Source organism: Petromyzon marinus, unplaced genomic scaffold (assembly GCF_048934315.1).
Source record: "Petromyzon marinus isolate PM22_M1 ecotype Great Lakes invasive population unplaced genomic scaffold, UKy_Petmar_22M1.pri1.0 PM_G_Scaffold_70, whole genome shotgun sequence".
NCBI classification, from domain to species: Eukaryota; Metazoa; Chordata; class Hyperoartia; order Petromyzontiformes; family Petromyzontidae; genus Petromyzon; species Petromyzon marinus.
In genome coordinates this window covers 523,886-576,967 of record NW_027423025.1, presented here as the reverse complement: position 1 = coordinate 576,967, position 53,082 = coordinate 523,886, and the positions used below count along the sequence as shown (strand labels likewise).

Below are 53,082 nucleotides of genomic sequence, written 5' to 3'. Positions count from 1 at the left end.
TAAATCCACAGACCATACCCAAACCATAGCGTTTGTTAAATCCACAGACCATGCCCAACCCATAGCGTGTGTTAAATCCACAGACCATTCCCAAACCATAGCGTTTGTTAAATCCACAGACCATGCCCAACCCATAGCGTGTGTTAAACCAACAGACCATACCCAAACCATAGCGTTTGTTAAATCCACAGACCATGCCCAACCCATAGCGTTTGTTAAATCCACAGACCATGCCCAACCCACAGCGTGTGTTAAATCCACAGACCATACCCAAACCATAGCGTGTGTTAAATCCACAGACCATGCCCAACCCATAGCGTGTGTTAAATCCACAGACCATACCCAACCCATAGCGTGTGTTAAATCCACAGACCATAACCAACCCACAGCGTGTGTTAAATCCACAGGCCATACCCAACCCATAGCGTGTGTAAAAATCCACAGACCATACCCAACCCATAGCGTGTGTTAAATCCACAGACCATGCCCAACCCATAACGTGTGTTAAATTCACAGACCATGCCCAACCCATAGCGTGTGTTAAATCCACCGACCATGCCCAACCCATAGCGTGTGTTAAATCTACAGACCATACTCAATCCCTGGTGTGTGTTAAATTTTAGTATTTGGGTGCTATAAATTTCCACATACACCGCTTCGTTGAGCTATCAGTTATGTCCAGATGGCTTTTGAAAAAGAGCTATATAACTCAGCAGGCCTTACCTGGTAGAATAAAACATAGTTTTAAATCGTGTTTTTACAGTCGCTGCTAAACCCATAGCATATTACATCTACAGACCATACCCACCCTACAGCCTGTGTTCAAACCACAGACCATGCTCAACCCATAAAGTGTGTTCAATCCACAGACCATGGTTAACCCATGCAGTGTGTTCAATCCACAGACCATGCACAACCCTTAGCGTGTGTTAAATCCACAGACCATGCCCAACCCAAAGCGTGTGTTAAATCTACAGACCATGTCCAATCCATTGCTTGTGTTAAATCCACAGACCTGTGTTCAATCCACTGACCATGATCAACCCATAGCGTGTGTTAAATCCACAGACCATGTCCAATCCATAGCGTGTGTTAAATCTACAGACCTGTGTTCAATCCACAGACCATGCCCAACCCATAGCGTGTGTTAAATCCACAGACCATGTCCAATCCATAGCGTGTGTTAAATCTACAGACCTGTGTTAAATCCACAGACCACACCCAAACCATAGCGTGTGTTAAATTTATAGACCATGTCCAATCCATAGCGTGTTAAATCTACAGACCTGTGTTCAATCCACAGACCATGCCCAACCCATAGCATGTGTTAAATCCACAGACCATACTCAATCCCTGGTGTGTGTTAAATTTTAGTATTTGGGTGCTATAAATTTCCACATACACCGCTTCGTTGAGCTATCAGTTATGTCCAGATAGCTTTTGAAAAAGAGCTATATAACTCAGCAGGCCTTACCTGGTAGAATAAAACATAGTTTTAAATCGTGTTTTTACAGTCGCTGCTAAACCCAAACATATTACATCTACAGACCATACCCACCCTACAGCCTGTGTTCAAACCACAGACCATGGTTAACCCATGCAGTGTGTTCAATCCACAGACCATGCACAACCCTTAGCGTGTGTTAAATCCACAGACCATGCCCAACCCATAGCGTGTGTTAAATCCACAGACCATGTCCAATCCATTGCGTGTGTTAAATCCACAGACCTGTGTTCAATCCACCGACCATGATCAACCCATATCGTGTGTTAAATCCATAGACCATGTCCAATCCATAGCGTGTGTTAAATCTACAGACCTGTGTTCAATCCACAGACCATGCCCAACCCATAGCGTGTGTTAAATCCACAGACCATGTCCAATCCATTGCGTGTGTTAAATCCACAGACCTGTGTTCAATCCACCGACCATGATCAACCCATATCGTGTGTTAAATCCATAGACCATGTCCAATCCATAGCGTGTGTTAAATCTACAGACCTGTGTTCAATCCACAGACCATGCCCAACCCATAGCGTGTGTTAAATCCACAGACCATGTCCAATCCATAGCGTGTGTTAAATCTACAGACCTGTGTTAAATCCACAGACCATACCCAAACCATAGCGTGTGTTAAATTTATAGACCATGTCCAATCCATAGCGTGTTAAATCTACAGACCTGTGTTCAATCCACAGACCATGCCCAACCCATAGCATGTGTTAAATCCACAGACCATACCCAAACCATAGCGTTTGTTAAATCCACAGACCATGCCCAACCCATAGCGTGTGTTAAATCAACAGACCATACCCAAACCATAGCGTTTGTTAAATCCACAGACCATGCCCAACCCATAGCGTTTGTTAAATCCACAGACCATGCCCAACCCACAGCGTGAGTTAAATCCACAGACCATACCCAAACCATAGCGTGTGTTAAATCCACAGTCCATGTCCAATCCATAGCGTGTGTTAAATCCACCGACCTGTGTTCAATCCGCCGACCATGCCCAACCCATAGCGTGTGTTAAATCCACAGACCATACCCAACCCATAGCGTGTGTTAAATCCACAGACCATACCCAACCCACAGCGTGTGTTGAATCCACAGACCATACCCAACCCATAGCGTGTGTAAAAATCCACAGACCATGGTTAACCCATGCAGTGTGTTCAATCCACAGACCATGGTTAACCCATGCAGTGTGTTCAATCCACAGACCATGCACAACCCTTAGCGTGTGTTAAATCCACAGACCATGCCCAACCCATAGCGTGTGTTAAATCCACAGTCCATGTCCAATCCATTGCGTGTGTTAAATCCACAGACCTGTGTTCAATCCACCGACCATGATCAACCCATAGCGTGTGTTAAATCCACAGACCATGTCCAATCCATAGCGTGTGTTAAATCTACAGACCTGTGTTCAATCCACAGACAATGCCCAACCCATAGCGTGTGTTAAATCCACAGACCATGTCCAATCCATAGCGTGTGTTAAATCTACAGACCTGTGTTAAATCCACAGACCATACCCAAACCATAGCGTGTGTTAAATTTATAGACCATGTCCAATCCATAGCGTGTTAAATCTACAGACCTGTGTTCAATCCACAGACCATGCCCAACCCATAGCATGTGTTAAATCCACAGACCATACCCAATCCATAGCGTTTGTTAAATCCACAGACCATGCCCAACCCATAGCGTTTGTTAAATCTACAGACCATGCCCAACCCACAGCGTGTGTTAAATCCACAGACCATACCCAAACCATAGCGTGTGTTAAATCCACAGACCATGTCCAATCCATAGCGTGTGTTAAATCCACCGACCTGTGTTCAATCCGCCGACCATGCCCAACCCATAGCGTGTGTGAAATCCACAGACCATACCCAACCCATAGCGTGTGTTAAATCCACAGACCATACCCAACCCACAGCGTGTGTTAAATCCACAGACCATACCCAACCCATAGCGTGTGTAAAAATCCACAGACCATACCCAACCCATAGCGTGTGTTAAATCCACAGACAATACCCAACCCATAGCGTGTGTTAAATCCAGTAAGCGGGGATGCATGCAGGCTTGAGAGCAACTCGTAAACAATGTCATTTTTTTCCTCCCTTAAAGCACTTCTATTCAATGGTTTCTCTAGAGTTTTTACAGTGATAAATACTAAAGCCGTGAATGTTCACCGTTTGCAGACTTCATGAAGGGAGTGGTGGACTCCGAGGACCTTCCCCTCAACATCTCGCGTGAGATGCTGCAGCAGGGCAAAATCCTCAAGGTGATCCGCAAGAACATCGTCAAGAAGTCCATGGAGCTGTTCGCGGAGCTCGCCGAGGACAAAGATAACTACAAGAAGTTCTATGAGCAGTTCTCCAAAAACATCAAGGTGGATGCTCTCACCATTTGCCGAATTTCTGCAGCGGTGTGGATTTAAATATTTTGCGATTCGTGCTTTTCCAGTCGTTCAGTTCGTCAGGGGGAAATCTGACCCTGTCGCTCTGCCTTTTATCGTTATTCCCCACAGCTGGGAATCCACGAGGACTCTCAGAACCGGAAGAAGCTGGCGGAGCTGCTCCGCTACCATACGTCCATGTCGGGCGAGGACATGTGCTCGCTGAAGGACTACGTGTCTCGAATGAAAGAAAACCAGAAGCACATCTACTACATCACCGGTGCGGGCAGACACGCACGTGCCAACAGCACCACACGCGCCACGACACCACACTCCATGGCACCACACACGCACTGCTGCACGACACACGCTGCTCTTCACACAGCCTGCTAGCACTTCCTGGCTAAGAACGTTGCCCAAGTATTGAATTTAAGTGTAGACTGTACAAGTAATCTAATTGTGAAGCTTTGCAGACTGTTAATCGTCCCTCGGTCTATAAATAGCATTCCACTTTGTGGTTGTTAACAGTGGTTCTCCTTTAGATTAGTCTTCGCCAAAGGAATTTGGAATGGGACTGTAAACGGGAGATGAGCATCGTCGCGATGCTCATTTGAGCGGGAATTTGCCAAACCGTTAGACGAGGCCGTGGTGCCGGAAGGCTAATTTGTGAACCGCGATTTAGCTCGCAGGCGAGTCAAAAGCGCAAGTGGCCAACTCTGCGTTTGTGGAGCGCGTGCGCAAGCGTGGCCTGGAGGTGGTGTACATGGTGGAGCCCATCGATGAGTACTGCGTGCAGCAGCTGAAGGAGTTTGACGGGAAGACCCTCGTCTCCGTCACCAAGGAGGGCATGGAGCTTCCGGAAGATGAGGAAGAGAAAAAGAGACAGGAGGAGGCCAAGGCCAAGTTTGAGAATCTCTGCAAGGTGGTCAAGGAGATCCTGGAGAAGAAGGTGGAGAAGGTGAGCACTCGGCAGGACTTGTGATGTGAACCTGTCTGGGGTGGGGAGCCACCCCCAAACTGAAACTAAATTATTTTTAGCTTACCAGGCAAGGCCCACTGAGCTATACAGCTCTTAGAAGCGATCTGGCCACAAATGATAGCCCAATGAAGTGGCTTATCATGTGGAAATTTCTAGGAGCTATATACTCTCGATGCATGTTTCTAAATGTGGAGAGAACAACCGGAGGTACTGGAGAAAAATCCATGTGACCACGGGGAGAACATGCAAACTCCAAATATCCAGGTGTCAGGACTGGGATCGAACCCACGACCTGTATACCAGGCGAGGTAGTTAACATCTCAACACTGCGGCACCCAGTTCCTACCTCGCTGTGCTTGTTATAATTCAATGTAGAGTAGGTTTATGGTTGATGCAGCACTCCATCCAGTCACTTATTCAACGATGGTCAGTCCCCTCATCAATCTTCATGTTTACATTGACGACCCCCCTCAACCCCCCCCAACCAACCCCTCCCCTCAACTCCCGCTAACCTATTCTCAGCTCTTTCAGACAGCAAACATTAATTTTTCGTCTTCCCCCTCCTCTTTTCAGAACATAGATGGACTTGTCCTTCTAAATAAACTGCCAAATCACTGCCCGTGATGCTAACGGTTTTTTGGTTTTTTTTAAAAGAAATAAAACACCCGTTTAGAAATAAATAAATACCGACACTTCTTTCAAATGTTTCTTGCCATTGCTTTTCACACCTGATGATGACCGTTTGTGTTATGGTCGAAACGTCGTGAGAATTTTTATTGTTTTGTATATATTTTATTATTTTATTGTTTCCCTTCAACGTGACTTTACCGAAAGAGCTAAGAATATGAATTACTGCAGTCACGAAAGCTTTAAATAAAAATTCCCCCTTACCTCTCCACGCAACGCCTCTCACCACCCCCCTCAAACCCCCCCAACCAACCCCTCCCCTCACCACCCCCCTAAAACCCCCCAACCAACCCCTCCCCTCACCAAACCCCTCACCAAACCCCTCCCCTCACCAAACCCCTCAAACCCCCCTAACCAACCCCTCCCCTCACCAAACCCCTCCCCTCACCAAACCCCTCCCCTCACCAAACCCCTCCCCTCACCAAACCCCTCCCTCACCAAACCCCTCCCCTCACCAAACCCCTCAAACCCCCATAACCAACCCCTCCCCTCACCAAACCCCTCCCCTCACCAAACCCCTCCCTCACCAAACCCCTCCCCTCACCAAACCCCCCTAACCAACCCCTCCCCTCACCAAACCCCTCCCTCACCAAAACCCTCCCCTCACCAAACCCCTCACCAAACCCCTCCCTCACCAAACCCCTCACCAAACCCCTCCCCTCACCTAAGCCGCGCCCCTTCTTCCCGTCGTGCCCTTTTCCGGTGGGTAGGCCACGTGACGCCGTTTTGAACTGTTCAGTTTATTAACTGGGAGACGACTAACGGGCCAGCGGAGCCGGGCGAGCGAGGGGAGTGAGAAGAAGAGGAAGAAGAGGAGGAGGAAGGAGAGGAGGAGAGAGGAGGAGGAAGGAGAGGAGAGTGGCGGCGGCGGCGGCGATGTCGGCGCGGCGCTGCGAGGTGACGGTGCGCGGCGCCGTGAGCCAGCGGAGCCTTGGCGCCCTGGTCTGGGAGATCTTCGCTCACGCCCTGTACCAGCGCGGCCAGCTGCCGCTTCCCTACCCGCAGCTGCTGCACTTCCACAGCCACCTGGTGAGGGGAGTGGTGAGGTGGGGGTGGAGTGTTCAGGGGTGGAGTGTTCAGGGGCGGAGTGTGCAGGGTGGAGTGTGCAGGGTGGAGTGTTCAGGGGTGGAGCGTTCAGGGGTGGAGTGTTCAGGGTGGAGTGTTCAGGGGTGGAGTGTGCAGGGTGGAGTGTTCAGGGGTGGAGTCTGCAGGGGTGGAGTGTTCAGGGGTGGAGTGTTCAGGGGTGGAGTGTTCAGGGGTGGAGTCTGCAGGGGTGGAGTCTGCAGGTGGAGTGTGCAGGGTGGAGTGTTCAGGGGTGGAGTGTGCAGGGGTGGGGTGTTCAGGGGTGGAGTGTTCAGGGGTGGAGTGTTCAGCGGTGGAGTGTGCAGGGTGGAGTGTTCAGGGGTGGAGTTTTCAGGAGTGGAATGTGCAGGGTGGAGTGTTCAGGGGTGGAGTGTTCAGGGGTGGAGTGTGCAGGGGTGGAGTGTTCAGGGGTGGAGTGTGCAGGGGTGGAGTGTTCAGGGGTGGAGTGTGCAGGGTGGAGTGTTCAGGGGTGGAGTCTGCAGGGGTGGAGTCTGCAGGGGTGGAGTGTTCAGGGGTGGAGTGTTCAGGGGTGGAGTGTGCAGGGTGGAGTGTTCAGGGGTGGAGTCTGCAGGGTGGAGTGTTCAGGGGTGGAGTCTGCAGGGGTGGCGTGTTCAGAGGTGGAGTGTTCAGGGGTGGAGTGTGCAGGGGTGGAGTGTGCAGGGGTGGAGTGTTCAGGGGTGGAGTCTGCAGGGGTGGAGTGTGCTGGGTGGAGTGTTCAGGGGTGGAGAGTGCAGGGGTGGAGTGTTCAGGGGTGGAGTGTGCAGGTTGGAGTGTTCAGGGGTGGAGTGTGCAGGGGTGGAGTGTGCAGGGTGGAGTGTTCAGGGGTGGAGTCTGCAGGGTTGGCGTGTTCAGGGGTGGAGTGTTCAGGGGTGGAGTGTTCAGGGTTGGAGTGTGCAGGGTGGAGTGTTCAGGGGTGGAGTGTGCAGGGGTGGAGTGTGCAGGGGTGGAGTGTGCAGGGGTGGAATGTTCAGGGGTGGAGTGCTCAGAGGTGGAGTGTTCAGGGGTGGAGTGTTCAGGGGTGGAGTGTGCAGGGGTGGCGTGTTCAGGGGTGGAGTGTGCAGGGGTGGAGTGTTCAGGGGTGGAGTGTGCAGGGGTGGAGTGTTCAGGGGTGGAGTGTGCAGGGGTGGCGTGTTCAGGGGTGGAGTGAGCAGCAATATCTTTTCATCGGTTGCGTGACGCTGTGTGGAAGCTACCTGGTCTATCGCTCCGCACTAAGCTTCAGGTCTTCTCGGCCACGGTCATTCCCTCCCTTCTCTACGCTTGCGAAACATGGACCCCCCTAATGGAACATCTTCACCGGTTAGAAACAGTTAGGCTGGCCTGCCTACGATCCATCCTGGGTTTAACCAGACTAGATTGTGTGAGGAGCTCACAAATCCTTGAAAGATCTGGGCAAGGTCCCATCAGTGAGCTCCTCCGGCGGGCCAGGCTGCGATGGCTGGGTCATGTAGCCCGCATGCCCAGCCACCGCATGCCGAAACAGCTTTTGTTCGGCCGGATCGAGGGGACTAAACGGGCGCGGCACGGGCTAGAGAAGAGATGGAGTGATGTGGTACAGAAGGACGTGGAGCTGAGTGGACTTGTCGATGACTGGTACCAGCGGTGTCAAGGTCGGTATCTGTGGAGGAGGCTCGTGAAGGACGCTACTGGGCAGTTGGAGGTAGTTGCCCTCCAACAACAACGGAGGGCGGAGGAGCGACGCCAGTCATCTCAGTCAGTCGACCCGTGGCACCTGGGTCTGCCCCATGACCTCCTGCCAGCGATAGTGTAGCGGTTAGCGCGCTGCGCTATGAACCTGGCGACCCGAGTTCGATTCCCGCTCACGGCCAACACCAGTGACGATTATCTGAACTGGTCCCGGGCCTCCCCTAGGTCGACTCAGCCTCAAATGAGTACCTTGTGTGGTGTGTAAACATTGCCACTAGGGAGACAAATGCGGTCGGGCGTGGTGCTGGCCACCCACCCCCTCGTGTACCGTTCCGGCCTTCATAGGTGCTGCTCGCTGACAGCACTTGCCCCTACAGTCTGTTAAGGCTATATGGGGGATCTTTGTCTTTGTATGTGTGTGTATGTGTGTATGTATGTGTGTATGTATGTTCGTGTGTATGTGTGTGTATGTGTGTATGTATGTGTGTATTTGTGTGTATGTGTGTGTGTATGAGTGTGTGTATTTGTGTGTATGTGTGTGTATATGTATGTGTGTATGTATGTGTGTATGCGTGCGGGGAGCAGCGGTGTAGTGGTTAGCGCTATGCCACAAACCCGGCGACCCGAGGACTCCCGCTCACATCCAACCCCGGTGGCGAAAATCTGAACCGGTCCCTGGGCTTCCCCTAGGTCGACTCGGCCTCAAATGAGTACCCGGTGCGGTGCGTAGTAAACATCGCCACCGGGGAGACAAAGGCGGCCGGGCGCGGTGCCGGCCACCCACCCCCTCTTGCGCAACTAACGACACTCGCCCCTACTGTCCGTCACGGGCTACACGGGGGATCTTTGTCTTCGTCTGCCACGGGCTGTCTGTGTGCGCAGGCGGTCGAGGATGCAGTCTGCCTCCTCCAGCAGCTGAGCGTGCACATCCTGTACCACATCCCGGACGTGAAGGGCTCCAGGGTGGGCAGGGTGGGGGGGGGCTGGGGAGAAGCTGCCAGCCGCAGCTTCACCATGAAGAGAGGTGACCCCCCCCTCCACTCCCTCCCCCTCACTCCCTCCCCCCTCACTCCCTCCCCCCTCACTCCCTCCCCCCTCACTCCCCCCCCTCACTCCCTCCCCCCTCACTCCCCCCCCCCTCACTCCCTCCCCCCTCACTCCCTCCCCCCTCACTCCCTCCCCCCTCACTCCCTCCCCCCTCACTCCCTCCCCCCTTACTCCCTCCCCCTCACTCCCTCCCCCCTCACTCCCCCCCCCTTACTCCCTCCCCCTCACTCCCTCCCCCCTCACTCCCCCCCCCTTACTCCCTCCCCCTCACTCCCTCCCCCCCTCACTCCCTCCCCCTCACTCCCTCCCCCCTCACTCCCTCCCCCCTCACTCCCCCCTCACTCCCTCCCCCCTCACTCCCTCCCCCCTTACTCCCTCCCCCCCTCACTCCCTCCCCCCTATACACGACACTAGTAGTGTATAGGGTAGTGTAGAGTGTAGTAGTGTATAGTAGTGTATAGTGTAGTGTAGTTTGTGATAGTGTAGTGTATAGTGTAGTGTAGTTTGTGATAGTGTAGTGTATAGTAGTGTAGTGTATAGTGTGGTGTAGTTTGTGATAGTGTCGTGTAGTTTGTGATAGTGTAGTGTAGTTTGTGATAGTGTAGTGTAGTGTGTTATAGTGTAGTGTAGTTTGTGATAGTGTAGTGTATAGTAGTATAGTGTAGTGCAGGGGTGGGCAAATTTTTTTACTCGCGGGCCACAATGGTTTCTAAAATTTGACAGAGGGGCCGGGCCAGGAACAGATGGATGGAGTGTTTGTGTGAACTAAATATAAATGACGTGTTAAAAATCATTACATGAAAGGATTTGGCCTTTAACAGGTAGCAAAGCGTTTATTTGCAAGGCAGTTTAACACATCGCACGAATATGAACAATACAAAAACACGTCGTAGCGTGACTGATCAAACATCATGAAAACATCTGAGCCATATACACCACACTCCCGGTCAAAGTGCGCCATCTAATGGGGAAACGGGGGCATTAAAGGGGAAAGGGAACATTTAATTTAATAATAATATTTGGACGGCGGGCCGGATTCAAAAGCCCAACGGGCCGTATACAGCCCGGGGGCCGTACTTTGCCCACGTCTGGTGTAGTGTATAGTGTAGTGTATAGTAGTGTAGTGTATAGTAGTGTATAGTAGTGTAGTGTATAGTAGTGTAGTGTATAGTAGTGTATAGTAGTGTAGTGTATAGTAGTGTAGTGTATAGTAGTGTAGTGTATAGTAGTGTAGTGTATAGTAGTGTAGTGTATAGTAGTGTATAGTAGTGTATAGTGTACGGTAGTGTAGTGTATAGTGGTGTAGTGTATGGTAGTGTAGTGTATGGTAGTGTAGTGTATAGTAGTGTAGTGTATAGTAGTGTAGTGTATAGTGGTGTAGTGTATAGTGGTGTAGTGTATGGTAGTGTAGTGTATAGTAGTGTAGTGTATAGTAGTGTAGTGTATAGTGGTGTAGTGTATGGTAGTGTAGTGTATAGTAGTATAGTGTATAGTAGTGTAGTGTATAGTTGTGTAGTGTATAGTAGTGTAGTGTATAGTAGTGTAGTGTATAGTAGTGTAGTGTATAGTAGTGTAGTGTATAGTAGTGTAGTGTATAGTGTAGTGTAGTGTATAGTGGTGTAGTGTATGGTAGTGTAGTGTATGGTAGTGTAGTGTATAGTAGTGTAGTGTATAGTAGTGTAGTGTATAGTGGTGTAGTGTATAGTGGTGTAGTGTATGGTAGTGTAGTGTATAGTAGTGTAGTGTATAGTGTAGTGTATAGTTGTGTAGTGTATAGTAGTGTATAGTAGTGTATAGTGTACGGTAGTGTAGTGTATAGTGGTGTAGTGTATGGTAGTGTAGTGTATGGTAGTGTAGTGTATAGTAGTGTAGTGTATAGTAGTGTAGTGTATAGTGGTGTAGTGTATAGTGGTGTAGTGTATGGTAGTGTAGTGTATAGTAGTGTAGTGTATAGTAGTGTAGTGTATAGTGGTGTAGTGTATGGTAGTGTAGTGTATAGTAGTGTAGTGTATAGTGTAGTGTATAGTAGTGTAGTGTATAGTAGTGTATAGTAGTGTAAAGTGTACGGTAGTGTAGTGTATAGTGGTGTAGTGTATGGTAGTGTAGTGTATGGTAGTGTAGTGTATAGTAGTGTAGTGTATAGTAGTGTAGTGTATAGTGGTGTAGTGTATAGTGGTGTAGTGTATGGTAGTGTAGTGTATAGTAGTGTAGTGTATAGTAGTGTAGTGTATAGTGGTGTAGTGTATGGTAGTGTAGTGTATAGTAGTGTAGTGTATAGTAGTGTAGTGTATAGTAGTGTAGTGTATAGTAGTGTAGTGTATAGTGTAGTGTATAGTATAGTGTAGTGTATAGTATAGTGTAGTCTATGGTAGTGTAGTTTGTGATAGTGTAGTGTATAGTGTAGTGTAGTTTGTGATAGTGTAGTGTAGTATAGTGTAGTGTAGTTTGTGATAGTGTAGTGTAGTTTGTTATAGTGTAGTGTAGTTTGTGATAGTGTATAGTATAGTGTATAGTAGTGTAGTGTATAGTGTAGTGTAGTTTGTGATAGTGTGTAGTATAGTGTATAGTAGTGTAGTGTATGGTGTAGTTTTTGATAGTGTGTGGTGTAGTTTTTGATAGTGTGTAGTGTAGTGTATAGTGATAGTGTGTAGTGTAGTGTGGTTTGTGATAGTGTATAGTATAGTGTATAGTAGTGTAGTGTATAGTATATGGTGTAGTTTGTGATAGTGTATAGTATAGTGTATAGTAGTGTGGTGTATAGTGTATGGTGTAGTTTGTGATAGTGTGTAGTGTATAGTAGTGTATGCTAGTGTAGTTTGTTATAGTGTAGGGTATAGTAATGTAGTGTGTAGTAGTGTATAGTAGTGTAGTGTATAGTGTAGTGTATAGTATAGTGTAGTCTATGGTAGTGTAGTTTGTGATAGTGTAGTGTATAGTGTAGTGTAGTTTGTTATAGTGTTGTGTAGTTTGTGATAGTGTATAGTGTAGTGTATAGTAGTGTAGTGTATAGTAGTGTAGTGTATAGTGGTGTAGTGTATGGTAGTGTAGTGTATAGTAGTATAGTGTATAGTAGTGTAGTGTATAGTTGTGTAGTGTATAGTAGTGTAGTGTATAGTAGTGTAGTGTATAGTAGTGTAGTGTATAGTAGTGTAGTGTATAGTAGTGTAGTGTATAGTGTAGTGTAGTGTATAGTGGTGTAGTGTATGGTAGTGTAGTGTATGGTAGTGTAGTGTATAGTAGTGTAGTGTATAGTAGTGTAGTGTATAGTGGTGTAGTGTATAGTGGTGTAGTGTATGGTAGTGTAGTGTATAGTAGTGTAGTGTATAGTGTAGTGTATAGTTGTGTAGTGTATAGTAGTGTATAGTAGTGTATAGTGTACGGTAGTGTAGTGTATAGTGGTGTAGTGTATGGTTGTGTAGTGTATGGTAGTGTAGTGTATAGTAGTGTAGTGTATAGTGGTGTAGTGTATGGTAGTGTAGTGTATAGTAGTGTAGTGTATAGTGTAGTGTATAGTAGTGTAGTGTATAGTAGTGTATAGTAGTGTATAGTGTACGGTAGTGTAGTGTATAGTGGTGTAGTGTATGGTAGTGTAGTGTATGGTAGTGTAGTGTATAGTAGTGTAGTGTATAGTAGTGTAGTGTATAGTGGTGTAGTGTATAGTGGTGTAGTGTATGGTAGTGTAGTGTATAGTAGTGTAGTGTATAGTAGTGTAGTGTATAGTGGTGTAGTGTATGGTAGTGTAGTGTATAGTAGTGTAGTGTATAGTAGTGTAGTGTATAGTAGTGTAGTGTATAGTAGTGTAGTATATAGTAGTGTAGTGTATAGTGTAGTGTATAGTATAGTGTAGTGTATAGTATAGTGTAGTCTATGGTAGTGTAGTTTGTGATAGTGTAGTGTATAGTGTAGTGTAGTTTGTGATAGTGTAGTGTAGTATAGTGTAGTGTAGTTTGTGATAGTGTAGTGTAGTTTGTTATAGTGTAGTGTAGTTTGTGATAGTGTATAGTATAGTGTATAGTAGTGTAGTGTATAGTGTAGTGTAGTTTGTGATAGTGTGTAGTATAGTGTATAGTAGTGTAGTGTATGGTGTAGTTTTTGATAATGTGTGGTGTAGTTTTTGATAGTGTGTAGTGTAGTGTATAGTGATAGTGTGTAGTGTAGTGTGGTTTGTGATAGTGTATAGTATAGTGTATAGTAGTGTAGTGTATAGTATATGGTGTAGTTTGTGATAGTGTATAGTATAGTGTATAGTAGTGTGGTGTATAGTGTATGGTGTAGTTTGTGATAGTGTGTAGTGTATAGTAGTGTATGCTAGTGTAGTTTGTTATAGTGTAGGGTATAGTAATGTAGTGTGTAGTAGTGTATAGTAGTGTAGTGTATAGTGTAGTGTATAGTATAGTGTAGTCTATGGTAGTGTAGTTTGTGATAGTGTAGTGTATAGTGTAGTGTAGTTTGTGATAGTGTAGTGTATTATAGTGTAGTGTAGTTTGTAATAGTGTAGTGTAGTTTGTTATAGTGTTGTGTAGTTTGTGATAGTGTATAGTGTAGTGTATAGTAGTGTAGTGTATAGTAGTGTAGTGTATAGTGGTGTAGTGTATGGTAGTGTAGTGTATAGTAGTATAGTGTATAGTAGTGTAGTGTATAGTTGTGTAGTGTATAGTAGTGTAGTGTATAGTAGTGTAGTGTATAGTAGTGTAGTGTATAGTAGTGTAGTGTATAGTAGTGTAGTGTATAGTGTAGTGTATAGTGGTGTAGTGTATGGTAGTGTAGTGTATGGTAGTGTAGTGTATAGTAGTGTAGTGTATAGTAGTGTAGTGTATAGTGGTGTAGTGTATAGTGGTGTAGTGTATGGTAGTGTAGTGTATAGTAGTGTAGTGTATAGTGTAGTGTATAGTTGTGTAGTGTATAGTAGTGTATAGTAGTGTATAGTGTACGGTAGTGTAGTGTATAGTGGTGTAGTGTATGGTAGTGTAGTGTATGGTAGTGTAGTGTATAGTAGTGTAGTGTATAGTGGTGTAGTGTATGGTAGTGTAGTGTATAGTAGTGTAGTGTATAGTGTAGTGTATAGTAGTGTAGTGTATAGTAGTGTATAGTAGTGTATAGTGTACGGTAGTGTAGTGTATAGTGGTGTAGTGTATGGTAGTGTAGTGTATGGTAGTGTAGTGTATAGTAGTGTAGTGTATAGTAGTGTAGTGTATAGTGGTGTAGTGTATAGTGTAGTGTATAGTAGTGTAGTGTATAGTAGTGTATAGTAGTGTATAGTGTACGGTAGTGAAGTGTATAGTGGTGTAGTGTATGGTAGTGTAGTGTATGGTAGTGTAGTGTATAGTAGTGTAGTGTATAGTAGTGTAGTGTATAGTGGTGTAGTATATAGTGGTGTAGTGTATGGTAGTGTAGTGTATAGTAGTGTAGTGTATAGTGTAGTGTATAGTAGTGTAGTGTATAGTAGTGTATAGTAGTGTATAGTGTACGGTAGTGTAGTGTATAGTGGTGTAGTGTATGGTAGTGTAGTGTATGGTAGTGTAGTGTATAGTAGTGTAGTGTATAGTAGTGTAGTGTATAGTGGTGTAGTGTATGGTAGTGTAGTGTATAGTAGTGCAGTGTATAGTAGTGTAGTGTATAGTGGTGTAGTGTATGGTAGTGTAGTGTATAGTAGTGTAGTGTATAGTAGTGTAGTGTATAGTAGTGTAGTGTATAGTAGTGTAGTGTATAGTAGTGTAGTGTATAGTGTAGTGTATAGTATAGTGTAGTGTATAGTATAGTGTAGTCTATGGTAGTGTAGTTTGCGATAGTGTAGTGTATAGTGTAGTGTAGTTTGTGATAGTGTAGTGTAGTATAGTGTAGTGTAGTTTGTGATAGTGTAGTGTAGTTTGTTATAGTGTAGTGTAGTTTGTGATAGTGTATAGTATAGTGTATAGTAGTGTAGTGTATAGTGTAGTGTAGTTTGTGATAGTGTGTAGTATAGTGTATAGTAGTGTAGTGTATGGTGTAGTTTTTGATAGTGTGTGGTGTAGTTTTTGATAGTGTGTAGTGTAGTGTATAGTGATAGTGTGTAGTGTAGTGTGGTTTGTGATAGTGTATAGTATAGTGTATAGTAGTGTGGTGTATAGTGTATGGTGTAGTTTGTGATAGTGTGTAGTGTATAGTAGTGTATGGTAGTGTAGTTTGTGATAGTGTAGGGTATAGTAATGTAGTGTGTAGTAGTGTATAGTAGTGTAGTGTATAGTGTAGTGTATAGTATAGTGTAGTCTATGGTAGTGTAGTTTGTGATAGTGTAGTGTATAGTGTAGTGTAGTTTGTGATAGTGTAGTGTATTATAGTGTAGTGTAGTTTGTAATAGTGTAGTGTAGTTTGTTATAGTGTTGTGTAGTTTGTGATAGTGTATAGTGTAGTGTATAGTAGTGTAGTGTATAGTAGTGTAGTGTATAGTGGTGTAGTGTATGGTAGTGTAGTGTATAGTAGTATAGTGTATAGTAGTGTAGTGTATAGTTGTGTAGTGTATAGTAGTGTAGTGTATAGTAGTGTAGTGTATAGTAGTGTAGTGTATAGTGTAGTGTAGTGTATAGTGGTGTAGTGTATGGTAGTGTAGTGTATGGTAGTGTAGTGTATAGTAGTGTAGTGTATAGTAGTGTAGTGTATAGTGGTGTAGTGTATAGTGGTGTAGTGTATGGTAGTGTAGTGTATAGTAGTGTAGTGTATAGTGTAGTGTATAGTTGTGTAGTGTATAGTAGTGTATAGTAGTGTATAGTGTACGGTAGTGTAGTGTATAGTGGTGTAGTGTATGGTAGTGTAGTGTATGGTAGTGTAGTGTATAGTAGTGTAGTGTATAGTAGTGTAGTGTATAGTGGTGTAGTGTATAGTGGTGTAGTGTATGGTAGTGTAGTGTATAGTAGTGTAGTGTATAGTAGTGTAGTGTATAGTGGTGTAGTGTATGGTAGTGTAGTGTATAGTAGTGTAGTGTATAGTGCAGTGTATAGTAGTGTAGTGTATAGTAGTGTATAGTAGTGTATAGTGTACGGTAGTGTAGTGTATAGTGGTGTAGTGTATGGTAGTGTAGTGTATGGTAGTGTAGTGTATAGTAGTGTAGTGTATAGTAGTGTAGTGTATAGTGTAGTGTATAGTGTAGTGTATAGTAGTGTAGTGTATAGTAGTGTATAGTAGTGTATAGTGTACGGTAGTGTAGTGTATAGTGGTGTAGTGTATGGTAGTGTAGTGTATGGTAGTGTAGTGTATAGTAGTGTAGTGTATAGTAGTGTAGTGTATAGTGGTGTAGTGTATAGTGGTGTAGTGTATGGTAGTGTAGTGTATAGTAGTGTAGTGTATAGTAGTGTAGTGTATAGTGGTGTAGTGTATGGTAGTGTAGTGTATAGTAGTGTAGTGTATAGTGTAGTGTATAGTAGTGTAGTGTATAGTAGTGTATAGTAGTGTATAGTGTACGGTAGTGTAGTGTATAGTGGTGTAGTGTATGGTAGCGTAGTGTATGGTAGTGTAGTGTATAGTAGTGTAGTGTATAGTAGTGTAGTGTATAGTGGTGTAGTGTATAGTGGTGTAGTGTATGGTAGTGTAGTGTATAGTAGTGTAGTGTATAGTAGTGTAGTGTATAGTGGTGTAGTGTATGGTAGTGTAGTGTATAGTAGTGTAGTGTATAGTAGTGTAGTGTATAGTAGTGTAGTGTATAGTAGTGTAGTGTATAGTAGTGTAGTGTATAGTGTAGTGTATAGTATAGTGTAGTGTATAGTATAGTGTAGTCTATGGTAGTGTAGTTTGTGATAGTGTAGTGTATAGTGTAGTGTAGTTTGTGATAGTGTAGTGTAGTATAGTGTAGTGTAGTGTATAGTGTAGTGTAGTTTGTGATAGTGTGTAGTATAGTGTATAGTAGTGTAGTGTATGGTGTAGTTTTTGATAGTGTGTGGTGTAGTTTTTGATAGTGTGTAGTGTAGTGTATAGTGATAGTGTGTAGTGTAGTGTGGTTTGTGATAGTGTATAGTATAGTGTATAGTAGTGTAGTGTATAGTATATGGTGTAGTTTGTGATAGTGTATAGTATAGTGTATAGTAGTGTGGTGTATAGTGTATGGTGTAGTTTGTGATAGTGTGTAGTGTATAGTAGTGTATGGTAGTGTAGTTTGTGATAGTGTAGGGTATAGTAATGTAGTGTGTAGTAGTGTATAGTAGTGTAGTGTATAGTGTAGTGTATAGTATAGTGTAGTCTATGGTAGTGTAGTTTGTGATAGTGTAGTGTATAGTGTAGTGTAGTTTGTGATAGTGTAGTGTATTATAGTGTAGTGTAGTTTGTAATAGTGTAGTGTAGTTTGTTATAGTGTTGTGTAGTTTGTGATAGTGTATAGTATAGTGTATAGTAGTGTAGTGTATAGTGTAGTGTAGTTTGTGATAGTGTGTAGTGTAGTTTGTGATAGTGTATAGTATAGTGTATAGTAGTGTAGTGTATAGTGTATGGTGTAGTTTTTGATAGTGTGTAGTGTAGTGTATAGTGTATGGTGTAGTTTGTGATAGTGTGTAGTGTAGTGTGGTTTGTGAAAGTGTATAGTATAGTGTATAGTAGTGTAGTGTATAGTGTATGGTGTAGTTTGTGATAGTGTATAGTATAGTGTATAGTAGTGTGGTGTATAGTGTATGGTGTAGTTTGTGATAGTGTGTAGTGTATGGTAGTGTATGGTAGTATAGTTTGTGATAGTGTAGGGTATAGTAATGTAGTGTGTAGTAGTGTATAGTAGTGTAGTGTATGGTAGTGTAGTGTAGTTTGTGATAGTGTAGTGTATAGTGTAGTGTAGTTTGTGATAGTGTATAGTAGTATAGTGTAGTGTAGTTTGTGATGGTGTAGTGTAGTTTGTGATAGTGTATAGTATAGTGTATAGTATTGTAGTGTATAGTGTATGGTGTAGTTTGTGATAGTGTGTAGTGTAGTTTGTGATAGTGTATAGTATAGTGTATAGTAGTGTAGTGTATAGTATATGGTGTAGTTTGTGATAGTCTGTAGTGTAGTGTATAGTGTATGGTGTAGTTTGTGATAGTGTGTAGTGTAGTGTAGTTTGTGATAGTGTATAGTATTGTAGTGTATGGTGTAGTTTGTGATAGTGTGTAGTGTAGTTTGTGATAGTGTATAGTATAGTGTATAGTAGTGTAGTGTATAGTGTATGGTGTAGTTTGTGATAGTGTGTAGTGTAGTGTATAGTAGTGTAGTGTATAGTGTTTGGTGTAGTTTGTGATAGTGTAGTGTAGTTTGTGATAGTCTAGTGCAATGGTTCTTAACCTTGTTGGAGGTACCGAACCCCACCAGTTTCATATGCGCATTCACCGAACCCCTCTTTAGTGAAAAATAAAATGTGATTTTTTTTCAAATTCAAGACATAGATATGTTTTTTACTGGTACACAAAATGAGCCGTGCATGAACATTACCTTGTTCAAAGAATAAAACCAACACAATGCATAAACTCACAACAAATTACATACCTGGAAATCAATGTGACTTCTGCTGTTGCCTTTGAGAGATCAGTTCAGATATGCGTGGCTTCACCTTGGCAAGTGCCACTCTCATGTCATTTTCACAGCAAAGTCTGTTCCTTTTCTTCGTTTTTATGTCCAGCATCCTCGAAAAGGATTGCTCACAAAGATATGTTGTAACAAATGGTATAAAAAAATCCAGGGCTTTCTTAGCAATAACTGGATACTTGTTCATTTGTCGACACCAAAACGTTGAGAGCGTTGTTGTTCTGAAGAGTTGCTGTTGAACCTGGCTCTGCTGAATTTCAATGATTTCGTCGAGGAATTCATCATTGACATCTGCTGTTTCAACAGCAAACGTGAACGGCTGTCTCACCCATGCTGGATATGACTCTCTTGTAGGGAAATATCCGTCGAGAGACTTTGCAAGCTCATCTAAGTGCGTGGCAATTGTTTGCTTCAGTTCTGTGGATACAGAAATATCTCCGATTCCAGACACATCTTCGATCTTACTTGCACAGTCGTCCAGAAGCGGGAAGTTTGCGAAGTTATTGTTCTCTGTTCGTCGTTTCCATGACGGTAGCTTTTTTTGAAAAGCCTTCAGGTGTTCTTCCGCTTCCATGATATTGACTCCACCACCCTGCATCTGCTGATTGAGATGATTGAGAGCTGCGAATATATCAGCCATGTACGCTAAAATGAGAATGAACTCAGGATTTTTGAAGCAATCTGCATGGCAGTGTTGGTGCTCTTGCAAAAACAGGGCTAATTCCACACGCATGGCAAAAACACGATTCAGCACCTGTCCCCGGGATAACCAGCGAATATTAGAATGGAGCAGAAGTACCTCAAATTCAGAGCCCATTTCTTTACACAGCTCACTGAAGATGCGGTGCCTCAGAGCACTTTTTCGCACATAGTTCACACATTCCACCACAGTTTTTAATACTTCTGCCATTTTTGGAGGTAAGGTTTTTGTTGCCAACGCATGCCTGTGCAGAATACAATGCGTCACAATGATGTGTGGTGCATCGGCCTTTACTAGCGCACCAAAACCAGACTTTCTTCCCAGCATGACTGGAGCTCCGTCCGTACAAACTGCAGAAACCATATCCCATGAAAGATTGTTGTCTCTGAAGAAGTCATCCACAAGCTTCTTCACATCGGCTGCCTTCGTTGTTGTTGTAAGAGGCTTACAAAATAAAAACTCTTCTTTTATCATGTCGTCTTTCACATAGCGTACAAAAACAGCAAGCTGGCTTAGATCAGAAACGTCTGTGGTTTCGTCGAGTTGAAGGCTGAATTTTGCCGGGCTTGAAATCAGATCCGCGACTACTTGAGCCAAGATGTCTTTACTCATGTCTTCTATTCTGTCACTGACGGTGTCATTTGAAAGGGGAATTTGGGATAATTTACCTTCGGCCGCTGTTCCGAGTATCAGATTCGCCATCTTTAATGCAGCTGGTTTCACAAGTGTTTCACCAATGGTGTGTGGCTTGCCCTGCTTTGCGATCAGGTAAGCAACTTCGTACGATGCTGTCAGGATCGGTTTGTTAACAGGTACAAATCCAAGAGCAGGCAGAGTGGCCCTTTCATCGAATCTGGCTCTCTTCACCCTGAATTCAGCAAGTGTTGTGTTCTTGTATTCCCCGTCTCCATGCAGCTTCAAGAAGTGTTCCTTTAGTTTTGCCGGTGCAAGACTAGAGTTGCTCAACTTGGCGTTGCAAATCATGCAGATAGGACGCTCACTCCCATCACGTTCCGTGATACATGAGAATCCATGTTGTACATATTCGTCCGACCACTTTCTTCTTTTGCCCGACATAGTTAGTATGGATAAAATATTAAAGAAATCACACGACGTACGACAACAACAGTCACACGTTGACTACTGAGTACGCACTAAATTCCCCGCAGCGCTGATTGGCCAAGCAGTGTAGCATGATCATCTGCAGCCAGTGATGGCCAAGCAGGCCGTGTGTGTCATCACAAATTTACACAATAATTCAAGTGTGTCCGGACCTCCGTGGCGGGGGCACTGCCGAACCCCTGAGATCAACTCACCGAACCCCTGGGGTTCGATCGAACCCAGGTTAAGAACCACTGGTCTAGTGTATAGTAGTATAGTGTAGTGCAGGGGTGGGCACATTTTTTGACTCGCGGGCCACAATGGTTTCTAAAATTTGACAGAGGGGCCGGGCCAGGAACAGATGGATGGAGTGTCTGTGTGAACTAAATATAAATGACGTGTTAAAAATCATTACGTGAAAGGATTTGGCCTTTAACAGGTAGCAAAGCATTTATTTGCAAGGCAGTTTAACAAATCGCACGAATATGAACAATACAAAAACACGTCGTAGCGTGACTGATCAAACATCATGAAAACATCTGAGCCATATACACCACACTCCCGGTCAAAGTGCGCCATCTAATGGGGAAATGGGGGCATTAAAGGGGAAAGGGAAAATTTAATTTAATAATAATATTTGGACAAGTTCGGCGGGCCGGATTCAAAAGCCCAACGAGCCGTATACGGCCCGGGCGCCGTACTTTGCCCATGTCTGGTGTAGTGTATAGTGTAGTGTATAGTGGTGTAGTGTATAGTAGTGTAGTGTATAGTAGTGTAGTGTATAGTAGTGTAGTTTATAGTAGTGTAGTGTATAGTAGTATAGTGTATGGTAGTGTAGGGTATAGTTTAATACGTAGGCTTTCGCGACCAATATTATTCATAATAACGGTTTTTGGGTTAGATCGCGTTTATTTATAAATGTGTCGTAACCCTCCACCACCCGACACGGCCAATCAGCAAAAAAGTGTCACGTTGATAAAAGACAAATAATTCACTACTTTAGCCCACCGGTGTGTTGAAGAGTGAATCCACATTTACAGTTTGAGTACGACGTTTCGCCAATTGCCCGATGATGCTGGAAGTACTTACCAGCGAAACGTCGTACTCAAACTGTAAATGTGGATTCACTCTTCAACACACCGGTGGGCTAAAGTAGTGAATTATTTGTCTTTTGTCAACGTGACACTTTTTTGCTGATTGGCCGTGTCGGGTAGTGGAGGGTTACGACACATTTATAAATAAACGCGATCTAACCCAAAAACCGTTATTATGAGTGTAGGGTATAGTAATGTAGTGTGTAGTAGTGTATAGTAGTGTAGTGTATAGTAGTGTAGTGTATAGTAGTGTAGTGTATAGTAGTGTAGTGTATAGTAGTGTAGTGTATAGTAGTGTATGGTAGTGTAGGGTATAGTAATGTAGTGTGTATTAGTGTATAGTAGTGTAGTGTATGGTAGTGTAGTGTATAGTGTAGTGTATAATGTAGTGTATAGTAGTGTAGTGTAGTCTATGGTAGTGTAGTTTGTGATAGTGTAGTGTATAGTGTAGTTTGTGATAGTGTAGTGTAGTTTGTGATAGTGTAGTGTAGTTTGTTATAGTGTAGTGTAGTTTGTGATAGTGTGTAGTGTAGTGTAGTTTGTGATTGTGTATAGTATAGTGTATAGTATTGTAGTGTATAGTGTATGGTTTAGTTTGTGATAGTGTGTAGTGTAGTTTGTGATAGTGTATAGTATAGTGTATAGTAGTGTAGTGTAGTTTGTGATAGTGTGTAGTGTAGTTTGTGATAGTGTATAGTATAGTGTATAGTAGTGTAGTGTATAGTGTATGGTGTAGTTTTTGATAGTGTGTAGTGTAGTTTGTGATAGTGTATAGTATAGTGTATAGTAGTATAGTGTATAGTGTTTGGTGTAGTTTGTGATAGTGTAGTGTAGAGTAGTGTAGTGTATAGTGTATGGTGTAGTTTGTGATAGTCTGTAGTGTAGTGTATAGTGTATGGTGTAGTTTGTGATAGTGTCTAGTGTAGTGTAGTTTGTGATAGTGTATAGTATTGTAGTGTATGGTGTAGTTTGTGATAGTGTGTAGTGTAGTGTAGTTTGTGATAGTGTATAGTATAGTAGTATAGTGTATGGTGTAGTTTGTGATAGTGTGTAGTGTAGTGTATAGTAGTGTAGTGTATAGTGTTTGGTGTAGTTTGTGATAGTGTGTAGTGTAGTGTAGTTTGTGATAGTGTATAGTATAGTGTATAGTAGTGTAGTGTATAGTGTATGGTGTAGTTTTTGATAGTGTGTAGTGTAGTTTGTGATAGTGTATAGTATAGTGTATAGTAGTATAGTGTATAGTGTTTGGTGTAGTTTGTGATAGTGTAGTGTAGTGTATAGTGTATGGTGTAGTTTGTGATAGTCTGTAGTGTAGTGTATAGTGTATGGTGTAGTTTGTGATAGTGTCTAGTGTAGTGTAGTTTGTGATAGTGTATAGTATTGTAGTGTATGGTGTAGTTTGTGATAGTGTGTAGTGTAGTGTAGTTTGTGATAGTGTATAGTATAGTAGTATAGTGTATGGTGTAGTTTGTGATAGTGTGTAGTGTAGTGTATAGTAGTGTAGTGTATAGTGTTTGGTGTAGTTTGTGATAGTGTGTAGTGTAGTGTAGTTTGTGATAGTGTATAGTATAGTGTATAGTAGTGTAGCGTATAGTGTATGGTGTAGTTTGTGATAGTGTGTAGTGTAGTTTGTGATAGTGTATAGTATAGTGTATAGTGGTGTATAGTGTATGGTGTAGTTTGTGATAGTGTGTAGTGTAGTTTATGATAGTGTATAGTATAGTGTATAGTAGTGTAGTGTATGGTGTAGTTTGTGATAGTGTGTAGTGTAGTGTAGTTTGTGATAGTGTATAGTATAGTGTATAGTAGTGTATAGTGTATGTTGTAGTTTGTGATAGTGTGTAGTGTAGTGTATAGTAGTGTATAGTATAGTGTATAGTAGTGTAGTGTATGGTGTAGTTTGTGATAGTGTGTAGTGTAGTGTAGTTTGTGATAGTGTATAGTATAGTGTATAGTAGTGTATAGTGTATGTTGTAGTTTGTGATAGTGTGTAGTGTAGTGTATAGTAGTGTATAGTGTATGGTGTAGTTTGTGATAGTGTGTAGTGTAGTGTAGTTTGTGACAGTGTATAGTATAGTGTATAGTAGTATAGTGTATGGTGTAGTTTGTGATAGTGTGTAGTGTAGTGTACAGTAGTGTAGTGTATAGTGTGTGGTGTAGTTTGTGATAGTGTATAGTAGTATAGTGTATGGTGTAGTTTGTGATAGTGTGTAGTGTATGGTGTAGTTTGTGATAGTGTATAGTATAGTGTATGGTGTAGTTTGTGATAGTATAGTAGTATAGTGTATGGTGTAGTTTGTGATAGTGTATAGTATAGTGTATGGTGTAGTTTGTGATAGTGTATAGTATAGTAGTATAGTGTGTAGTGTAGTGTAGTTTGTGATAGTGTATAGTATAGTGTATGGTAGTGTATAGTGTATGGTGTAGTTTGTGATAGTGTGTAGTGTAGTGTATAGTAGTATAGTGTAGTTTGTGATAGTGTATAGTATAGTATATAGTAGTATAGTGTATGGTGTAGTTTGTGATAGTGTGTAGTGTATGGTGTAGTTTGTGATAGTGTATAGTAGTATAGTGTATGGTGTAGTTTGTGATAGTGTGTAGTGTATGGTGTAGTTTGTGATAGTGTATAGTATAGTGTATAGTAGTGTGTAGTGTATGGTGCAGTTTGTGATAGTGTGTAGTGTATGGTGTAGTTTGTGATAGTGTATAGTATAGTGTATAGTAGTATAGTGTATGGTGTAGTTTGTGATAGTGTGCAGTGTATGGTGTAGTTTGTGATAGTGTATAGTATAGTGTATAGTAGTATAGTGTATGGTGTAGTTTGTGATAGTTTGATGTACGGGCGTTGTGCAGGCAGTGAGCTGCTGTACCAACCCGACACGGTCAGCTGCTACGTGTCTCTGCTGCAGCAGTCACACAACACGGTCATCCTGCAAGCAGCAACCAGCACCATCTACAGCCTGGCCAGCGGAGACACCGAGGTGGGTGGGGGGGGGGTGACGTCACTGCACCACAAAACAAATGGCCGCTACTCAGCGACGGTGACGTCACTGCACCACAAAACAAATGGCCGCCACTCAGCGACGGTGACGTCACCGCGGTGCTCCTGCTCCCGGCCGCGTGTGCGTTGTGGGCCACGAGAAGCAAGATGACCGACGTTCCCTAGCAACGCTCCTTAGCAACGCTCCCTAGCAACGCTCCCTTGCAACGTTCCCTAGCAACGCTCCTTAGCAACGCTCCCTAGCAACGTTCCCTAGCAAGGTTCCCTAGCAACGCTCCCTAGCAACGTTCCTTAGCAACGCTCCTTTGCAACGCTCCCTAGCAACGTTCCCTAGCAACGCTCCCTTGCAACGCTCTCTAGCAACGCTCGCTAGCAACGTTCCCTAGCAACGCTCCTTAGCAACACTCCCTAGCAACGCTCTCTAGCAATGCTCGCTAGCAACGTTCCCTAGCAACGCTCCCTAGCAACGCTCCCTAGCAACGCTCTTTAGCAACGCTCCCTAGCAACACTCCCTAGCACCGCTCTTTAGCAACGCTCGCTAGCAATGCTCACTAGCAACGCTCCCTAGCAACGCTCTTTAGCAACGCTCCCTAGCAACGCTCCCTAGCACCGCTCTTTAGCAACGCTCCCTAGCAACGTTCCCTAGCAATGCTCCCTAGCAACGCTCCCTAGCACCACTCTTTAGCAACGCTTCCTAGCAACGCTCGCTAGCAATGCTCGCTGGCAACGCTCCCGAGCAACGCTCCCTAGCAACGCTCGCTACCAACGCTCCCTAGCAACACTCCCTAGCAACGTTCGCTACCAACGCTATCTAGCAACGCTCTCTAGCAACGCTATCTGGCAATGCTCCCTAGCAATGCTCCCTGGCAACGCTCCCTAGCAACGCTATCTAGCAACGCTCTCTAGCAACGCTCCCTAGCAACGCTCGCTACCAATGTTCACTGTTTGATGTGCCGTCTGCTTGGTGGTGTCGCGTTGCCGTGCGTCGTCGCGAGCAGTGGTCGGCGTTGGCCCGCACGGTCGTCGCCCACAACGGGGGGCTGCTCTGCCTCGTGGAGCAGCTGCGGAGCGATCACCAGCTGCTGGCATTCACCTCGGTGCACGCTCTGCGAGTCCTCGCTCGGAATGACCCCAACAACCAGCGCCTCATCGGTGGGATGCGGGTGGGGGGGTGGGGGTGGGGAGGTAGTGATGGGGGGATGGAGGTGGTGATGGAGTTGATGATTGAGGTGGTGATGGGGGGATGGAGGTGGTGATGGAGGTGGTCATGGGGGGATGGAGGTGGAGATGGAGTTGATGATTGAGGTGGTGATGGGAGTGGTGATTGAGGTGGTGATGGGAGTGATGATTGAGGTGGTGATGGGAGTGGTGATTGAGGTGGTGATGGGAGTGATGATTCAGGTGGTGATGGGAGTGGTGATTGAGGTGGTGATGGAGTTGATGATTGAGGTGGTTATGGAAGTGATGATTGAGGTGGTGATGGGAGTGGTGATGGAGGCCGCTTACCACTATCTCTCCGCACTCCCCAGGGCTGTACAACGGCGTGAGGATCCTCACCGTGATGCTGCCTGACGTTGGTGAGGGTGGTGAGGGTGGCGACGCCTCCCGGCTGGGTGAAAACGGGGTGTCGGCGGTGCTCTGGGCGCTCACTGTGCTGGTGTCCGGCAGCGCCGCCAACGCTCAGCGCCTGCAGGGCAGCGGTGGCATTGGGCGCGTCGTGGCCATCCGCACCAGCCGGTGAGCAGGGGGGGGGGGGGGTACACACTCACCACCACCACTCACCACTCTCACCGCACACACTCACCACCACCACTCACCAGGCGTGGTGCTGACTACCCACCTCGTGGTATGCCACAGCGCCGGCCTCCATGGGCGCTGCTGCTCGCTACTAACAGCACTTGCCCCTACAATCTGCTGAGGCTACACGGTTGGGGACCTTTGTCTTTGTGTGTATGTGTGTGTGTGTCTGTGTGTGTGTGTCTGTGTGTATCTGTGTGTGTGTATCTGTGTGTGTATCTGTATCTGTGTATCTGTGTGTGTGTGTGTCTGTGTATCTGTGTGTGTGTGTCTGTGTGTATCTGTGTGCGTGTATCTGTGTGTGTGTGTCTGTGTGTGTATCTGTGTATCTGTGTGTGTGTGTCTGTGTATCTGTATGTGTGTCTGTGTGTATCTGTGTGTGTGTGTCTGTGTGTGTGTCTGTGTGTATCTGTGTGTCTGTGTGTGTGTGTCTGTGTGTATCTGTGTGTGTGTGTCTGTGTGTATCTGTGTCTGTGTGTGTGTGTCTGTGTGTATCTGTGTGTGTATCTGTGTGTATTTGTGTGTATCTGTGTATCTGTGTGTGTCTGTTTATCTGTATGTGTGTCTGTGTGTACCTGTGTGTGTGTCTGTGTGTGTATATCTGTGTCTGTGTGTGGGGAGCGGTAGTGTAGCAGTTAGCGCACTGCGTTACGAACCTACATCTCTGCTTTATTGACCTGGTCAAGGCCTATGATACCATCAGTAGGCCTGGGCTCTGGGTCGTTCTTCGTGCTTTTGGAGTACCTGACCCTCTGCTCACGATCATTAAGGACCTTCATGATGGTGAGCGGACCCGGGTAAAACTACGTGGCCAGGAGTCAGAGCCATTCCCTGTACACCTTGGGGTGCGACAGGGATGTCCTCTGGCTCCCACATTATTTAACATCTATTTTGACCACGTAGTTCGTGAAGCCTTCAATAGCTGTACCGGGGGAATCTCCATATGGTACAGATATAATGGGAGGCTAATCGATGCCCGGGTGCGGTCAAGGGATGGCTCCCTATTGCTCAACCACGTTATGTATGCTGATGATTTGGTAATAGCTGCTCAGTCAGAGGAGGAGTTGGAGACGCTGCTGTTGAGACTGGAGCGTGCCACTAAGAGGTGGGGCCTTACCATCAGCCCCACCAAAACTAAGCACCTGCCTGGGTATTTTGTACCATCGGACACTCCACCCCCACAACTCCCAATCGGTGATGGGGCAGTTGTGGAGAGAGTGGAGAGTTTCCCATACCTGGGCAGTGTGCTTATGACTGGCTCCAGTTTAACAGCAGAGGTCTCACTCCGAATCAGTCGAGCGGCAATATCTTTTCATCGGTTGCGTAACGCTGTGTGGAAGCTACCTGGTCTGTCGCTCCGCACTAAGCTTCAGGTCTTCTCGGCCACGGTCATTCCCTCCCTTCTCTACGCTTGCGAAACGTGGACCCCCCTAATGGAACATCTTCGCCAGTTAGAAACATTTAGGCTGGCCTGCCTACGATCCATCCTGGGTTTAACCAGACTGGATTGTGAGGAGCTCACAAATCCTTGAAAGATCTGGGCAGGGTCCCATCGGTGAGCTCCTCCGGCAGGCAAGGCTGCGATGGCTGGGTCATGTAGCCCGCATGCCCAGCCACCGCATCCCGAAACAGCTTTTGTTCGGCCGGATTGAGGGGGCTAAGCGGGCGCGGCACGGGCTAGAGAAGAGATGGAGTGATGTGGTACAGGAGGACGTGGAGCTGAGTGGACTTGCCGATGACTGGTACCAGCGGTGTCAAGATCGGCCTCTGTGGAGGAGGCTCGTGAAGGATGCTACTGGGCAGTTGGAGGCAGTCGCCCTCCAACAACAACGGAGGACGGAGGAGCGACGCTCAGATCAACGAGCGGAGCGCCGGGTGGCTAAAGCACAGCAGGTTGGCACAGTAGGGGGCACAGGTGGTGCATCAGCCAGTCATCTCAGTCAGTCGACCCGTGGCACCTGGGTCTGCCCCGTGACCTCCTGCCAGCGGGCGTTCGACACTTCACGTGGCCTCAGGGTGCACATAGCCTGGCACAAGCGTCGTGGTGACGTCACCACCACTTAGTGGCGAATGGCGGTTGTTGTTGTTGTCTGTGTGTGTGTCTGTGTGTGTGTGTCTGTGTGTGTCTGTGTGTGTGTGTGTCTGTGTGTGTGTGTCTGTGTGTGTCTGTGTATCTCTGTGTGTGTCTGTGTGTGTCTGTGTGTATCTGTGTGTGTCTGTGTGTATCTGTGTGTGTCTGTGTGTGTGTGTCTGTGTGTGTCTGTGTGTCTGTGTGTGTCTGTGTGTGTCTGTGTGTATCTGTGTATCTGTGTGTCTGTGTGTGTCTGTCTGTCTGTGTCTGTGTGTCTGTGTGTATCTGTGTGTCCGTGTGTGTCTGTGTGTCTGTGTGTGTCTGTGTGTGTCTGTGTGTCTGTGTGTGTCTGTGTGTATCTGTGTGTGTATATATCTGTGTGTGTGTCTGTGTGTGTATCTGTGTGTGTATCTGTATGTGTGTCTGTGTATGTGTGTGTGTCTGTGTGTCTGTATGTGTGTGTCTGTGTGTATCTGTATGTGTGTCTGTGTGTATGTGTGTGTGTATGTGTGTGTGTCTGTGTGTGTGTCTGGGGAGCGGTAGTGTAGTGGTTAGCGCTACGCTGCGCTACGAACCCGGCGACTCGATTCCCGCTCACGGCCAACACCGGTGACGATTATTTGAACCGGTCCCGGTCCTGGGCCTCTCCTAGGTCGACTCAGCCTCAAATGAGTACCTGGTGCTGTGTGTAAACATCGCCACTGGGGAGACAAAGGCGGCCGGGCGTGGTGCTGGCCACCCACCCCCTCGTGTACTGTGCCGGCCTTCATAGGTGCTCGCTAACAGCACTCGCCCCTACAGTCTGTTAAGGCTACACGGGGGATCTTTGTCTTTACCTTTGTGCATCTGTGTGTGTGTGTGTGCTGCATCAGGACGGCATGGAGCCAGGATGTATTTGCAGCGAGGGCTTTGCTCACCGCTCTCTGGGCTCACCGCAAGCTCCACGCCAGCTACAAGAATGACGGCTGGGACAGGGAGCACTTCCTGTCATAAAGATTCCTCGAGCAGCAGCGGCGTCAGCGTCAGCGGCAGCTATGGCAGCAGTGGCAGCTGTGGCAGCAGTGGCAGCTGTGGCAGCAGTGGCAGCAGTGGCGTCTGTCGCAGCGGCCGCAGTAGCAGTAGGAGCAGTCGTGGCTGTGGCGTTGTTGTTGATTTTGTTGTTGATGTTTATGATGTTGTTGTTGATGATGTTGATGATGTTGATTTTGTTGTTAAAGATGTTGATGTCGTTCGACTGGTGGGCTATGGGAACGAGGTAACGACGGTAGAATCTGCCGGTGGAGCGAGCCTCTGGAACAAGCGAGACCGTTCAGGAATTGGGGAGATGCGTGGGAGAATCGGGGCTGTTGCAGTGGAGGTCTCCGCCTGTTTGAGTGAACGCGTCTCTACAGTAAAGAAACCATCTCAAGATAAGTGTGACAAGTCTTCATCGCACATGCAATGAATGCACTTGGCACACGCCACACACTCAGAATGCAATTTGACTCGACGCAATCCATTCCTAGAATGAAATTGTTCCGCCGTCCACCTGGTCACCAAATAGTCCAGTGGGTTTATGAACAAACACATTCTCTTGCGGAGGGAGCTGGTAGGAACGTTGGGTTGCTCAGTCAATGGCCAGGGTCAACGGCGGCACCACGTGGTGTATTCCGCAAATATGCCCGACTGTGAGGGCGGGCACTAGCTGGCGTGAGTAGGTTACACGTTGAGTTTTATAAGGGCACCACGGGGTGACCAGCCCCTCCCCACCCAGCCCCACCCCTCCCACCCAGCCCCACCCCTCCCACCCCTCACCCAGCCCCTCCCCACCCAGCCCCTCCCCACCCTCCCCACCCAGCCCCTCCCCACCCTCCCCTCTCCACCCAGCCCCACCCCTCCCATTTTTGGATGCACGACGGACGGACGGACACAATAATCCCCTGTGGGCTGGTGGTGTAACCAGGAGGTTCCTACCAGTATCATTGAGCTTCAAATCTAATTGATGCGTAGATTCGAATCGCAACCCTTGCAGTCACTAATCTACATAGTCAACACAGTTTGATTGTTTTTTTTTATATGCCAATTAGGACATAGTTTCATGATGTTTAAGTCTCAGTGCGAGTGATATACGCTCGTCATTGCCTTGCTGCTGCTGCTTGAACGAGCGGTGGGGAGCGGTAGTTGTAGTAGCGGTCAGCACTGTGCCGCGCTACGAACCCCCGGACACCCGAGTTCGATTCCTTCCCACGGCCAACACCCAGTGACCAATAAAAAAAACCGTCTGCAATTCTGTTTAACGTCCAGTAGTAGTAGGCTTCTTTAATAACGAGGAATAACGTGAACAATAAACAACATCTACATTAACATTCAGAAGTTGTAGGCTTCCGTGACCAATGTTGACCATAATAGATGTTGTTTTTTGGTTAGATCGTGTCGTATTATTGCTCTTTGGTGTTGGCCCCACTTTTGTATGCTCTCGTGGTGTGTGACGTTACGGTGTTGTAATTAAATAAACATTGACGACAATGTAAAATAAAGCAGTTTGTTTCGTGTTGTTTCTTTGCTGGTGGGTTGGGGAATTGAGAACATTCCACACATGGAGTTATTTCCTTGACGGTGGCTTTCATAAATAGGTGGGATAGCAAGATGAGTAATTTTATTATCACTTTCATGTGATCACACGACCAGGTTTCACATGTCTGCATGAAGTCTAGGGCAGTAAGACTGTTTTTAGAGTGCTCGACATACAATTTTAAGGTTGGTACCGTATTTTCCCGCATATAGCCCGCAGACGCATATACCCCGCAAAAATAGCATTTTGTGTAAAACAAATTTCAGATATTCTACCGACACTTCTTTCAAATGTTTCTTGCCGTTGGTTTTTCACACCTGATGATAACCGTTTGTGTTATGGCCGAAACGTCGTGAGAATTTTTATTGTTTTATATATATTTTATTATTTTGTTGTTTCCCTTTAACGTGACTTTACCGAAAGAGCTAAGAATATGAATTACTGCAGTCACGAAAGCTTTGAATCAAAATTTCAGACAGCCCGCACCTCCATATACCCCACATGCATTCATAGATTTAACGTCGTTACCGAAGCTTAATTCCATCATTAAAACTAAGTTTACATTTGTAATACATTACACTATCAATTGTTAACATTAAAATCATAACTTGCACAAAGAAAACAAATTAACCAGAAACGAATGAACTTAAAACAGTAAATAAGTAAGTAAAGTAAATATCCACTAAATAAATAACACGTAACTGGTAGATAAGTAAGTAGTTTTAGCACTGGTAGATTGCGCACTGCGCAGACAATAGCGGCACTACAGTAACGCCGTGGCCTCGCCCACCCCCCACCTCTCCCCCAGCTCCCGTCGCCGGTAAACAAAGTACGCCCACTTCAAACATCATTTCATTGTACAAACAATTCGAATCATTTAAAACCTGATAACGTGCAATATTAGTGTGAGTGGTTTATTCAGCAGTGCTTTAGTCAAAGGTAAGTGTTGCATAGTGGACAGTCCTACCATTAAAAACTGTAAACGAGTCATGACTTGTCACACGTGTAAAATATTTTTGGGATAGCCAGCACCTCCATATACCCCGCAGGGTCTTGTTTGTTTGTAAAAAGTTGTATACCCCGTGGGTTATATGCGGGAAAATGCGGTAGTGTATATACTGATTGGATATCTATTATTTTTTTAAAATTAGTATCACTTTCAAAAACCTAATAGTTGGTTGTTTAAATCGAGACGATTGGCATCCCTTTCTTGAATAAAGAGGGAAACAGGTTAATGACATAACAGTGCACTACATAAATTAATGGTTGTAGAGGATTACTTTATTGTTACAGCTCATTTGAAAGCAGGTCTTGTTCCTTCTGTACTCGGAAACATTTAGCATCCAGTGCCAGTGAATGGCCATTAAAATTAATGGGACCTAGTGTCTGTGACTGCGTTATAAAAGTCCTAATGTGTTCACCGTAATTTTCAGCCACGCTCCACGGTAAACCGCCTACTGGACAAAGGACTTCCCAATGCGGCGCTTTCTCTCGTGATTCTGCAATACAATAATTCACCTGGCGCCTACACAACAGAACGATTTCATTGTCTGATCTTCATTATTAATCACTGAAATTGTATCTCTAATTATTAAATTAATATGTTCACATGCTGGTGAACACTGTAAGACTTTGGTGGAAATCCACAGTGGTTCTCCGATGGAGAATGGCCCCCGTCACAGACGTTGGGATTTTCCTCTCCATTGCCAAGGTCACCAGCATGTGATTGTTGCCCATGCTCGGTTGAACAGCACATTACTTGCCATGTTTTTTTTAAGATCTTGGGACACAACGATGCTTCATAGTAAATTGTCACTTGTCCGCTATAGAAGATTACAAAAAGACCAACATTTACAGCTTACTCAGGCTATGCCATGACTAACACCTCCACTATACAACTGGGTCCAGCAACCTTTAAATCTGCATGAAAGTATGAATCCTCGTTTGATGAGTCACGGATTCAAAATAGTTTTTTGGCAGCAATTTAGTACAAATACCTTTTTGAGAAATAATTATAACAAAAAATGCAATAGACCCATTTATAAGTACAGCAATCTTCATTTGAAGCTTTCGTGACTGCAGCAATCCATACCCTTTGGTTCTTTCGGTAAAGTCGTCACGTAGTAGGTAGAAAATAAATAGATCACGTGACATTTCAATGGCAACCCAAGCGACCGTCTTCAGGTGAGACAAACGCAGCAGGAGAACTGCTGACGCACCCACCACCCCCCATCGTCAGACCACAAGCTGGGTCTGATGAAGAACTTTGTCAAAGCCATGGACAAAACACAAGCAACTTCCAAGTACCTCCGTGGAATGATTCTCAAAGTGAAGCGAAGATAAAGGAAGGTGTCTTTGTTGGTCCTCAGATTCGTGAACTTTTTCGGGATGACGCATTTGACAGTGCGCTGCGTGGCAAAGGAAAAGACGGCATGGAAAGCCTTCCGGTTAGTGGCAACATTTTCTCGGAAACAACAAGGCAGGCAACTACAGGGGAGTCGGTGGAAAACCTCAAGGCATACAAAAGCCTTGGTTTGCACCATGTCACTAAAGATACACTTTTTGCACTCTCATCATCTAGATTTTTTCTCACCGAATTGCGGAGCAGCGAGCAACGAGCATCGCGAGCGATTTCACCCAGGACATTGCAATAATGGAGAAACGCTATCGGGGTCAATGGAGCCCCATCAATGCTTGCAGACTATTGCTTGACGGTGTCAAGAGATGCTCCATTTTTTATGAATAAAAGAGACAAGCCAAGAAGCGCCGAGTAGACACTGAACAAGGACTAAACTATGTACTTACTAGCGGTAAGTACCCGGCGTTGCCCGGGTGAAAAAGATAGACACACACATCAAGTTACACACAGACATCGACCCACACACGTAGAAACACATCGACTTACACGCGCACACACATACATATATAGACTCACACAGACAGACATCGACTTACACACACATATGAACTTACACACACATAGACATCCACTTTAGATACACACACATGGAGTTATACACACATATCGACATACACACATATAGCGACTCACACACACACATCGACTCACACACAGACAAAGGTGAACTCACACACACATTGACGTAAAAACACATGTCATTACACACACACACATATTGAGTAAGACACACACACGGACGTATATACACACACATGGACCCACGCACACATATCGATTTACACACACACACATAGACTCGCACACACGTAAATAGACTGACACACACATTGCCCTACACACATATGGACTCTGACACACAGAGATCTACTTTAGATACACACACATGTGTATCTAAAGTAGATGTATGGACTTACACACACACACATGTGGATAAACAGAGACATATGGACTGACACACACATGGACGTACACACACACATCGACACACAAACGCACATTGACTTACACACTGACATGGAGCCATGCACACACATTGACTAACACACACACACATCAACTAACATACACACAGCGACTGATACACGCACACATGGACTGACGCGCACCCTTGGACTGACACACACACAGACACATCGACCTACACATACACACAGCGACTGATACACACACATGGACTGACGATATCTGTTCCGGTACAATCCTTATTTGAGCAAAGCTACGCCCAGTGACTGGCGGGTCATTAACATAATGAGTTCGTGAAAGCCGTCGCGAGTTGATTGGGACGGGTTCAGCACCCACGCCCCCATCCCTCGACATATGGCCCGAGCTCATTAACATAATTTTATTCAGTTACGGAGCCGCTCGTGGGAGGGGAGTGTCTTGTACCCCGGACGTGACGTCATGTCACCTGCAGCTGCCGCGTGACGTCACGAGATAACAGGAAGCGATCGCTTCGCTCTTGCACTGAAATCCGAGGTGAGAAATTATCATCGTGTTGGTGGTCGTGGTTGTTGTGGTGGTTGTTGTTGTTTACCAAGGTAGAGCCTCGCTCTCTCGTAGGGATGTCAGTTGAGTAGCAGCGAGCATGGGAATCGATGTCCAGGTTGGAACTTTACAACGCGGGGCCCAGCCATGCGGGGCCTTGCCTCCTGCCCTCGCCTGATTGCGTTTACTTTAATTATCTCGCTTAAGTTTAATTTGTCTTCACCCGGCTCGCCACTTTGTAACTTTGTTTTATTGTAAATATTCACGCATCTCTCAGAGACATGATCTAACCCACGACCTCCTGTACACCAGGCGAGGTAGTTCACATCTCTCAGGGACATGATCTAACCCACGACCTCCTGTACACCAGGCGAGGTAGTTAACATCTCTCAGGGACATGATCTAACCCACGACCTCCTGTATACCAGGCGAGGTAGTTAACATCTCTCAGGGACATGATCTAACCCACGACCTCCTGTACACCAGGCGAGGTAGTTAACATCTCTCAGGGACATGATCTAACCCACGAACTCCTGTAGACCAGGCGAGGTAGTTAACATCTCTCAGAGACATGATCTAACCCACGACCTCCTGTAGACCAGGCGAGGTAGTTAACATCTCTCAGAGACATGATCTAACCCACGACCTCCTGTACACCAGGCGAGGTAGTTAACATCTCTCAGGGACATGATCGAACCCACGACCTCCTGTACACCAGGCGAGGTAGTTAACATCTCCCAGCCACCACTGCGCCTACTACTGACGGTGCTCGTGTGAGTCTCAATGCGTGACGCGTGATTTACCGACGGCGATGTAAAGTGGGGAGTGGGTGGTGGCCTCCGTCCGTTGCTGCATTGAGAATGACCGCGGTGGATATCCAAACCCTTTGTTCTGACTGCTGCAACGTCCCTGCTGCATTGTGGGAGCGGCGGTGGCGGTGCAGCAATTTGGTGGCGTGGAGCTGCAGCCTCCAGAGGTGTCCTGCTCCCCAAGGGTGAGGGCACGAGCTGGATTGGCTCTTGACCATCACCCCGCTCGTGACCTTGACCCTGATGCTCCTGACTTTGACCTTTACCCCGTGCCTGACCTTGACCCTGCCCCCCCCCCCCGAGGGCGGTGCCGCCGTAGGTGCTGCTGCTCGCTACTAGCACCACTTGCCCCTACAACCTGTTACAGTCTACATGGGGATGGGGAGATAGTTGTCTTGGCATTGACATTTTGAGTTTAAGTTTCGAGATACAAAAAAAATAATGAAAATGAACACAGACATTGGGATGATGTTTGTATTTTATTTTTCTTTGCAACTAATTTTTCTTCGTGAGAATTGTAAAATGCAAAGGGGGGGTGGGAGGTGGTGGGGGGTGCAGTAATGAACAGTCACGTGACAACTCAGTGGCGGTCAATGTTGTCGGAGGGCCCCTGACGTGAAATGAACCAAACGGAAGTAAAAATCGAAATTCGTTTATTTTGGGCGACTCCGTCCCCACCGCGCACGTAAACGCCGTGACCCACCTGGCGCTGAGATAATTCTGTCCTCGTCATGGTGCGTCGTCCAAGCACAGCAGCGAGGACGAATGCGCAGACTGAACAAAATTTTGATTAGCGCATCGTGTAAAGCTCGTCGAGAGGAATAGTTCGCCTTGAACAGATATAAAATGACGTCGCAACGCAGTTCGTGCGAGAGCCGGGGGCTTACGGGACCCTGAGGTCCCACCATGAGGTTCGAATGTGTGAAGGTCTAACCAGATTCAGAGGGCACGGGGTCCACCCAGTTGAAATGGATGGTGGAGTCTTCCGGACTAGAGACACGAGGCAGTGTGCCCAATGAGACGAGAGAGAGACAACCACGCTGAGAGGTGTCACAGCAACAACAGCAGCAGCAACAACAACGGCAAGAACAGCATTAGAGGCACGGTTCCACGTCTACACGGAGTTTGGGCCTAGTGGGTCGCCCACGTGGAAGAGCCTGGGTCGGGCCTAGTAATGCACGGTGTTGTGTCTGCTGCTATATTAACCAACTATTCGACCAAAACCATAAAAACACACAAACTACAGTTATAGTGTGCATTGAATAATCCGTGGCTGAAAGTTACGTAAAGTAGCTTACCTGATAATAGCGAGTGGAGTTTGTATTATATCCTTCTGTTTTGCAAAGTGAGCGAGGGTAGAGTTTGTATGATCTCCCCCTGTTCTAGAGAGTGGAATTTATATGATATCCCCCTGTTCTAAGAGAGTGGTGTTTGTATGATCTCCCCCTGTTCTAGAGAGTGGAGTTTGTATGATATCCCCTGTAGTGGAGTTTGTATGATCTCCCCCTGTTCTACAGAGTGAGTGGAGTTTGTGTGATCTCCCCTGTAGTGGAGTTTGTATGATCTCCCCCTGTTCTAGAGAGTGGAGTTTGTATGTTATCCCCCTGTTCTACAGAGTGAGTGGAGTTTGTATGATCTCCCGCTGTTCTACAGAGTGAGTGAAGTTTGTATGATCTCCCCCTGTTCTAGAGAGTGGAGTTTGTATGATATCCCCCTCTTCTACAGAGTGAGTGGAGTTTGTATGATCTCCCCCTGTTCTACAGAGTGAGTGGAGTATGTATGATCTCCCCCTGTTCTACAGAGTGAGAGAGTGGAGTTTGTATGATCTCCCCCTGTTGTAGAGAGTGGAGTTTATATGATCTCCCCCTGTTCTAAAGAGTGAGTGGAGTTTGTATGATTCCCCCTCTTCTACAGAGTGAGTGGAGTTTGTATGATCTCCCCCTGTTCTACAGAGTGAGAGAGTGGAGTTTTTTATGATCTCCCCCTGTTCTAAAGAGTGAAGTTTGTTTGATCTCCCCCTCTTCTACAGAGTGAGGGCAGTTTGTATGATCTCCCACTGTTCTAGAGAGTGGAGTTTGTATGATCTCCCAATGTTCTAGAGAGTGGAGTTTGTATGATCTCCCCCTGTTCTACAGTCAGTGGAGTTTGTATGATCTCCCCCTGTTCTAGAGAGTGGAGTTTGTATGATCTCCCCCTGTACTACAGAGTGAATGAGTGGAGTTTGTATGATCTCTTGCTGTGCTACAGAGGGAGTGATTGGAGTTTGTATGATCTCCCCCTGTTCTTGCTGATGGTTTTCTTGCTGATGGTTTTCACACCTGATGATGATTGCTTCTTGTGTTGCAGTCGAAACGTCGTGATAATTTTATTGTTTTATATTTTTATTATTTTAATGTTCCCCTTCTACGTGGTGGTGACTTTACCGACAGAACCAAGAATATGAATCCCTGCAGTCAAGAAAGCTTTAAATCAAAAGCTCACTTAATCAAACAAACTGAGTAAAACTTGGAAATGTAATGCAATGCAACACTGAGAGTCGATCAACACACAATAAACGCAAAGCCTGGTAGATTACTTTCTTACAAAGATTGCTCAACTAAGCGAGATAATTAAAGCAAACGCGATCAGGCGAGGGCAGGAGGCAAGGCCCCGCGTGGCTAGGCCCCGCGTTGTAAAGTTCCAACCTGGACATCGATTCCAATGCTCGCTGCTACTCAATTGACATCCCTACGAGAGAGCGAGGCTCTACCTCGGTAAACAACAACCACCACTACAACCGCGATGAGAATTTCTCACCTCGGATTTCAGTTCACGCACGGAGCAGCAGATTTCTGTTACCTCGTGACGTCACGCAGCAGCAGTAGGTGACGTCACTTGCGTGGTACAAGAACACTCCCCTCCCGCAACGAGCGGGTCTTAATTTAAATAAATTATGTTAATGAGCCCGGCCCATACGTGGAGGGATGGGGCGTGGGTGCTGAACCCGTCGCAATAAACTCCCGACAGTCGACACGAATATATTATGTCAATGAGCCGCCAGTCACCGGGCGTAGCTTTGCCCAAATAAGGATTGTACTTGAACAGATAACGCAAGTTGACCCAGGCAGAGGTGACGTCACGCTCAAGGGCGCGGTAGACGGGGTGGGGTGAATACCTTGGTGACATGACGTCACTGGCGAGGTACACCTCCCCCTGGCGTTTCACGCCGATGAGGTGATGCTGAGTAGTGACGTCACAGAGCGGGATTGGAGTTTAAGTTGATTTAGATTCATTTTCCATTGCTCCCTCCCTTGAACTCAGCAACAACAACGTGGACATTGCATCCCACTGGGATTTTTAGCACACAGCGTTGGTGTACGGTGCTTTTCTCAGCAACATTTTGCTGTTTTTTTCATGGATTTTCTGTTTGCAGAGTCACACAAAGTAGTAACTTTAAGATGTGTTTTTTGTTCTTGTTTGTGTTTGTTGTGGTTGCACTTGATTCAAGAGCCGAATGGCTCACAGGGGTATACCAAATATATATCAACTGAAACTATTGTGTACACACTGTGTGTATGTAAACTATGTGTGTACACTGTGTGTGCGTACACTGTGTGTGTGTACACTCTGTGTACACGTACACAGAGTGTGCACTGTGTGTGTGTGTGTACAGTGTGTGTACACACTGTGTGTGTGTGTACACTGTGTGTCACTGTGCCTGGCATAAGCGTCGTGGTGACGTCACCGCCACTTAGTAGAGAATGGCGGTTGTTGTTGTGTCACTGTGTGTGTGTGTACACTCTGTGTGTACACTATGTGTCACTGTGTGTGTCACTGTGTGTATATACACTGTGTGTGTACCCTGTGTGTGTACACTGTGTGTATACACTGTATGTGTGTACACTGTGTGTGTACAGTGTATACCCTGTGTATGTGTACAGTGTATACACTGTGTGCGTGTACACTGTCAGTGTGTACACTGTGTATACACTGTGTGTGTGTACGCTATGTGTGTATACACTGTGTGTGTACACTGTGTGCATGTGTACACTGTGTGTACACTGTGTGTACATTGTGTGTGTACACTGTGTGTGTGTACACTGTGTGTACACTGTTTGTGTCCGAACCCCCGGCAAGGCCATCTACTTAATGACGAGAGAAAATTCACACGAAATGTCCTTTTCAATGAAGTCTTTCAGATGTAAATTGATACAAGCTTTTAATGAAGAAATAAAATCATCTAATTCAAAACACAACACAATTCAAAGATGTTTCATTTTAAAACTTCAAAACGGAGCATGGGGTACTTGCGTGAATGCGTCCTTCGTGTGCCGTAAATGTTGTGACTTTCCTGGCCTGAAGGCCGTCAATGTGTTGGACCATTATTGGTGCACAGCGTCTCAACAGCAGTGGGGTTTGCTTCAACCGATAGATAACGAACATCCAGACGTGAATCAGCAAGGAGCATTTCTAGTCCTAGTTAGACAAAATCTACGTCAACACGTAAGACAAAACTACAATTCGTGTTGTAGAGAATGTACCTCCTCCTATACGTGTAACTTTCAAGTGGTATGCCTTGTAACTGATGAATGATCCGAGCGTGCTCCCTATTTCAAAGACGATGAGTTGCTCCAGAGGCAGACGCTTCGTGAAACACAAGAGTTCTCTGTACAGGTTACTTCCAAAACACACACACACTTTGTCCTAACATCACTTATTCAATGTGTGAATCTCAGACAAAATATTACATGTACGCGCACAATCAGACGAGTATTCATTCTAAATCATTGACGGGCATATTAGCAGCATTGAATTACTGCAGCGAAATTGACTGCATCACGTTACATCGTATTAACAAGAAGTTATTTTACAAATACGCACCGTCTGCTTAACAGTGTATGTACAACATACTATTGTTGCGTCATTCAAAACGAGTAGGCCGTTGCATGCTGGCGTCTGGGTCAAAATGTATCAAACTCTAAACATTACGCTACAAATAATAGATCACGGAGTTTCGATGGCAACACAAGCAATCGTCATCAGGTGGGACAAGCACAGCAGCAATAAGAGGAAACTGCTGGAGTAGGGGCCTACTACTTCAGCAGTTTCTCTTGCTGTGGTTGTCCCACTTGATGACGATTGCTTGTGTTGTGATCTAAACGCCGTGATCTGTTATGTTTCTACCCACGTGATGACTTTACCGAAAGAACTCAAGAGTGTGGATTCCTGCAGTCACGAAAGCTTCGAATCAAGATTACCTACAAACTACACAACTGAGATGACGCATCAATCATCGCCCCCTACTGACAGGCTCTTGGTCACATGGAGGCTGGTGCAGGGCCACCACCTTGTGTCACACAGGGGTAGCTGCTACTTGGGGATGCTCTTCGAGCGTTTCAGACGAGGTACTACACAAAACTCCGAGTTGCTGAGGCGGTTAAGCAAGCACCACGCAAAAACAATTATGATAACATCATGAATGTTTGGGAGCTTTATGGCTCTCGCTCCTAGTGAGAGATTAACCCAACCCACAGGTCCACAAAGACTGGCCGCTCTTACTCTGCAGGTTGAACCTAGGAATTGAGTGTTCAACTTCACATTCTTGTCATTAAAGGCCTGTGACAAAGGTGCATCTATTGGAGCGACATCGTCTCTGGCTTACACATCTACCGGGTCTCCACTTGACTTTGGATTGTCTCGGAGGAAGTCCACCCACACCTCCACTTCCACAAACTGCTGGGAGTTGCCTCGCTCTGCCTCACAGTCAGAATTCTCCTCCTGCTTCACGTTGCCTCCATCGATGTGAAGGTCGGATTTTGAAGTTGAATTTTCATCTTCACATTTAACCTGCACTTCTTTGCTCTTCACCATCACTTCTTCCCTCTTCACCATCACCTCTTCGCTCATCACTTCTTCCCTCTTCACCATCACCTCTTCACATTTCACCTCGATACCTTTAAGTGTCAAAGCTGGGATTTTCCTCCGGTTCTTGTTTCATGAGGGATGGGCTCATTGCGGCACTTTGACTTTCACAAGCTGACTTCAGACTAAACTCCTTGTGGATCTTCTGATGCTTGTGCGTTCTCTGGTGTACTTGAAGATTTGATGAATCTGCAAACGCCTTCCAGCAGAGTGCACCTGAAGGGTTTCTCTCCTGTGTGTGTTCTCTGGTGTTTTTGAAGAACAGATGACTGTGAAAATGACTTTCCACACACACTGCACTTGAAGGGTTTCTCTCCCGTGTGTGTTCTCTGGTGTCTTTGACGATTTGATGAATCTGCAAACGCCATCCCGCACAGAGTGCACCTGAAGGGTTTCTCTCCCGTGTGTGTTCTCTCGTGTCTTTGAAGATGTGACACATGTACAAACGCCATCCTGCACAGAATGCACCTGAAGGGTTTCTCTCCTGTGTGTGTTCTCTGGTGTTCTCTAAGATATGATGACTGTGCAAACGCCATCCCGCACACACTGCACCTGAAGGGTTTCTCTCCTGTGTGTGTTCTCTGGTGTTTTTGAAGAACAGATGACTGTGAAAATGACTTTCCACACACACTGCACTTGAAGGGTTTCTCTCCCGTGTGTGTTCTCTGGTGTCTTTGACGATTTGATGAATCTGCAAACGCCATCCCGCACAGAGTGCACCTGAAGGGTTTCTCTCCCGTGTGTGTTCTCTCGTGTCTTTGAAGATGTGACACATGTACAAATGCCATCCTGCACAGAATGCACCTGAAGGGTTTCTCTCCTGTGTGTGTTCTCTGGTGTACTTTAAGATGTGGTGACTGTGCAAACGCCATCCCACACACAGTGCACTTGAAGGGTTTATCTCCTGTGTGTGTTCTCTGGTGTTTTTTAAGACCAGATGACTGTGAAAATGCCTTCCCACACACACTGCACTTGAAGGGTTTCTCTCCTGTGTGTGTTCTCTGGTGGGTCTGAACAACTAATGAACGTGCAAACGCCTTCCCGCACAAGGTGCACCTGAAGGGTTTCACTCCCGTGTGTGTTCTCTGGTGTCTTTGCAGATTTGATGACTGTGCAAATGCCTTCCCACACACACTGCACTTGAAGGGTTTCTCTCCCGTGTGTGTTCTCTGGTGTATTTGCAGATTTGATGACTGTGAAAATGCCTTCCCACACACAGTGCACTTGAAGGGTTTCTCTCCTGTGTGAGTTCTCTGGTGCCGTGTCAAATTTCCAGTCCGATCCGTGCTGTATGCAGGCTGGTCGCATTGTTGACTTGTCATACCGAGCTGCGCTGACTGCATTTGCTCCATCAGACCAATTCTGCGGAGGAAGCGTGAGAGGAAGCGTCAGCTGCAGACAGAAAAAAATAATATCCACACCATCTACACGTCAGTATCGAGGCACAGAGGAATGCATATATAGTCACATGTGACTTACACGTCTATATTCATATATTCATGATGTAGTAAAAACGTTTCCCAAATTCATCACACGGGCTGGTATGGCACACAATGAGAGGGCAAATGGTCATAAACATGCCTGGAAGCCCTCGTATCTTCAAAATGAATGTTCACCCAAAACTCCGAGTACACAATTTCGGCTGTCTGGCTACAAAAGGAATATTTATGAGAGCTAAATTCAGCTGACATAGCAAAGGGTGTTGAAAACAATACTATTTGTGTTATGCCGAAATTCATAAATTAATGTTCAATCGCAACTTAGAGGTGTGAATCCAGGCTCAGATGTCCTTGAATGCTGGGATGAACAGTTCCGATTTCAGCTGCATATGTGTGCTGTGTTCACCTCCTGTTTCCATTCTTATAAAGAGTTCCAGAGGAAAACAAAAGTAAACTACTGTTATGCTATAACCTCCGTGTTCAACAGAGTTAATAGACGTTACTAAAAAACACAAACTGTACACTGTCACTGGGTAAACAGGCGGTGGCGTGTCTAGAATCACGCCTGGCCATCTTAATCTGCTTGGCATGAATGCTTCCTCACTCCACCAAGTAATTAATCGAGGATCAATTAACATAGCCGAGGCTAACTGGAGTTTGCGTGTCTCTCTCCGTGGTGAGATGTTAACTACCTCACCTGGTATACAGGAAGTCGTGGGTTCGATCCCGACAATGACGCCTGCTGTATATCTGGAGTTTGCGCGTCTTTGACCGATAAACATTGACACATGTATTCTTGGTTCTTTCAGTAAAGTTACGTAGATAGGAAATAACAATAACAGATAATAACAATAACAGATAATACAATTAAATTAAATAAAGACTACTTGTGTTGCAATCAAAACGTGGGTTTTTTTTGCTTTATTTACTATTTTTTATTGTTATTTTTATTTTATTTTCTATCTACGTGACTTTACCGAAAGAACCAAGAATATTAATTCCTGCAGTCACCAAAGTTTTAAGTCAAAACATTCACACACGTTGACAAAGCCTCACCTTGTGTTGTTGTGGGCAGGTCGCTTCTGATAACAAGAGCGGTATAGCAGCTCAAGCGGGCTTGGCCTGGTGAAAAAAATGAAAACTGCGTGAATATTTACAATAAAACAAAGTTACAAAGTGGCGAGCCGGGTGAAGACAAATTTAACTTAAGCGAGATAATTAAAGTGAATGCAATCAGGCGAGGGCAGGAGGCAAGGCCCCACGTGGCTAGGCCCCGCGTTGTAAAGTTCCAACCTGGACATCGATTCCCATGCTCGCTGCTACTCAACTGACATCCCTACGAGAGAGAGAGGCTCTACCTTGGTAAACAACAACCACCACCACTACCACCATGAGAATTTCTCACCTCAGATTTCAGTGCAAGCGTGGATCGGCAGCCTCCTGTTACCTCGCGACGTCACGCGGGTAAGCATGTAACATGACGTCATTCCAGGGTAAGAGACACGCCCCTCCCACGAGCGGCTCTGTAACTGAATAAATTATGTTAATGAGTCAGGGCCATATGTCGAGGGATGGGGCGTGGCTGCTGAACCCGACAGCTACTGATAATGATGATACTACTACTGATTATGCTACTACTGATAATTATGATACTACTACTAATGATGATACGACTGATAATGATGATACTACTACTGATTATGCTACTACTGATAATGATGATACTACTACTAATGATGATACTACTGATAATGATGATACTACTACTGATTATGCTACTACTGATAATGATGATACTACTACTAATGATACTACTGATAATGATGATGATACTACTACTGATGATGCTACTACTGATAATGATACTACTACTAATGATGATACTACTGATAATGATGATACTACTACTGATGATGCTACTACTGATAATGATACTACTACTAATGATGATACTACTGATAATGATGATACTACTACTGATTATGCTACTACTGATAATGATGATACTACTACTAATGATGATACTACTGATAATGATGATAATACTACTACTGATTATGCTACTGATAATGATGATGATACTACTACTGATTATGCTACTACTGATAATGATACTACTACTGATGATGATACTACTGATAATGATGATACTACTAATGGTTATGCTACTACTGATAATGATGATACTACTACTAATGATGATACTACTGATAATGATGATGATACTACTACTGCTGATGCTCCTACTGATAATGATACTACTACTGATGATGATACTACTGATAATGATGATACTACTAATGATTATGCTACTACTGATAATGATGATACTACTACTAATGATGATACTACTGATAATGATGATAGTACTACTAATGATGATACTACTGATAATGATGATGATACTACTACTAATGATGATACTACTGATAATGATGATGATACTACTACTGATTATGCTACTACTGATGATACTACTACTGATGATACTACTGATAATTATGATGATACTACTACTGATCATGCTACTACTGATAATGATGATACTACTACTACTAATGATGATACTACTGATAATGATGATGATACTACTACTGATGATGCTACTACTGATAATGATGATACTACTACTAATGATGATACTACTGATAATGATGATACTACTACTAATGATAATACTACTGATAATGATGATGATACTACTAATGATGATACTACTGATAATGATGATGATACTACTACTGATTATGCTACTACTGATAATGATACTACTACTGATGATGATACTACTGATAATGATGATGATACTACTACTGATTATGCTACTAATGATAGTGATGATACTACTACTAATGATGATACTACTGATAATGATGATGATACTACTACTGATGATGCTACTATTTTAATTTGAAGCTTTCGTGACTGCAGGAATCCACACTCTTTGGTTCTGTCGGTAAAGTCGTCACGTGGTAGGTACAAACATAACAGATCACGTGACGTTTCGATCGCAACACAACAAGCAATCGTCATCAGGTGGTACAACGACAGCGAGAAACAAAGTGCTGAAGTAGTGGGCAAGAGATCTGCTGTGGGACCAAGTTCTAGAGTAGGAGCCCTCGGCTGTTGTGTCTCGCTGTGGTTGTCCCACCTGATGACGATTGTTTGTGTTGCGATCGAAAAGTCACGTGATCTGTTATGTTTATACCTACCACGTGATGACTTGACCGAAAGAAGCAAAGAGTGTGGATGCTACTATGACTGATGATGATGCTGCTACCACAGACTCGTCACACAGAGACTCATCACACAGAGACCCATAGACTCGTCACACAGAGACCCATAGACTCACCACACAGAAACCCACAGACTCACCACACAGAGACCCACAGACTCATGACACAGAGACCCATAGCCTGACCACACAGAGACCCATAGACTCACCACACAGAGACCCATAGACTCGTCACACAGAGACCCACAGACTCGCCACACAGAGACCCATAGACTCATCACACAGAGACCCATAGACTCACCACACAGAGACCCATAGACTCACCACACAGTGACCCATAGACTCATCACAGAGAGACCCACAGACTCACCACACAGAGACCCATAGACTCACCACACAGAAACCCACAGACTCATCACACAGAGAAACACAGACTCACCACACAGAGACCCATGGACTCACCACACAGAGACCCATAGACTCATCACACAGAGACCCATAGACTCGTCACACAGAGACCCATAGACTCACCACACCGGACCCACAGACTCATCACACAGAGACCCACAGACTCATCACACAGAGACCCATAGACTCATCACATGAAGACCCATAGACTCATCACACAGAGACCCATAGACTCATCACACAGAGACCCACAGACTCGTCACACAGAGACCCATAGACTCACCACACAGAGACCCATAGACTCATCACACAGAAACCCACAGACTCATCACACAGAGACCCATAGACTCATCACACAGAGACCCATAGACTCATCACACAGAGACCCATGGACTCATCACACAGAGACCCATAGACTCAATACAGAGACCCATAGACTCATCACACAGAGACCCATAGACTCATCACACAGAGACCCATAGACTCATCACACAGAGACCCATAGACTCATCACGCAGAGACCCATAGACTCATCACAGAGACCCATAAACCCAGCACAAACACACCACTCACTCACTCACCACAGTCACCACACACACCACACACACCACACACTCACCACCACCACTCACCTCCATCACCCTCCGTGCCAGGGTCTGGTAGTTGCCAGGTCCATCTCTCAGTCCGTGGACTATCACCACAGGCCGCCTCACACCACTACTCACACCACTACTACCACCACTACTACTACCACTAGTACCACCACCACTACCACCACTACTACTACCACTAGTACCACCACTACTACTACCACTACTCACACAACTACCACCACTACTACCACCACTACTACTACTAGTACCACCACTACTACTACTACCACCACTACTACCACCACTACTACCACTACTACTACTAGTACCACCACTACTACCACTAGTACTACCACTACTACTACCACCACTACCACCACTACTACCACCACTCACACCACCACTACTACTACTCACACCACCACTACCACCACCACCACTACTCATCACAAGACTCTTCATTCTACTCATCATTCCCTCACCACCTCCTTCATTCGCTCCTTCCCTCGCCACCGCTGCGAGCGAAGGAACGAACGGAAGCAACAACAACAACACAGCCACCACCACCACTCTGGCCCCTGACGTTCTCTATTTCATTCCTTGCCTCGTTCCTCCTTGTTTCCTTCCCCCTCCCTCCTTCCTTCCCCCTCCCTCCTTCGTTCCCTCGTTCCCTCCTTCCCTCGTTCCCTCCCTCTTTCGTTCCCTCCCTCCTTCCCCTCTGCCTCCTTCCCTCCTGCTTTCGTTCCCTCCCTCCTTCCTTCCCCCTCCGTTCCCTCGTTCCTTCTTCTTTCGTTCCCTCCCTCCTTCCCCCTCCGTTCCCTCGTTCCTCCTTCTTTCGTTCCCTCCCTCCCTCCTTCCCCTCTCCCTCCTTCCCTCCTGCTTTCGTTCCCCCGTCGACTCGCTAAGAATGAAAGATAAATTATCCACGCGGAGCGAGGCGGCCGCTGTCAAAGAACAAACCGCGGAAGTCGACTCCAGGTGGGGCGGGGCTGTCGATGGCCATTGTATGACGTCATTAACACTCGAGCGGGGGCGGGGCTGTCGATGTTCATTGTATGGCGTCATTAACACTCGAGCAGGGGCGGGGGTGTCGATAGTAATTGTATGACGTCAATAATCCACGCTCGGAAGGGTTGGGGTCAATGTTTATGTACGGACGTCATGACGTCATCTTTAGTAGAGGGAGTCTCAATCTTTATTGACAGGGGTCATGACGTCATGTTTAGTAGAGGAGGTGTCAATGCTCGGAGAGTCGTGACGTCATTAAGCCCGACTCAATGTGTGGACGGCCGTGACGTCATTCTAGGTAGTAGGGGAGGTGCCGCTGCTGGCTGTATAACGTCACGAAGCCATCTTGGTAAGGAGTGAGTCCCAATGTTAATTACCTTGCAGAGGCCATCCTGGTGAATAACAATGTGAATTAGCTTGGAGAGGCCATCTTGGTAAGGGGTGAGTCCCAATGTTAATTAGTTTGTAGAGGCCATTTTGGTAAGTGGTGAGTCCCCATGTTATTTACCCTGCAGAGGCCATCCTGGTGAATCACAATGTTAATTAGTTTGGAGAGGCCATCTTGGTAAGGGGTGAGTCCCAATGTTAATGAGTTTGTAGAGGCCATCTTGGTAAGTGGTGAGTCTCAATGTTAATTACCTTGCAGAGGCCATCCTGGTGAATCACAATGTTAATTAGCTTGGAGAGGCCATCTTGGTAAGGGGTGAGTCCCAATGTTAATGAGTTAGTAGAGGCCATCTTGGTAAGTGGTGAGTCCCAATGTTATTTACCTTACAGAGGCCATCCTGGTGAATCACAATGTTAATTATCTTGGAGAGGCCATCTTAGTAAGGGGTGAGTCCCAATGTTAATTAGCTTGTAGAGACCATCTTGGTAAGGGGTGATTCCCAATGTTAATTAGCTTGTAGAGGCCATCTTGGTATTTGAGTGAGTCCCAATGTTAATTAGCTTGGAGAGGACATCTTAGTAAGGGGTGAGTCCCAATGTAATGAGTTTGTAGAGGCCATCTTGGTAAGTGGTGAGTCCCAATGTTAATTAGCTTGGAGAGGCCATCTTGGTAAGGGGTGAGTCCCAATGTTAATTAGCTTGAGAGGCCATAGATTCATCACACAAAGATCCATAGAATAACCACACAGAGACCCATAGAATCGTCACACGAAGACCCATAGACTCATCACACAGAGACCCATAGACTCATCACACAGAGACCCATAGACTCATCACACAGAGACCCATAAACCCAGCACACACCACACACTCACCAAACACAGCACACATACCACTCACCACACACTCACCACCCTCACCCCACACTCACCACACTCACCACCACCACTCACCTCCCTCACCCTCCGTGCCAGGGTCTGGTAGTTGCCAGGTCCATCTCTCAGTCCGTGGACTATTACCGCAGACCGCCTCACACCACTACTCACACCACTACCGCCACCACTACTACCACTAGTACCACTACTACTACTAGTACCACCACCACTACCACCACTACTACCACTAGTACCACCACTACTACCACCACCACTACTACCACTAGTACCACTACTACTACCACCACTACTACTACCACTTGTACCACCACTACTACTACTCACACTACTACCACCACTACTACTACTCACACTACCACCACCACTGCTACTCACACTACCACCACTACCACTACTCACACTACCACCACCATCACTACTACTAATCACACCACCACCACTACTACTCACACTACCACCACTACTACTCACACCACCACCACTACTAATCACACTACCACCACTACTACTACTCACACCACCACCATTACTACTAATCACACCACCACTACTCACACTTCCACTACTACTAATCACACCACCACTACTACTCACACCACCACCACTACTAATCACACTACCACCACCACCACTACTCACACTACCACTACTACTACTCACACCACCACTGCTACTCACACCACCACCACCACTATTAATCACACTACCACTACTCACACTACTACTCACACTACCACCACTAATCACACTACCACCACCACTACTAATCACACTACCACCACCACTACTCACACTACCACCACCACTAATCACACTACCACCACCACTACTACTCATCACACTACCACCACCACTACTCACACTACCACTGCTACTCACACCACCACCACTACTCACACCACCACCACTACTCACACTACCACTACTACTAATCACACCACCACTGCTACTCACACTACCACCACCACTACTCACACTACCACCACCACCACTACTCATCACAAGACTCTTCATTCTGCTCATCATTCCCTCACCACCTTCATTCGCTCCTTTTTTTCAACTGTAATTGGTCTTTATTTGGAACACATGAAAATAAAAAGCGGGAGACAATATATGCACATTTGGAAGTATAATTGTATAAATGAGAAGTTGCCACATCAGGGAAGAGAGAAAGAGTGAGTTGGCTGGGCTGGTAAAGGAGGGAGGACAAAAAAAACCCCAACAGAATATTAATCCATTACGCAAGCGTGTTGTTAACAAGACGAGACAGATACATCGATCAAAGATTTGCACCATCTTACAGGTACGTATTCCAATATTTGTGCTTTAGACAACAAATATGTACCAATGCATTCAACTCGGCCGCACAGCAAGAAGCAGACCGCACTATTTCTTGGCGCGCTGCCTCTGTACCTAGCCTGGCACAGCAGTCAACCCATGGCACTTTGTGGGTCTGTCCCGTGACCTGTACCTAGCCTGGCACAGCAGTCAACCCATGGCACTTTGTGGGTCTGTCCCATGACCTGTACCTAGCCTGGTACAGCAGTCAACCCATGGCACCTGCTGGGTCTGTCCCGTGACCTGTACCTAGCCTGGCACAGCAGTCAACCCATGGCACCTGCTGGGTCTGTTGTTGGAATCGAATCGATTCAAAGGCAATGTGCCGAGTGGGTGTTGGAATCGTATCGATTCAGAGGCAACGTGTCGGCGGGTGGATGTTTGAATCGAATCGATTCAGAGGCAATGTACAGGAGGGTGAATGTTGGAATCGAATCTATTCAGAGGCAATGTGCAGGCGGGGTGGGTGTTGGAATCGAAAAACGTTTATTCGTGACTACGAATCGAATCGTCCATGAAAGTTTCAATAATACGCGGGAACACGAACTGCCCCGAGACCCAATCAGCGGCGAGTTTTGTGTCACTTAGAGGCAGCCATCATCACCCCTCCCCTCACCTCCCTCGGCCTACAGCCAATCAGATGCGAGCATCACCCCTGACCACCCCTCTCGGCCCATAACCAATCAGAGGCGAGCATCACCCCCTTCCCCTCCCTCCTCGGCCCACAGCCAATCAAAGGTGAGCATCATCACCCCTCCCCTCACCTCCCTCGGCCTACAGCCAACCAGAGGCGAGCACCATCCTCTCCCGCAGCCAATGGGAGGCGAGTTCAGGGGGCAAAGGTCGCGAAATTTCAGAATTTGTCGATGGCCGCCTCGAAGGCCTCCACTTAGGCTGCGACTTTAACCATTTAACTGTACGACTTTAAACATGAAACTACAAATAAACAACGACTATACAACAGCTATACAGCGACGACTATACAACAGCACAACAACGACTATACAACAGCTATACAACAACGACTATACAACAGCTATACAACGACAACTAAACAACAGCACAACAACAACTATACAACAGCTATACAACGACGACTAAACAACAGCTATACAACGACTATACAACAGCTATACAACGACGACTATACAACAGCTATACAACGACTATACAACAGCTATACAACAACGACGACTAAACAACAGCACAACAACGACTATACAACAGCTATACAACGACGACTGAACAACAGCACAACAACGACTATACAACAGCTATACAACGACGACTATACAACAGCACAACGACGACTATACAACAGCTATACAACGACGACTATACAACAGCACAACAACGACTATACAACAGCTATACAACGACGACTATACAACAGCACAACAACGACTATACTACAGCTATACAACGACTCTACAACAGCTATACAACGACGACTAAACAACAGCACAACAACGACTATACAACAGCTATACAACGACGACTAAACAACAGCACAACAACGACTATACAACAGCACAACAACGACTATACAACATCTATACAACGACGACTAAACAACAGCACAACAACGACTATACAACAGCTATACAACGACGACTAAACAACAGCACAACAACGACTATACAACAGCTATACAACGACGACTATACAACAGCACAACAACGACTATACTACAGCTATACAACGACTCTACAACAGCTATACAACGACGACTAAACAACAGCACAACAACGACTATACAACAGCTATACAACGACGACTAAACAACAGCACAACAACGACTATACAACAGCTATACAACGACGACTAAACAACAGCACAACAACGACTATACAACAGCACAACAACGACTATACAACATCTATACAACGACGACTAAACAACAGCACAACAACGACTATACAACAGCTATACAATGACGACTAAACAACAGCACAACGACGACTATACAACAGCTATACAACGACGAC

General features: G+C 45.6%; 2 protein-coding genes across 2 annotated transcripts; both read left to right on the top strand.

The window, feature by feature from the left end:
* Nucleotides 1-3,701: 3,701 nt before the first annotated feature.
* LOC142920255 (heat shock protein HSP 90-alpha-like) lies at nucleotides 3,702-5,246 on the top strand. Its single transcript, XM_076062765.1, has 3 exons — nucleotides 3,702-3,902; nucleotides 4,041-4,188; nucleotides 4,598-5,246. The coding sequence occupies exons 1-3, from the start codon at nucleotides 3,717-3,719 to the stop codon at nucleotides 4,888-4,890; spliced, it is 627 nt and encodes a 208-aa protein (XP_075918880.1). The 5' UTR covers nucleotides 3,702-3,716; the 3' UTR covers nucleotides 4,891-5,246.
* A 1,204-nt stretch (nucleotides 5,247-6,450) lies between these two features.
* LOC116937293 (plakophilin-4-like) lies at nucleotides 6,451-29,615 on the top strand. The gene is made up of 6 exons (XM_076062786.1): nucleotides 6,451-6,603; nucleotides 9,187-9,328; nucleotides 24,607-24,734; nucleotides 25,753-25,906; nucleotides 26,284-26,491; nucleotides 29,495-29,615. The coding sequence occupies exons 1-6, from the start codon at nucleotides 6,451-6,453 to the stop codon at nucleotides 29,613-29,615; spliced, it is 906 nt and encodes a 301-aa protein (XP_075918901.1).
* The last annotated feature ends 23,467 nt before the right edge of the window (nucleotides 29,616-53,082 follow it).

What these genes read in the sequence shown, in the direction of transcription:
- LOC142920255 (XM_076062765.1), top strand. Translation starts at nt 3,717, where the DNA reads ATGAAGGGAGTGGTGGACTCCGAGGACCTTCCCCTCAACATCTCGCGT. An exon ending in AGTTCTCCAAAAACATCAAG is followed by an intron (nt 3,903 to 4,040) that starts GTGGATGCTCTC and finishes TATTCCCCACAG; the next exon opens with CTGGGAATCCACGAGGACTC. An exon ending in GCACATCTACTACATCACCG is followed by an intron (nt 4,189 to 4,597) that starts GTGCGGGCAGAC and finishes TTTAGCTCGCAG; the next exon opens with GCGAGTCAAAAGCGCAAGTG.
- LOC116937293 (XM_076062786.1), top strand. Translation starts at nt 6,451, where the DNA reads ATGTCGGCGCGGCGCTGCGAGGTGACGGTGCGCGGCGCCGTGAGCCAG. An exon ending in CAACAACCAGCGCCTCATCG is followed by an intron (nt 25,907 to 26,283) that starts GTGGGATGCGGG and finishes CGCACTCCCCAG; the next exon opens with GGCTGTACAACGGCGTGAGG. An exon ending in GTGGCCATCCGCACCAGCCG is followed by an intron (nt 26,492 to 29,494) that starts GTGAGCAGGGGG and finishes GTGCTGCATCAG; the next exon opens with GACGGCATGGAGCCAGGATG.